Source organism: Pristiophorus japonicus, chromosome 3, assembly GCF_044704955.1.
Source record: "Pristiophorus japonicus isolate sPriJap1 chromosome 3, sPriJap1.hap1, whole genome shotgun sequence".
Lineage (NCBI taxonomy): Eukaryota > Metazoa > Chordata > Chondrichthyes > Pristiophoridae > Pristiophorus > Pristiophorus japonicus.
In genome coordinates, this window is record NC_091979.1 from 298,473,923 (window position 1) to 298,545,287 (window position 71,365).

The 71,365-nt window shown below is 43.5% G+C and overlaps 1 protein-coding gene across 1 annotated transcript; it reads left to right on the forward strand.

Moving 5' to 3' along the window:
- Positions 1 to 7,300: 7,300 nt before the first annotated feature.
- On the forward strand, positions 7,301 to 17,017 carry LOC139255913 (hornerin-like). Its single transcript, XM_070874053.1, has 9 exons — positions 7,301 to 7,609; positions 8,202 to 8,786; positions 9,567 to 10,363; positions 10,547 to 11,002; positions 11,246 to 12,530; positions 12,627 to 13,489; positions 13,918 to 14,373; positions 14,617 to 15,811; positions 16,466 to 17,017. Exons 1-9 carry the CDS (start codon positions 7,301 to 7,303, stop codon positions 17,015 to 17,017), a joined length of 6,498 nt encoding a protein of 2,165 aa, XP_070730154.1.
- Positions 17,018 to 71,365: the final 54,348 nt, after the last annotated feature.

The following is a 71,365-nucleotide window of genomic DNA, read 5'->3' on the forward strand; positions in this document are numbered from 1 at the left end:
AAGAAATGGCAGACCAAATGAACAAATACTTCAGTTCTGTCTTCACAAAGGAAGTCACAAATAACCTTCCGAATGTACTAGGGGACAGTAGGTCTAGTGAGAAGGAGGAACAGAAGGATATCGTTATTTGGCGGGAAATTGTTTTAGGGAAATTGATGGGATTGAAGGCCGATAAATCCCTGGAGCCTGATAGTCTGCACCCCAGAGTACTTAAGGAAGTGGCTGTAGAAAAAGTGGATGCATTGGTGATCATTTTCCAAAAGTCTATTAACTCTTGATCAGTTCCTATGGACTGGATTTGAGTATTGGAGCAGGGAGGTCTTACTGCAGTTGTACAGGGCCTTAGTGAGACCTCACCTGGAATATTGTGTTCATTTTTGGTCTCCTAATCTGAGGAAGGATGTTCTTGCTATTGAGGGAGTGAAGCGAAGGTTCACCAGACTGATTCCAGGGATGGCTGGACTGTCATATGAGGAGAGACTGGATCAAGTGGGCCTTTATTCTTTGGAGTTTAGAAGGATGAGAGGGGATCTCATAGAAACGTATAAGATTCTGACAGGACTGGGCAGGTTAGATGCAGGAAGAATGTTCCTGATGTTGGGGAAGTCCAAAACAGGGGACATAGTCTTAGGATAAGGGGTAGGCCATTTAGAACTGAGATGAGGAGAAAGTTCTTCACTCAGAGAGTTGTTAACCTGTGGAATTCCCTGCTGCAGCGAGTACTTGATGCCAGTTCATTGGATATATTCAAGAGGGAGTTAGATATGGCCCTTGCGGATAAAGGGATCAAGGGGTATGGAAAGAAAGCAGGAAAGGGGTACTGAGGGAATGATCAGCCATGATCTTATTGAATGGCGGTGCAGGCTCGAAGGGCCGAATGGCCTACTCCTGCACCTATTTTCTATGTTTCTATTGTCTTTTGGATGAGACGTTAAAACAAGGGTCCGTCTGCCGTCTGTGGTGGGCATAAAAGATCCCATGGTACTATTTCGAAATAAAGCTGGGAAAGTTTCCCCGGTGTCCTGGGCCAATATTTTTCCCTCAACCAACATCACTAAAACAGATTATGGTCATTTTCTCCTTGCTGTTTCTGCGACCTTGCTGTGTTCAGTTTGTGGAACCTCCTGTGAGTTCAAGAGTGCGACAATTGGCAATTCAGGAGTCCGAGAGTTCAGGAGTCCGAGAGTGCGGGAGTCCGAGAGTTCAGGAGTCCGAGAGTTCGGGAGTCCGAGAGTCGGGAGTTCAGGAGTCCGAGAGTTCAGGAGGCCGAGAGTTCGGAAGGCCGAGAGTTCAGGAGTCTGAGAGTTCATGAGTCCGAGAGTTCGGGAGTCCGAGAGTCAGGAGTTCAGGAGTCTGAGAGTTGGGAGTCCATGGGTTCGGGACTCCGAGAGTTGAGGAGTACGAGAGCTCGGGAGTTCAGGATTCCGAGAATTCAGGAGTCCGAGAATTCGGGAGTCCAAGAGTTCAGGAGTTCAGCAGTCCGAGAGTTCAGGAGTCCGAGAGTTCGGGAGTCCGTGAGTTCAGAATTCGGGAGTTCAGGAGTCCGAGAGTCGGAAGTTCAGGAGTCTGAGAGTTGAGGAGTACAAGAGTTCGGGAGTTCAGGAGTCTGAGAGTTCGGGAGTTCAGGAGTCCAAGAGCTCGGGATTCCAAGAGTTCAGGAGTCGGGAGTTCAGGAGTCCGAGAGTTCAGCAGTTCAGGAGTCCGAGAGTTCAGGAGTCTGAGAGCGTGGGAGTCCGAGAGTTCAGAAGTCCGAGAGTTCGGGAGTCTGAGAGTTCAGGAGTCCGAGAGTTCAGCAGTTCAGGAGTCCGAGAGTTCAGGAGTCCGAGAGTTCAGGATTCCGAGAGTCGGGAGTCCGAGATTTCGGGAGTCTGAGAGTTCAGGAGTCCGAGAGTTCAGCAGTTCAGGAGTCCGAGAGTTCAGGAGTCCGAGAGCTCGGGAGTCCGAAAGTTCAGGAGTCGGGAGTTCAGGAGTCCGAGAATCGGGAGTTCAGGAGTCCAAGAGTTCAGGATTCCGAGAGTCATGATTCCGAGAGTTCAGGAGTACAAGAGTTCGGGAGTTCAGGAGTCCAAGAGTTCGGGTGTCTGAGAGTTCGGGAGTCCGAGAGTTGGGGTTTCCGAGAGTTCGGGAGTTCAGGATTCCAAGAGTTCAGCAGTCCGAGAGTTCAGGAGTCTGAGAGTTCAGGAGTCCGAGAGGGAGAGTTTAGGAGTACGAGAGTTCGGGAGTCCGAGAGTTCAGGTGTACGAGAGTCGGGAATTCAGGAGTCCGAGAGTTCAGGATTCGGAGGGTCGAGAGTCCGAGAGTTCTGGAGTCGGGAGTTCAGGAGTACGAGAGTCGGAGTTCAGGAGTCCTAGAATTCGGGAGTCCGAGAGTTCAGGAGTCCGAGTGTTCAGGGGTCGGGAGTCTGTGAGTTCAGGAATCCGAGAGTCAGGAGTTCAGGAGTCCGAGAGTTCAGGATTCTGAGAGTCGGGAGTCCGAAAGTTCGGGAGTCGGGAGTTCTGTAGTCCGATAGACGGGAGTTTGGGAGTCTGAGAGTTCAGGAGTCTGAGAGTTCGGGAGTTCAGGAGTCTGAGAGTTCAGGAGTCGGAGCGTTCAGGAGTCCGAGAGTCAGGAGTCCGAGAGTCAGGAGTCTGAGAGTTCGGGAGTCTGAGAGTTCAGGAGTCCGAGAGTTCTGGAGTCCGAGAGTTCAGGAGTCCAAGAGTTCAGGAGTTCAGGAGTCTGAGAGTTCAGGAGTCTGAGAGTTCAGATGTCCAAGAGTTCAGGAGTCCGAGAGTTTGGGAGTTCAGAAGTCTGAGAGTTTGGGAGTTCAGGAGTCCGAGAGTTCAGGAGTACGAGAGTTTGGGAGTTCAGAAGTCCGAGAGTTTGGGAGTTCAGGAGTCCGAGAGTTCAGGAGTCGGAGAGTTCAGGAGTCGGAGAGTTCAGGAGTCCGAGAGTTCAGGAGTCCGAGAGTTTGGGAGTTCAGGAGTCGGAGAGTTCAGGAGTACGAGAGTTCAGGAGTCAGAGAGTTCAGGAGTCTGAGAGTTCAGGAGTCTGAGAGTTCAGGAGTCCGAGCGTTCGGGAGTCGGGAGTTCAGGAGTACGAGAGTTCAGGAGTCCGAGAGTCTGGAGTTCAGGAGTCCATGAGTTCAGGAGTCGGGAGTTCAGGAGTACGAGAGTTCAGGAGTGCGAGAGTTCAGGAGTCCGAGAGTTCAGGAGTCGGGAGTTCAGGAGTCCGAGAGTCGGGAGTTCAGGAGTCCATGAGTTCAGGAGTCCGAGAGTCGGGAGTTCAGGAGTCCGAGAGTTCAGGATTCCGAGAGTCGGGAGTCCGAGAGTTCGGGATTCGGGAGTTCAGAAGTCCGAGAGCTCAGGAGTCTGAGAGTTCTGGAGTTCAGGAGTCCAAAGAGTTCGGGAGTCCGGAGTTCGGGAGTCCGGAGTTCGGGAGTCCGAGAATTCGTGAGTTCAGGAGTCCAAGATTTCAGGAGTCCGTGAGCCGGGAGTTCAGGAGTTCGAGTCGGGAGTTCAGGAGTCCGAGAGTTCAGGATTCCGAGAGTCGGGAGTCCGAGATTTCGGGAGTCCGAGAGTTCAGGAGTCCGAGAGTACGGAGTTTAGGAATCCGAGAGTTCAGAAGTCGGGAGTTCAGGAGTTCGAGAGTCGGGAGTTCAGGAGTTTGAGAGTTCAGGATTCCGAGAGTCGGGCGTCCGAGAGTTCGGGATTCGGGAGTTCAGGAGTCCGAGAGCTCAGGAGTCCGAGAGTTCTGGAGTTCAGGAGTCCAAGAGTTCGGGAGTCCGCAAATTGGGAGTTCAGGAGTCCGAGAGTTCAGAAGTCGGGAGTTCAGGAGTCGGAGAGTCGGGAGTTCAGGAGTCCGAGAGTTTAGGATTCCGAGAGTCGGGAGTCCGAGAGTTGGGGAGTACGAGAGTTCGGGAGTTCAGGAGTCCAAGAGTTCGGGAGTCCGACAGTTCAGGAGTCCGAGAATTCAGAAGTCAGGAATTCAGGAGTCGGAGAGTCGGGAGTTCAGGAGTCCGAGAATTCAGAATTCCGAGAGTTGGGAGTCCGAGATTCGGGATTCGGGAGTTCAGAAATCCGAGAGCTCAGGAGTCTGAGAGTTCTGGAGTTCAGGAGTCCAAAGAGTTCGGGAGTCCGGAGTTCGGGAGTCCGAGAGTTCGGGAGTCCGACAGTTCAAGAGTACGAGAGTTCTGGAGTACGAGAGTCCGAGAGTTCGGGAGTCCGTGAGCCGGGAGTTCAGGAGTCTGAGAGTTCAGAAGTCGGGAGTTCAGGAGTCGGAGAGTCGGGAGTTCAGGAGTCCGAGAGTTCAGGATTCCGAGAGTCGGGAGTCCGAGAGTTCAGAAGTCCGAGAGTTCAGAAGTCGGTAGTTCAGGAGTCGGAGAGTCGGGAGTTCAGGAGTCCGAGAGTTCAGGATTCCAAGAGTCGGGAGTCCGAGAGTTCAGCAGTCCGAGAGTTCGGGAGTTCAAGAGTCTGAGAATTCAGAAGTCAGGAGTTCAGGAGTCCGAGAGTAGGGAGTTCAGGAGTCCGAGAGTTCAGGATTCCGAGAGTTCGGGTATCAGAGAGTTCGGGAGTTCAGGATTCCGAGAGTCGGGAAGCCGAGAGTTCGGGAGTCCCTGAGTTCGGGCGTCCTATAGTTCAGGAGTCTGAGAGTTTGGGAGTCCGAGAGTTAAGGAGTCGGGAGTTCAGGAGTCCGAGAGTCGGGAGTTCAGGAGTCCGAGAATTTACGATTCCGAGAGTCAGGTGTCCGAGAGTTTGGAAGCCCGAAAGTTCAGGAGTACATGAGTTTGGGAGTTCAGGAGACCGAGAGTTCGGGAGTTTAGCAGTCCAAGAGTTCAGTTCGGGAGTCCGCAATTCGGGTGTTCAGGAGTCCAAGAGTTCAGGAGTCCAAGAGTTCAGGAGTACAAGAGTTCGGGAGTTCGGGAGACTGAGAGTTTGGGAATTCAGCAGTCCGAGAGTTCAGGAGTCCGAGAGTTTGGGAGTCCGCGAGTCAGGAGTTTAGGAGTCCGAGAGTTCAGAAATCGAGAGATCAGGAGTCCGAGAGTCGGGAGTTCAGGAGTCCGAGAGTTCAGGAGTCCGAGAGTTCGGGAGTCCAAGAGTTCGGGAGTCTGAGAGTTCAGGAGTCGAGAGTTCAGGAGTCCGAGAGTCGGGAGTTCAGGAATCCGAGAATTTACAATTCCGAGAGTCGGGAGTCCGAGAGTTCGGTTGCCCGAGAGTTCAGGAGTCCGAGAGTTCGGGAGTTCAGCAGTCCGAGATTTAAGGAGTCCGAGAGTTCAGGAGTCCAAGAGTTCGGGAGTCCGAGAGTTCAGGAGTCGAGAGTTCAGGAGTCCGAGAGTCGGGAGTTCAGGAGTCCGAGAATTTACAATTCCGAGAGTCGGGAGTCGGAGAGTTCGGGTGCCCGAGAGTTCAGGAGTACAAGAGTTCGGGAGTTCGGGAGTCCGAGATTTGGGAATTCAGCAGTCCGAGAGTTCAGGAGTCCGAGAGTTTGGGAGTCCACGAGTCGGGAGTTTAGAAGTCCGAGAGTTCAGAAGTCGAGAGATCAGGAGTCTGAGAGTCGGGAGTTCAGGAGTTCCGAGAGTTCAGGAATCCGAGAATCGGGAGTCCGAGAGTTCAAGAGTCCGAGAGTTCAGGAGTACAAGAGTTCGGGAGTTCAGGAGTCCGAGAGTTCGGGAGTCTGAGAGTTCGGGCGTCCGAGTGTTCGGGAGTCCGAGAGTTCTGGAGTTCAGCAGTCCGAGATTTAAGGAGTCCGAGAGTTCAGGAGTCCGAGAGTTCGGGAGTCCGAAAGTTCAGGAGTCATCAGTTCAGGAGTCCGAGAGTCGGGAGTTCAGGAGTCCGAGAATTTACAATTCCGAGAGTCGGGAGTCCGAGAGTTCGGGAGCCCGAAAGTTCAGGAGTACAAGAGTTTGGGAGTTCAGGAGTCCGAGAGTTCGGGAGTTTAGCAGTCCAAGAGTTCAGTTCGGGTGTCCGCAAGTCGGGAGTTCAGGAGTCCAAGAGTTCAGGAGTCCAAGAGTTCAGGAGTCCAAGAGTTCAGGAGTACAAGAGTTCGGGAGTTCGGGAGTCCGAGAGTTCTGGAATTCAGCAGTCCGAGAGTTTGGGAGTCTGCGAGTCAGGTGTTTAGGAGTCCGAGAGTTCAGAAGTCAAGAGATCAGGAGTCCGAGAGTCGGGAGTTCAGGAGTCCGAGAGTTCAGGAGTCCGAGAGTTCGGGAGTCCAAGAGTTCGGGAGTCCAAGAGTTCGGGAGTCGACAGTTCAGGAGTCCGAGAGTTCTGGAGTTTAGCAGTCCAAGAGTTCAGTTCGGGAGTCCGCAAGTCGGGAGTTTAGGAGTCCAAGAGTTCAGGAGTCCGAGTGTTCAGGAGTCCGAGAGTTCAGGAGTCCGAGAGGGAGAGTTCAGGAGTCCGAGAGTTCAGGAGTACAAGAGTTCGGGAGTTCAGGAGTCCAAGAGTTCGGGAGTACAAGAGTTCTGGAATTCGGGAGTCCGAGAGTTCGGGAGTTCAGCAGTCCGAGAGTTCAGGAGTCCGAGAGTTCAGGAGTCCGAGAGTTGGGTGTTCAGGATTCCGAGAGTCGGGAGTATGAGAGTTCGGGTGTCCGAGAGTTCGGGAGTCCGAGAGTTCGTGAGTTCAGCAGTCCGCGAGTTCGAGAGTTCAGGAGTGCGAGAGGTCGGGCGTCCGAGAGTTCGGGAGTCCAAGAGTTCGGGAGTCCGAGAGTTCAGGAGTCCGAGAGTTCAGGAGTCCGAGAAGGAGAGTTCAGGTGTCCAAGAGTCGGGAAATCTGGAGTCCGAGAGTCGAGACCTCAGGAGTCCAAGAGTTCAGGAGTCCAAGAGTTCAGGAGTCCGAGAGTTCAGGAGTACGAGAGTCGGGAGTTCAGGACTCCGAGAGTTCAAGATTCCGAGAGTCGAGAGTCCGAGAGTTCGGGAGTCGTGCGTTCAGGAGTCCTAGAATTCGGATATCCGAGAGTTCTCAGGAGTCCAAGAGTCAGGAGTTCAGGAGTCCGAGAGTTCAGGATTCTGAGAGTCGGGAGTCGGAGAGTTCGGGAATCAAGAGTTCAGGAGTACGAGAGTTTGAGCGTTCAGGAGTCGGAGAGTTCAGGAGTATGAGAGTTCAGGAGTATGAGAGTTCGGGAGTACAGGAGTCCGAGAGTTCAGGAGTCTGAGAGTTCGGGAGTCCGAGAGTTAAGGAGTCGGGAGTTCAGGAGTCCGAGAGTCGGGAGCTCAGGAGTCCGAGAATTTACGATTCCGAGAGTCGGGAGTCCGGAGTTCGGGAGCCCGAGAGTTCAGGAGTACAAGAGTTTGGGAGTTCAGGACCCCGAGAGTTCGGGAGTTTAGCAGTCCATGAGTTCGGTTCGGAAGTCCGCAAGTCGGGTGTTCAGGAGTCCAAGAGTTCAGGAGTCCAAGAGATCAGGAGTACAAGAGTTCGGAAGTTCAGGAGTCCGAGAGTTCGGTAATTCAACAGTCCAAGAGTTCAGGAGTCCGAAAGTTTGGGAGTCCACGAGTCGGGAGTTTAGGAGTCCGAGAGTTCAGAAGTCGAGAGATCAGGAGTCCGAGAGTCGGGAGTTCAGGAGTTCCGAGAGTTCAGGATTCCGAGAATCGGGAGTCCGAGAGTTCAAGAGTCCGAGAGTTCAGGAGTACAAGAGTTTGGGAGTTCAGGAGTCCGAGAGTTCGGGAGTCCGAGAGATCGGGCGTCCGAGAGTTCGGGAGTCCGAGAGTTCGGGAGTTCAGCAGTCCGAGAGTTCAGGAGTCCGAGAGTTCGGGAGTCCGAGAGTTCGGGAGTCCGAGGGTTCAGGAGTCGACAGTTCAGGAGTCCGAGAGCCGGGAGTTCAGGAGTCCGAGAATTTACAATTGCGAGAGTCGGGAGTCCGAGAGTTCGGAGGCCCGAGAGTTCAGGAGTACAAGAGTTTGGGAGTTCAGGAGTCCGAGAGTTCGGGAGTTTAGCAGTCCAAGAGTTCAGGAGTCCGAGAGTTCAGGAGTCCAAGAGTTCAGGAGTCCGAGAGGGAGAGTTCAGGAGTCCGAGAGTTCAGGAGTACAAGAGTTCGGGAGTTCGGGAGTCCGAGAGTTCGGGAGTACAAGAGTTCGGGAATTCGGGAGTCCAAGAGTTCAGGAGTTCAGCAGTCCGAGAGTTCAGGAGTCCGAGAGTTCAGGCGTCCGAGAGTTCGGGAGCTCAGCAGTCCGAGAGTTCAGGAGTCCGAGAGTTCGGGCGTCCGAGAGTTCAGGAGTCTGAGAGTTGGGTGTTCAGGATTCCGAGAGTCGGGAGTACGAGAGTTCGGGCGTCCGAGAGTTCGGGAGTTCAGCAGTCCGCGAGTTCGGGAGTCCGAGAGTTCAGGAGTCCGAGAGTTCGGGCGTCCGAGAGTTCGGGAGTCCAAGATTTCGGGAGTCCGAGAGTACAGGAGACCAAGAGTTCAGGAGTCCGAGAGGGAGAGTTCAGGTGTCCAAGAGTCGGGAGTTCTGGAGTCCGAGAGTCGGGACCTCAGGAGTCCGAGAGTTCAGGAGTCCAAGAGTTCGGGAGTCCGAGAGTTCAGGAGTACGAGAGTCGGGAGTTCAGGAGTCCGAGAGTTCAAGATTCCGAGAGTCGAGAGTCCGAGAGTTCGGGAGTCAGGCGTTCAGGAGTCCTAGAATTTGGATGTCCGAGAGTTCTCAGGAGTCCGAGAGTCAGGAGTTCAGGAGTCCGAGAGTTCAGGAATCTGAGAGTCGTGAGTTCGAGAGTTCGGGAATCAGGAGTTCAGGAGTACGAGAGTTCGAGCGTTCAGGAGTCGGAGAGTTCAGGAGTATGAGAGTTCGGGAGTACAGGAGTCCGAGAGTTCAGGAGTCCGAGAGTTCAGGAGTATGAGAGTTCGGGAGTCCGAGAGTTAAGGAATCCGGAGTTCAAGAGTCCGAGAGTCGGGAGTTCAGGAGTCCGAGAATTTATGATTCCGAGAGTCGGGAGTCCGAGAGTCGAGAGTCCGAGAGTTCAGGAGTCGGGAGTTCAGGAGTCCGAGAGTTTGGGAGTCCGCGAGTCGGGAGTTTAGGAGTCCGAGAGTTCAGAAGTCGAGAGATCAGGAGTCCGAGTGTCGGGAGTTCAGGAGTACGAGAGTTCGGGCGTCCGAGAGTTCGGGAGTCCGTGAGTTCGGGAGTCCGTGAGTTCGGGCGTCCTATAGTTCGGGAGTCCGAGAGTTCGGGAATTCAGCAGTCTGAGAGTTCAGGAGTCTGAGAGTTCGGGAGTCCGAGAGTTAAGGAGTCGACAGTTCAGGAGTCCGAGAGTCGACAGTTCAGGAGTCCGAGAGTCGGGAGTTCAGGAGTCCGAGAATTTACGATTCCGAGAGTCAGGAGTCCGAGAGTTCGGGTGCCCGAGAGTTCAGGAGTACAAGAGTTTGGGAGTTCAGCAGACCGAGAGTTCGGGAGTTTAGCAGTCCAAGAGTTCAGTTCGGGAGTCCGCAAGTCGGGTGTTCAGGAGTCCAAGAGTTCAGGAGTCCAAGAGTTCAGGAGTACAAGAGTTCGGGAGTTCGGGAGTCCGAGAGTTTGGGAATTCAGCAGTCCGAGAGTTCAGGAGTCCGAGAGTTTGGGAGTCCACGAGTCGGGAGTTTAGAAGTCCGAGAGTTCAGGAGTCTGAGAGTCGGGAGTTCAGGAGTTCCGAGAATTCAGGAATACGAGAATCGGGAGTCCGAGAGTTCAAGAGTCTGAGAGTTCAGGAGTACAAGAGTTCGGGAGTTCAGGAGTTCGGGCGTCCGAGAGTTCGGGCGTCCGAGAGTTCGGGAGTTCAGCAGTCCGAGATTTAAGGAGTCCGAGAGTTCGGGAGTCCGAGAGTTCGGGCGTCCGAGAGTTCTGGAGTTCAGCAGTCCGAGATTTAAGGAGTCCGAGAGTTCTGGAGTCCGAGAGTTCTGGAGTCCGAGAGTTCGGGAGTCCGAGAGTTCAGCAGTCGACAGTTCAGGAGTCCGAGAGTCGGGAGTTCAGGAGTCCGAGAATTTACAATTCCGAGAGTCGGGAGTCCGAGAGTTCGGGAGCCCGAGAGTTCAGGAGTACAAGAGTTTTGGAGTTCAGGAGTCCGAGAGTTCGGGAGTTTAGCAGTTCAAGAGTTCAGTTCGGGTGTCCGCAAGTCGGGAGTTCAGGAGTCCAAGAGTTCAGGAGTACAAGAGTTCGGGAGTTTAGCAGTTCAAGAGTTCAGTTCGGGAGTCCGCAAGTCAGAAGTTTAGGAGTCCAAGAGTTCAGGAGTCCGAGAGGTCAGGAGTCCGAGAGGGAGAGTTCAGGAGTCCGAGAGTTCAGGAGTACAAGAGATCGGGAGTTCGGGTGTACGAGAGTTTGGGAGTACAAGAGTTTGGGTGTTCGGGAGTCCGAGAGTTCGGGAATTCAGCAGTCCGAGAGTGCAGGAGTCCGAGAGTTCAGGCGTCCGAGAGTTCGGGAGCTCAGCAGTCCGAGAGTTCAGGAGTCCGAGAGGGAGAGTACAGGAGTCCGAGAGTTCAGGAGTACAAGAGTTCGGGAGTTCGGGAGTCCGAGAGTTCGGGAGTACAAGAGTTCGGGAATTCGGGAGTCCGAGAGTTCGGGAGCTCAGCAGTCCGAGAGTTCAGGAGTCCGAGAGTTCAGACGTCCGAGAGTTCGGGAGCTCAGCAGTCCGAGAGTTCAGGAGTCCGAGAGTTCGGGCGTCCGAGAGTTCAGGAGTCCGAGAGTTGGGTGTTCAGGATTCCGAGAGTCGGGAGTACGAGAGTTCGGGCATCCGAGAGTTCGGGAGTCCGAGAGTTCGGGAGTTCAGCAGTCCGCGAGTTCGAGAGTCCGAGAGTTCAGGAGTCCGAGAGTTAAGGAGTCGGGAGTTCAGGAGTCAGAGAGTCGGGAGTTCAGGAGTCCGAGAATTTACGATTCCGAGAGTCGGGAGTCCGAGAGTTCGGGAGCCCGAGAGTTCAGGAGTCCAAGAGTTCAGGAGTCCGAGAGTTTGGGAGTCCACGAGTCGGTAGTTTTGGAGTCCGAGAGTTCAGAAGTCGAGAGTTCAGGAGTACAAGAGTTCGGGAGTCCGAGAGTTCGGGAATTCAGCAGTCCGAGAGTTCAGGAGTCCGAGAGTTTGAGAGTCCACGAGTCGGGAGTTTAGGAGTCCGAGAGTTCACAAGTTGAGAGTTCAGGAGTACAAGAGTTCGGGAGTTCAGGAGTCCGAGAGTTCGGGAGTCCGAGAGTTCGGGAGTCCGAGAGATCGGGCGTCCGAGAGTTCGGGAGTCCGAGAGTTCAGGAGTCCGAGAGTTCGGGAGTCCGAGAGTTCAGGAGTCGACAGTTCAGGAGTCCGAGAGCCGAGAGTTCAGGAGTCCGAGAATTTACAATTCCAAGAGTCGGGAGTCCAAGAGTTCAGGAGCCCGAGAGTTCAGGAGTACAAGAGTTTGGCAGTTCAGGAGTCCGAGAGTTCGGGAGTTTAGCAGTCCAAGAGTTCAGTTCGGGTGTCCGCAAGTCGGGAGTTCAGGAATCCAAGAGTTCAGGAGTACAAGAGTTCGGGAGTTCGGGAGTCCGAGAGTTTGGGAGTCTGCGAGTCGGGTGTTTAGAAGTCCGAGAGTTCAGAAGTCGAGAGATCAGGAGTCCGAGAGTCGGGAGTTCAGGAGTCCGAGAGTTCAGGAGTCCGAGAGTTCAGGAGTCGAGAGTTCAGGAGTCCGAGAGTTCGGCTGCCCGAGAGTTCAGGAGTACAAGAATTTGGGAGTTCAGCAGTCCAAGAGTTCAGTTCGGGAGTCCGCTAGTCGGGAGTTCAGGAGTCCGAGAGTTCAGGAGTCCGAGAGGGAGAGTTCAGGAGTCCGAGAGTTCAGGAGTACAAGAGATCGGGAGTTCGGGTGTACGAGAGTTTGGGAGTACAAGAGTTTGGGTGTTCGGGAGTCCGAGAGTTCGGGAATTCAGCAGTCCGAGAGTGCAGGAGTCCGAGAGGTCGGGCGTCCGAGAGTTCAGGAGTCCGAGAGTTGGGTGTTCAGGATTCCGAGAGTTCGGCGTCCGAGAGTTCGGGCGTCCGAGAGTTCGGGAGTTCAGCAGTCCGCGAGTTCGGGAGTCCGAGTGTTCAGGAGTCCGAGATTTCGGGCGTCCGAGAGTTCGGGCGTCCGAGAGTTCGGGAGTCCGAGAGTTCAGGAGTCCGAGAGTCGGGAGTTCAGGAGTCCGAGAATTTACAATTCCGAGAGCCGGGAGTCCGAGAGTTCGGGTGCCCGAGAGTTCAGGAGTACAAGAGTTTGGGAGTTCAGGAGTCCGAGAGTTCGGGAGTTTAGCAGTTCAAGAGTTCAGTTCGGGAGTCCGCAAGTCGGAAGTTCAGGAGTCCGAGAGTTCAGGAGTTCAGGAGTCCGAGAGTTCAGGAGTCCGAGAGTTCAGGAGTCCGAGAGTTCAGGAGTCCGAGAGGGAGAGTACAGGAGTCCGAGTGTTCAGGAGTACAAGAGTTCGGGAGTTCGGGAGTCCGAGAGTTCGGGAGTACAAGAGTTCGGGAATTCGGGAGTCCGAGAGTTCGGGAGTCCGAGAGTTCAGGCGTCCGAGAGTTCGGGAGCTCAGCAGTCCGAGAATTCAGGAGTCCGAGAGTTCGGGCGTCCGAGAGTTCAGGAGACCGAGAGTTCGAGAATTCAGCAGTCCAAGAGTTCAGTTCGGGAGTCCGCAAGTCGGGTGTTCAGGAGTCCAAGAGTTCAGTAGTCCAAGAGTTCAGGAGTACAAGAGTTCGGGAGTTCGGGAGTCCGAGAGTTTGTGAATTCAGCAGTCCGAGAGTTCAGGAGTCCGAGAGATTGGGAGTCCACGAGTCGGGAGTTTAGAAGTCCGAGAGTTCAGAAGTCGAGAGATCAGGAGTCTGAGAGTCGGGAGTTCAGGAGTTCCGAGAGTTCAGGAATCCGAGAATAAGGAGTCCGAGAGTTCAAGAGTCCGAGAGTTCGGGTGTCCGAGAGATCGGGAGTTCAGCAGTCCGAGAGTTCTGGAGTCCGAGAGTTCTGGAGTCCGAGAGTTCGGGAGTCCGAGAGTTCGGGAGTCCGAGAGTTCGGGAGTCCGAGAGTTCAGCAGTCGGAGAGTCGGGAGTTCAGGAGTCCGCGAATTTACAATTCCAAGAGTCGGGAGTCTGAGAGTTCGGGAGCCCGAGAGTTCAGGAGTACAAGAGTTTGGGAGTTTAGGAGTCCGAGATTTCGGGAGTTTAGCAGTCCAAGAGTTCAGTTCGGGTGTCCGCAAGTCGGGAGTCCAAGAGTTCAGGAGACCAAGAGTTCGGGAGTCCAAGAGTTCAGGAGTCCAAGAGTTCAGGAGTCCAAGAGTTCGGGAGTCCAAGAGTTCGGGAGTCCAAGAGTTCGGGAGTTTGGGAGTCCGAGAGTTCGGGAATTCAGCAGTCCGAGAGTTTGGGAGTCCGCGAGTCAGGAGTTTAGGAGTCCGAGAGTTCAGAAGTCGAGGAGTCCGAGAGTTCAGGAGTCGAGAGTTCAGGAGTCCGAGAGTCGGGAGTTCAGGAGTCCGAGAATTTACAATTCCGAGAGCCGGGAGTCCGAGAGTTCGGGTGCCCGAGAGTTCAGGAGTACAAGAGTTTGGGAGTTCAGGAGTCCGAGAGTTCGGGAGTTTAGCAGTTCAAGAGTTCAGTTCGGGAGTCCGCAAGTCAGAAGTTTAGGAGTCCAAGAGTTCAGGAGTCCGAGAGTTCAGGAGTCCGAGAGGGAGAGTTCAGGAGTCCGAGAGTTCAGGAGTACAAGAGATCGGGAGTTCGGGTGTACGAGAGTTTGGGAGTACAAGAGTTTGGGTGTTCGGGAGTCCGAGAGTTCGGGAATTCAGCAGTCCGAGAGTGCAGGAGTCCGAGAGTTCAGGCGTCCGAGAGTTCGGGAGCTCAGCAGTCCGAGAGTTCAGGAGTCCGAGAGGCAGAGTACAGGAGTCCGAGAGTTCAGGAGTACAAGAGTTCGGGAGTTCGGGAGTCCGAGAGTTCGGGAGTACAAGAGTTCGGGAATTCGGGAGTCCGAGAGTTCGGGAGCTCAGCAGTCCGAGAGTTCAGGAGTCCGAGAGTTCAGACGTCCGAGAGTTCGGGAGCTCAGCAGTCCGAGAGTTCAGGAGTCCGAGAGTTCGGGCGTCCGAGAGTTCAGGAGTCCGAGAGTTGGGTGTTCAGGATTCCGAGAGTCGGGAGTACGAGAGTTCGGGCATCCGAGAGTTCGGGAGTCCGAGAGTTCGGGAGTTCAGCAGTCCGCGAGTTCGAGAGTCCGAGAGTTCAGGAGTCCGAGAGTTAAGGAGTCGGGAGTTCAGGAGTCAGAGAGTCGGGAGTTCAGGAGTCCGAGAATTTACGATTCCGAGAGTCGGGAGTCCGAGAGTTCGGGAGCCCGAGAGTTCAGGAGTCCAAGAGTTCAGGAGTCCGAGAGTTTGGGAGTCCACGAGTCGGTAGTTTTGGAGTCCGAGAGTTCAGAAGTCGAGAGTTCAGGAGTACAAGAGTTCGGGAGTCCGAGAGTTCGGGAATTCAGCAGTCCGAGAGTTCAGGAGTCCGAGAGTTTGAGAGTCCACGAGTCGGGAGTTTAGGAGTCCGAGAGTTCACAAGTTGAGAGTTCAGGAGTACAAGAGTTCGGGAGTTCAGGAGTCCGAGAGTTCGGGAGTCCGAGAGTTCGGGAGTCCGAGAGATCGGGCGTCCGAGAGTTCGGGAGTCCGAGAGTTCAGGAGTCCGAGAGTTCGGGAGTCCGAGAGTTCAGGAGTCGACAGTTCAGGAGTCCGAGAGCCGAGAGTTCAGGAGTCCGAGAATTTACAATTCCAAGAGTCGGGAGTCCAAGAGTTCAGGAGCCCGAGAGTTCAGGAGTACAAGAGTTTGGCAGTTCAGGAGTCCGAGAGTTCGGGAGTTTAGCAGTCCAAGAGTTCAGTTCGGGTGTCCGCAAGTCGGGAGTTCAGGAATCCAAGAGTTCAGGAGTACAAGAGTTCGGGAGTTCGGGAGTCCGAGAGTTTGGGAGTCTGCGAGTCGGGTGTTTAGAAGTCCGAGAGTTCAGAAGTCGAGAGATCAGGAGTCCGAGAGTCGGGAGTTCAGGAGTCCGAGAGTTCAGGAGTCCGAGAGTTCAGGAGTCGAGAGTTCAGGAGTCCGAGAGTCGGGAGTTCAGGAGTCCGAGAATTTACAATTCCGAGAGTCGGGAGTCCGAGAGTTCGGCTGCCCGAGAGTTCAGGAGTACAAGAATTTGGGAGTTCAGCAGTCCAAGAGTTCAGTTCGGGAGTCCGCTAGTCGGGAGTTCAGGAGTCCGAGAGTTCAGGAGTCCGAGAGTTCAGGAGTCCGAGAGGGAGAGTTCAGGAGTCCGAGAGTTCAGGAGTACAAGAGATCGGGAGTTCGGGTGTACGAGAGTTTGGGAGTACAAGAGTTTGGGTGTTTGGGAGTCCGAGAGTTCGGGAATTCAGCAGTCCGAGAGTGCAGGAGTCCGAGAGGTCGGGCGTCCGAGAGTTCAGGAGTCCGAGAGTTGGGTGTTCAGGATTCCGAGAGTTCGGCGTCCGAGAGTTCGGGCGCCCGAGAGTTCGGGCGTCCGAGAGTTCGGGAGTTCAGCAGTCCGCGAGTTCGGGAGTCCGAGTGTTCAGGAGTCCGAGAGTTCGGGCGTCCGAGAGTTCGGGCGTCCGAGAGTTCGGGAGTCCGAGAGTTCAGGAGTCCGAGAGTTCAGGAGTCCGAGAAGGAGAGTTCAGGTGTCCAAGAGTCGGGAGTTCTGGAGTCCGAGAGTCGGGACCTCAGGAATCCAAGAGTTCATGAGTCCAAGAGTTCGGGAGTCCGAGAGTTCAGGAGTACGAGAGTCGGGAGGTCAGGAGTCCGAGAGTTCAAGATTCCGAGAGTCGAGAGTCCGAGAGTTCGGGAGTCGGGCGTTCAGGAGTCCTAGAATTCGGATGTCCGAGAGTTCTCAGGAGTCCGAGAGTCTGGAGTTCAGGAGTCCGAGAGTTCAGGATTCCGAGAGTCGGGAGTCCGAGAGTTCGGGAATCAGGAGTTCAGTAGTCCGATAGACTGGAGTTCAGGAGTCTGAGAGTTCAGGAGTCTGAGAGTTCAGGAGTCCGAGAGTTCGGGAGTCCGAGAGTTCAGGAGTACGAGAGTTCGGGCGTTCAGGAGTCAGATAGTTCAGAAGTACGAGAGTTCAGGAGTACAGGAGTCCTAGAGTCGGGAGTTCAGGAGTCCGAGAGCTCAGGGGTCTGAGAGTCCGGGTGTCCGGGAGTTCAGGAGTATGAGAGTTCGGGAGTCCGAGAGTTCAGGAGTCGTGAGTTCTGGAGTCCGAGAGTCGGGAGTTCAGGAGTCCGAGAATTTACAATTCCGAGAGTCGGGAGTCCGAGAGTTCGGAAGCCCAAGAGTTCAGGAGTACAAGAGTTTGGGAGTTCAAGAGTCCGAGAGTTCGGGAGATTAGCAGTCCAAGAGTTCAGTTTGGGAGTCCGCAGTTCGGGAGTTCAGGAGTCCGAGAGTTCAGGAGTCCGAGAGTTCAGGAGTCCGAGAGGGAGAGTTCAGGAGTACGGGAGTTCAGGAGTACAAGAGTTCGGGAGTTCGGGAGTTCGGGAGTTCGGGAGTCCGAGAGTTCAGGCGTCCGAGAGTTCGGGAGCTCAGCAGTCCGAGAGTTCAGAGTCCTAGAGTTCGGGCGTCCGAGAGTTCAGGATTCCTAGAGTCAGGAGTCCGAGAGTTCGGGCGTCCGAGAGTTCGGGAGTTCAGCAGTCCGAGAGTTCGAGCGTCCGAGAGTTCGGGAGTTCAGCAGTCCGCGAGTTCGGGAGTCCGAGATTTCGGGTGTCCGAGAGTTCGAGAGTCCGAGAGTTCGGGATCCGAGAGTTCAGGAGTCCGAGAGTCGGGAGTTCTGGAGTCCGAGAGTCGGGACCTCAGGAGTCCGAGAGTTCAGGAGTCCAAGAGTTCGGGAGTCCGAGAGTTCAGGAGTACGAGAGTCGGGAGTTCAGGAGTCCGAGAGTTCAAGATTCCGAGAGTCGAGAGTCCGAGAGTTCGGGAGTCGGGCGTTCAGGAGTCCTAGAATTCGGATGTCCGAGAGTTCAGGGGTCCGAGAGTCAGGAGTTCAGGAGTCCGAGAGTTCAGGAGTCCGAGAGTTCGGGAGTCCGAGAGTTCAGGAGTACGAGAGTTTGGGCGTTCAGGAGTCCGAGAGTCGGGAGTTCAGGAGTTCGAGAGCTCAGGAATTCACGGGTCCCAGAGTTCAGGATTCCGAGAGTCGGTAGTCCGATAGTTCGGGAGTCGGGAGTTCAGGATTCCGAGATAGGGCATTCAGGAGTCCGGGAGTTTGGGAGTCCGAGAGTTCAGGAGTCCGAGAGTCAGGAGTCCGAGAGTTCGGGATTCGGGAGTTCAGGATTCCGAGATCGGGCATTCAGGAGTCCGGGACTTTGGGAGTCCGAGAGTTCAGGAGTCCGAGAGTTCGGCATTCCAAGGGTCGGGAGGTAGTAGTCCGAGAGCGAGAGTTCAGGCGTCTGAGGAACAGAAGGCCCGGAGGTTGGCGAGGAGTTCACTTCTGGCGAGGAGCTCACGGCCCTCGTCCGGGCAGGTACGTGATTGGCTGGTTGATTAATAAGTATCTCTCTTTCTCTTTTGTAACGGACAAGTCTAACTCGAGGGATGGCAGGGCAGCTTAATCCCATGGAGTGCACATCCTGCGGCATGTGGGAAGTCCTGGACACTTCCCACATGCCGCAGGATGTGTGGTGTAGTTGTCACCAACTTCAACTACTCGAGCTCCGCATTTCGGAGCTTGAGCAGCAGCTAGAGTCAATATGGTGCATCCGCGAGTCTGAGAGCTACGTGGATAGCACGTTTCACGAGGTGGTGACCCCGCGGCTTAAAAGCATGCAGGCAAAGGGGAAGTGGGTGACCACCAGATGGATGAAGAATGCTAGGCAGACAGTGCAGGAGTCCTCCCCCTCGAGTCTATCTCGCTTTCCAACCGATATTCTCTTCTGAGCACCGGTGAAAGCGATGGTGCCTCTGGGGAGTGCAACCAGAGCCAATTCCAAGACACCACGGGTGGCTCAGCTGCACAGGGACAAAGAATAAAAAAGCTGTAATGGTAGGGGATTCAATAGTTAGGGGAACAGAGAGAGGCGTTTCTGTCGCCGTAGACGTGACTCCAGAATGGTATGGTGCCTCCCTGGGTCATGGATGTCACAGAGCAAATGCAGGCCATTCTCGGGGAAGAGGTTGAACAGCTAGAGGTCGTGGTTCATATTGGGACCAACGACATAGGTAGAAAGAGGGATGACGTCCTACAGGCAGAATGTAGGGAACTCGGAGAAAAATTAAAGTGTTGGACCTCAAAGGTAGTATTCTCCAGGTTACTACCGGTGCCACGTGCTAATGAGTACAAGAATAGAAGGATAGAGAGGATGAATGCATGGCTGGAGAGTTGGTGTAGGAGGGAGGGCTTTAAATTCCTGAGGCATTGGGACCACTTCTCGGGGAGATGAGACCTGTACAAACTGGATGGGTTGCACCTCAACAAGCGCCGGGTCAACATTCTCGCTCGTGCTGTTGGGGAGAGTTTAAACTAGTTTGGCAGGGGGATAGGAACCCGAGAACAAATTCAAGCAGCGGGAGTCCAGGGAGGCGTCGGAGAGGCCTATAAAAGGCTCAACTGTCGGCGGAGGCAGGAGTTCGAGCAGCGGGAGTCCGGGGAGGTGTCGGAAAGGCCTATAAAAGGCCCAACAATCGAGGAGGCAAGAGTTCGAGCAGCGGAAGTCCGGGGAGGTGTCGGAAAGGCCTATAAAAGGCCCAACAGTCGAGGAGGCAAGAGATCGAGCAGCGGGAGTCTGGGGAGGCATCGGAGAGGCCTATAAAAGGCCCAACAGTCGAGGAGGCAGGAGTTCGAGCAGCGGGAGTCCGGGGAGGCATCGGAGAGGCCTATAAAAGGCCCAACAATCGAGGAGGCAGGAGATCGAGCAGCGGGAGTCCAGGGAGTCGGAGGCCTATAAAAGGCCCGACAGTCAATGAGGCGGGAGATCAAGCACCGGAAGTCCGGGAAGTCGGAGGCCTATTAAAGGTCCGAGAGTTGAGGAGGCCAGCTGGTGCAGGGGCAGAAGGTAAACAAAGAAGTAGAAAGAAATCGAAAGGTGATGTCACGGCCAAGGGGGTAAGTGATTGTCTGGTGATTGGTGAGTAGTTTTTCTTTTTCTTTCCTTTATCAGTAGGTAAACTTTATCATTGTTGTTGCCAAATTAAGTTAATCTCGGGTTAAGTCATGGCAGGAGAGCTCGGACATGTCTTATGCTCCTCCTGTGCTATGTGGGAACTCAGGGACGTCTCCAGTGTCCCTGATGACTACATGTGCGGGAAGTATATCCTGCTGCAGCTCATGACAGACAGCATTGGAACTGCACATGGATTCAATCTGGAGCATCCGCGATACTGAGGATGCCGTGAATAGCACGTTTAGTGAGTTGGTCGTACCGCAGGTAAAGGTTACACAGACAGATAGGGATTGGGAGACCAAAAGGAAGAACAGTGGAAGGAAGGTAGTGCAGGGGTCCCCTGCGGTCAGCCTCCTCCAAAACAGATACACCATTTTGGGTACTGTTGAGGGGGATGACTCATCAGGAGAGGGCAGCAGCAGCCAAGTCCAAGGCACTGTGGGTGGCTCTGCTGCACAGGAGGGCAGGAAAAAGAGTGGGAGAGCTATAGTGGGAGAGGATTCTATTGAAAGGAGAATAGCTAGACTTTTCTATGGCCGCAATTGAGACTCCAGGATGGTATGTTGCCTCCCTGGTGCAAGGGTCAAGGATGTCTCGGAGCGGTTGCAAGACATTTTGGAGGGGGAAGGTGAACAGCCAGTTGTCATGGTGTATATAGGTACCAATGATATCGTAAAAAATGGGATGAGGTCCTACAAGTTGAATTTCGGGATCTAGGAGTTAAATTAAAAAGTAGGACCTCAAAGGTAGTGATCTCAGGTTTGCTACCAGTGCCACGTGCTAGTCAGAATAGGAATCGCAGCATAGCTCAGAGGAATACGTAGCTTGAGGAGTGATGCAGAAGGGAGGGATTCAAATTCCTGGGACATTGGAACTGGTTCTGGGGGAGGTGGGACCAGCACAAACCGGACGGTCTGCACCTGGGCAGGACCGGAACTAATGTCCTCAGGGGAGTGTTTGCGAGTGCTGTTGGGAGGCTTTAAACTAATATGGCAGGGGGATGGGAACCTATGCAGGAGACAGAAGGAAGTAGAATGGGGGCAGAAGCAAAAGATAGAAAGAAAAAAAGTAAAAGTGGAGAGCAGAGAAACCCAAGGCAATAAGCAAAAAGGGCCACATTACAGCAAAATTCTAAAGATGCAAAGTGTGTTAAAAAGACAAGCCTGAAGGCTCTGTGCTTTAATGCGAGGAGTATTCATAATAAGGTGGACGAATTAACTGCACAGGCAGCAATTCATGAATATGATATTATTGGTATCATGGAGACATGGCTCCAGGGTGACCAAGGCTGGGAACTCAACATCCAGGGGTATTCAACATTCAGGAAGGATAGACAGAAAGAAAAAGGAGGGGGGTATCATTGCTGGTTAAAGAGGAAATTAACACAATAGTAAGGAAGGACATTAGCCTGGATGATGTGGAATCTGTATGGGTGGAGCTGAGGAATACCAAAGGGCAGAAAACGTTAGTGGGAGTTGTGTACAGACCACCAAACAGTAGTAGTGAGGTTGGGGATGGCATCAAACAAGAAATTAGGGAAACGTGCAATAAAGGTACAGCAGTTATCATGGGTGACTTTAATCTACATAGAGATTGGGCTAACCAAACTGGTGGCAATGTGGTGGAGGAAGATTTCCTCGAGTATATTAGGGATGGTTTTCCAGACCAATATGTTGAAGAACCAACTGGAGGGCTGGCCATCCTAGACTGGGTGATGTGTAATGAGAAAGGACTAATTAGTAATCTTGTTGTGCGAGGCCCCTTGGGGAAGCGACCGTAATATGGTAGAATTCTTTATTAAGATGGAGAGTGACACAGTTAATTCAGAGACTATGGTCCTGAGCTTAAGGAACGATAACTTCGATGGTATAAGACGTGAATTGGCTAGAATAGACTGGCAAATGATACTTAAAGGGTTGACGGTGGATAGGCAATGGTAAACATTTAAAGATCACATGGATGAACTTCAATAATCCTGTCTGGAGTAAAAATACAATGGGGAAGGTAGCTTAACCGTGGCTAAGAAGAGAAATTAAGGATAGTGTTAAATCCAAGGAAGAGGCATATAAATTGGCCAGAAAAAGCAGCAAAGCTGCGGACTGGGAGAATTTTATAATACAGCAGAGGAGGACAAAGGGTTTATTTAAGAGGGGAAAATAGATTATGAGAGGAAGCTTGCCAGTAACAAAAAACTGACTGCAAAAGCTTCTATAGATATGTGAAGAGAAAAAGATTAGTGAAGACAAACATATGTCCTTTGCAGTCAGATTCAGGTGAATTTATAATGGGGAACAAATAAATAGCAGACCAGTTGAACAAATACTTTGGTTCTGTCTTCATGAAGGAAGACACAAATAACCTTCCGGAAATACTCGGGGACCGAGGGTGTAGTGAGAAGGAGGAACTGAAGGATATCCTTATTAGGTGGATAATTGTGTTAGGGAAATTGAAATTATTGAAGGCCAATAAATCCCCGGGACCTGATAGTCTGCATCCCAGAGTACTTAAGGAAGTGGCCGTAGAAATAGTGGATGCATTGGTGATCATTTTCCAACAGTCTATTGACTCTGGATCAGTTCCTATGGACTGGAGGGTAGCTAATGTAACACCACTTTTTAAAAAAGGAGGGAGAGAGAAAACGGGTAATTATAGATCGGTTAGCCTGACATCAGTAGTGCGGAAATTGTTGGAATCAATTATTAACGATGAAATAGCAGCACATTTGGAAAGCAGTGACAGGATTGGTCAAGTCAGCATGGATTTATGAAAGGGAAATCATGCTTGACAAATCTTCTGGAATTTTTTGAGGATGTAACTTTTAGTGTGGACAAGGGAGAACCAGTGGATGGTGGTGTATTTGAACTTTCAACAGGCTTTTGACCAGGTCCCATACAAGAGACTGGTGTGCAAAATTAAAGCTCATGATATTGGGGGTAATGTACTGACATGGATAGAAAACTGGTTGGCAGACAGGAAGCAGAGAATCGGGATAAATGGGTCCTTTTCAGAATGGCAGGCAGTGACTAGTAGGTGCTGCAGGGCTCAGTGCTGGGACCCCAGCTCTTTACAATATACATTAATGATTTAGATGAAGGAATTGAGTGTAATATCTCCAAGTTTGCAGATGACATGAAGCTGGGTGGCTGTGTGAGCTGTGAGGAGGACGCTAAGAGGCTGCAGGGTGATTTGGACAGGTTAGGTAAGTGGGCAAATGCATGGCAGATGCAGTATAATGTGGATAAATATGAGGTTATCTACTTTGGGGGCAAAAATATGAAGGCAGAATATTATCTGTGATACGTCCTTACTACACAGTATAAATGCACACGAGTCCCATGCTTGAGAGAAGGTCAGTCTGTGACCTGTCCTTTATTCCTAAGCACTCAAGTGATGAAGGTGGGTGGAGCTTCCCCTTTTATACCTGAAGGTCCAGGTTAGGAGTGTCTCCCACTTAGTGGTCAGTGTTCTCACGGTGTACAACTTCGGTCAGTTTATACATGGGTTACAATGCTGGTTGAATACATGACATCATCTCCCCCCTCAAAGTCTTATTGGGATCACAGGTTGAGTCTCTCTGGTGGTTTACGCTCCCTTGTAGAGCGCCTGAGTTGGGGCTCTGGTTGTTGGGCGCTGGCCTGAGTGTCTGCTGTTTGCAGTGCCTCAGGCCTGTCCGGACTGCCCACAGTGACTGGGCTCTCCTCCCTTTGGTTCCGGTGTTCGGTCACCTGTGGTGGAGTGAACTCTATATCGTGTTCTTCCTCTGCTTCTTCTATGGGGTTGCTGAACCTCCTTTTTGTTTGATCCACATGTTTGCGGCAGATTTGTCCATTGGTAAGTTTATCTACCAGAATCCTATTTCCCTCTTTGGCAACCACAGTGCCTGCGAGCCATTTGGGCCCTGCAACGTAGTTGAGGACAAAACCAGGATCATTTACATCAATACATCGCTCCCTCGCATTCCTGTCATGGTAGTGATATTGTGACTGGCGCCTGCTCTCGACAATTTCTTTCATGGTGGGGTGTATAAGGGATAATCGGGTTTTGAGCGTCCTTTTCATTAGTAGCTCTGCGGGTGGAACCCCTGTTAGCGAGTGTGGTCGGGATCTATAGGCCAACAGGAGGAGTGATAAGCGGGTTTGGAGGGAACCCCCTTGGAATCTGAGCATCCCCTGTTTGATTATCTGCACTGCTCGTTCTGCCTGGCCGTTTGAGGCCGGCTTGAACGGTGCCGTTCTAACATGGTTAATTCCATTGCCTGCCATGAAGTCCTGGAATTCAGTGCTTGTGAAGCACGGGCCATTGTCGCTGACCAAGATGTCCGGTAGACCATGGGCGGCGAACATTGCCCGTAGACTTTCTACCGTGGCAGAGGATGTGCTTGAATTTAAAATGTCACACTCGATCCATTTGGAGTAGGCGTCTACTACAACCAAAAACATTTTCCCCATGAAAGGACCAGCGTAGTCCACATGGATGCGTGACCAAGGCTTGGCGGGCCATGGCCAGGGGCTAAGGGGGGCTTCCCTGGGCGCATTGCCCAGCTGGGCACACGTGTTGCACCTGCGAACACAAAGTTCCAGATCTGCGTCTATCCCTGGCCACCAAACGTGTGACCTGGCAATTGCCTTCATCATGACAATGCCCGGGTGCCCATTGTGGAGTTATCTGATGAACACCTCTCTGCCCATCTGGGGCATGACTACACGGTTTCCCCACAGTAGGCAATCGGCCTGAATCATCCAGAGTCTGAAAAGATGTCTGTGGAGATGGTCACTTCACCTGAGAAGAATTCCATAGCCAATTCAAACTCCCCCGAAGTTGAAGCAGCCTTTTCAATAAAGCGACCTGCGATGTGAAAAATGGTGCCCACACTGCTGTGATTAGTTCAGAACAGTTCCACTTTTTCAGAGTGGTGTTTTGGGCAAGCGATATTGTGGGCGAGATGTGTGCGAGGTGGTGAAACATAGAAACATAGAAAATAAATGCAGGAGTAGGCCATTCGGCCCTTCAAGCCTGCACCACCATTCAATAAGTTCATGGCTGATCATTCACCTCAGTACCCCTTTCCTGCTTTCTCTCCATACCCCTTGATCCCTTTAGCCATAAGGGAAATATCTAACTCCCTCTTGAATATATCCAATGAACTGGCATCAACAACTCTCTGCAGCATAGAACTCTCTGAGTGAAGAGGTTTCTCCTCATCTTAGTCCTAAATGGCTTACCCCTTATCCTTAGACTGTGTCCCCTGGTTCTGGACTTCCCCAACATCTGGAACATTGTTCCTGCATCTAACCTGTCCAGTCCCATCAGAATTTTATATGTTTCTATGAGATCTCCTCTGATCCTTCTAAACTCCAGTGAATAAAGGCCCAATCGATCCAGTCTCTCCTCATATGTCAGTCCAGCCATCCCGGGAATCAGTCTGGTGAACTTTCGCTGCACTCCCTCAATAGCAAGAACTTCCTTCCTCAGATTAGGAGACCAAAACTAAACACAATATTCTAGGTGAAGCTTCACCAAGGTGCTGTCCAACTGTAGTAGGACGTGCCTGCTCCTATACTCAAATCCCCTCGCTATGAAGGCCAACATACCATTTGCCTTTTTCACTGCCTGCTGTACCTGAATGCCAACCTTCAATGACTGATGTACCATGACACCCAGGTCTCGTTGCACCTCCCCTTTTCCTAATCTGCCACCATTCAGATAATATTCTGCCTTCGTGTTTTTGCCACCAAAGTGGATAACCTCACATTTATCCACATTATACTGCATCTGCCATGCATTTGTCCACTCACCTAACCTGTCCAAATCTCCTGCAGCCTATTAGCGTTCTCCTCACAGCTCACACCGCCACCCAGCTTAGTGTCATCTGCAAACTTGGAGATATTATACTCAATTCCTTTATCCAAATCATTAATGTATATTGTAAAGAGCTGGGGTCCCAGCACTGAGCCCTGCAGCACCCCACTAGTCACTGCCTGCCATTCTGAAAAGGACCCATTTATCCCGACTTCCTGTCTGCCAACCAGTTCTCCAATATCATGTGCTTTAATTTTGCACACTAATCTCTTGTGTGGGACCTTGTCAAAGCCTTTTGAAAGTCCAAATACACCACATCCACTGGTTCTCCCTTGTCCACTCTAGTAGTTACATTCTCAAAAAATTCCAGAAGATTTGTCAAGCATGATTTCCCTTTCATAAATCCATGTTGACTTGGACTGATCCTGTCACTGCTTTCCAAATGTGCTGTTATTTCATCTTTAATAATTGATTCCAACATTTTCCCCACTACTGATGTCAGGCTAACCTGTCTATAATTACCTGTTTTCTCTCTCCCTCCTTTTTTAAAAAGTGGTGTTAAATTAGATACCCTCCAGTCCATAGGAACTGATCCAGAGTCAATAGACTGTTGGAAAATGATCACCAATGCATCCACTATTTCTTGGGCCACTTCCTTAAGTACTCTGGCATGCAGACCATCAGGCCCTGGGGATTTATCGGCCTTCAATCTCATCAATTTCCCTAACACAATTTGTCACCTAATAAGGATATCCTTCAGTTCCACCTTCTCACTAGACCCTCAGTGCCCTAGTACTTCCGGAAGATTATTTGTGTCTTCCTTCGTGAAGACAGAACAAAAGTATTTGTTCAACTGGTCCGCCATTTATTTGTTCCCCATTATAAATTCACCTGAATCTGACTGCAAGAGACCTACGTTTGTCTTCACTAATCTTTTTCTCTTCACATATCTATAGAAGCTTTTGCAGTCAGTTTTCATGTTCCCGGCAAGCTTCCTCTCATACCCTATTTCCCCCCTTCTAATTAAATACTTTGTCCTCCTCTGTTGAATTCTAAATTTTGCCTATTCCTCGGGTTTGCTGCTTTTTCTGGCCACTTTATATTCCTCTTCCTTGGATTTAACACTATCCTTAATTTCCCCTGAAGCTGGGCAATCTCCTGGGCGTTAGTTTTGGAAATGTGATCTTTACGACAAAATAAAGTGGGTGGTCGGTATTATTGAATGTCGCATTAATTTTGTGCAGAAAGTAACGCTGGGCGATATTATGGGCATTGATCTCACCCATTCTGATGATTCCACCCCAAAAAAGTGGGCGGGCGATATTATTTTTTCCCGGCGTTACGTTCATGGCGAAAGTAACGCTCGGTGATAAGTGTCCGTAAAATGAGCGTCAGTTTCCATTTTGTGGCTAAGTGAGCGATATCTGGGCATTACACCTCATTTCAGCATTAAAATGGACATTAATTGAATGTTATGCATGCAAAAATAATGGAAAACCTAGCCCTAAGAAGAAGGAATTTGGTGCCACGTTTTCAGTATTGTTCAATAAAGCCTGTCAGGATTGATTTAAGAACTCAGCTCCTTTCCTGCTCAATTTGAATATCATCACTTTGTTTTAGTTTCCTTTAGCCATCGAAGATTGTCACCGGATTGTTTCATCACCCTTTGTTTTGTGAGAAAAAAGGAATTTGAAAACCCTTTAGAATAATTTTCAGAATGAATTCCAAAATGTTCTCATCTGCCAGAGTTGGCCAATACCAGTTGGTGATCATTTCCTTAAATTGCATTTACTGAGCAATCTACTCATCTCTAAAAGGTGCTAAGCTCAAAGTTTGAATGTTATGTTCAAATTTATTTATTAATTTATATGTTGATTCATGTCACTGAAAATTGTATTTCAAAGATTTTTTTTAACTATAGTTGAGAGAAAGAGAAAATGCTGCACTTGAATTTGGGAATTCATTTTTTCAAATAGGGATAGTGATAGTTTCAACAGAGCTTTGCCTGAAATGCAGTTCAGTGCCAACAAGTACGGTAAGAGACTAGCAGTGAGTCAGGGTTGGATGGTGAGAGTGCACTGGAGGGTTAGCAGTGAGTCAGGGCTGGATGGTGAGAGTGCACTGGAGGGTTAGCAGTGAGTCAGGGCTGGGTGGTGAGAGTGCACTGGAGGGTTAGCAGTGAGTCAGAGCTGGGTGGGGTGGTGAGAGTGCACTGGAGGGTTAGCAGTAAGTCAGGGCTGGGTGGGGTGGTGAGAGTGCACTGGAGGGTTAGCAGTGAGTCAGGGCTGGGTAGTGAGAGTGCACTGGAGGGTTAGCAGTAAGTCAGGGCTGGGTGGTGAGAGTGCACTGGAGAGTTAGCAGTAAGTCATGGCTGGGTGGGGTGGTGAGAGTGCACTGGAGGGTTAGCAGTGAGTCAGGGCTGGGTAGTGAGAGTGCACTGGAAGGTGGGCAGTGAGTCAGGGCTGGGTGGTGAGAGTGCACTGGAGGGTTAGCAGTAAGTCATGGCTGGGTGGTGAGAGTGCACTGGAGGGTTAGCAGTAAGTCATGGCTGGGTGGGGTGGTGAGAGTGCACTGGAGGGTGAGCAGTGAGTCAGGGCTGGGTGGTGAGAGTGCACTGGAGGGTTAGCAGTGAGTCAGAGCTGGGTGGGGTGGTGAGAGTGCACTGGAAGGTGGGCAGTGAGTCAGGGCTGGGTGGTGATAGTGCACTGGAGGGTTAGCAGTGAGTCAGGGCTGGGTGGTGAGAGTGCACTGGAGGGTGAGCAGTGAGTCAGGGCTGGGTGGTGAGAGTGCACTGGAAGGTGGGCAGTGAGTCAGGGCTGGGTGGTGAGAGTGCACTGGAGGGTTAGCAGTAAGTCAGGGCTGGGTGGTGAGAGTGCACTGGAGGGTGAGCAGTGAATCTGGGCTGGGTGGTGAGAGTGCACTGGAGGGTGAGCAGTGAATCTGGGCTGGGTGGTGAGAGTGCACAGGAGGGTTAGCAGTGAGTCTGGGCTGGATAGAGGACTACGGTGATGTAAAGGAGGGTTTGTAGTGTGTTCTGGACTTGAGGTACTGAGCAATGAGACATGATTAATAAATGATTTCATAGTAAAAGATCCTCTAGGAATGAGTGGCCATAACATGGTTGAATTTCAAATTCAGTTGGAAGGTGAGAAAGTTAGTTCTCAAACCAGGGTCCTAAGCTTAAATAAAGGAGACTACAAAGGTATGAGGGCAGAGTTGGCTAAAGGGAATGGGAAAATAGATTAAAGAATGGGACGGTTGATGAGCAGTGGCAGACATTTAAGGAGTTATTTCATAACTCACAACAAAAATATGTCCCAATGAGAAGGAAAGACTGTAAGAGAAGGGATAACCATTCGTGGCTAACTAAGGAAATAAGGAATAGTATCAAACTGAAAACAAGGGCATACACTGTTTGGCCAAGAGTAGAGGGTGGCCAGAGGATTGGGAAACTTTTAAAAGCCAGCAAAAAATGACTAAAAAAATGATAAAAGAGAGGGAAGATAGATTATGAGAGTAAACTAGCATGAAATATAAAAGCATATAGTAAGAGTTTCTAGAGGTACATAAAAAGGAAGAATGGCTAAAGTAAATGTTGCTCTCCTAGAGAATGAGACTGGGGAATTAATAATGGGGAACAGGGAAATGGTAGAGACGTTGAACAAATGTTTTATATCGGTCTTCATGGTAGAAAACACTAAAACCATCCGATTAATGGATAATCAAGGGGCTATAGGGAGGGAGAAACTTAATACAATCACTATCACTAAAGAAGTAGTACTCGGTAAAATAATAGGACTAAAGGCGGACAAGTCCCCTGGACCTGATGGCTTACATCCTCGGGTCTTAAAAGAGATGGCTGCAGAGATAGTAGATGCATTGGTTGTAATTTACTAAAATTCCCTGGAATCTGGGGTGGTCCCAGCGGATTGGAAAACCGCAAATGTAACACTCCTATTTAAAAAAGGAGGCAGTCAAAAAGCAGGAAATTATAAACCAGTTAGCCTAATATCAGTCGTTGGGAAAATGCTGGAGTCCATTATTAAGGAAGCTGTAGCTGGACATTTGGATAATTCAATCAAGCAGAGTCAACATGGTTTTATGAAAGGGAAATCTGTCATGTATGTACTTTTAGGATCACTAGCCACTAGATGGCATCACTGTTGGAGGCCATTTGGCTGCACGCACATGTGTGCAGCCCAAGTATAAAAGGTCAGCCATTTTGTATATTAGTCACTTTCGGCCTTAATAAAGCAGAGCCAAGGTCATACCTCTTGGAGTTAAAGTACTCAGTCTAACAGTTATTGCAGACACAACATTTGGCGACGAGGCAACAAGAACCTTGCAAAAATGAGCACAGTTGCATTGTTGGAGTGATTTGTGGAAGGAGAAGATTGGGCAGACTTTGTGAGCTGTTTGAGCCAGTTCTTCGTGGCCAACAAAATGGAAGAGGTCGATGATGCAGATCTGCATCGGGCATGTTCCTCACAGTTTGCGGTCCAAACATTTATGGTCTGATAAAGAATCTACTCCTGCCTGTGAGTCCAACAGCTAAGACGTATGAAGAATAGTGTACACTGGTACAGGACAAACTTAAGCCAGACGAAGGCATCATCATCTCGAGATACAGATTTTACGCGCACGTTTGCTCAGAGGGCCAGAATGCAGCGGAATTCATTGTCAACCTGAGAAGTCTAGCGGGACCATGTAACTTTGGGGATGTGTTGGCAGACATGCTGCGGGACTGCTTTGTAATCGGCATGAACCACGAGGTGATCCTGCGTAAGCTACTGGCGGTGAACAGGGCCATCACCATCACTCAGTCATGCATGACGATGGATAGAAGTCTAAAGCAGATATCAGTGAAAAATCGAAACTCAGCAAGTATTGTAAATATGATTGATTCGGCGTTCAGCAGAGCAGCACATGGCAGGGCCTAACCGACTGCGTACGCAAAACCTGTGGCGCCCAAAGTCCGCCAGCGGGAATGCATCCGGTTTCACCATGTTGACGTTGTGGGGGAAATCACCGGCACCAGCTGTGCCGATTTAAGCAATATAGTTGCAAAGACATTCTGAGATTGCGACATCTCCAACGCAAGTGTCCGCAGGTGAGCAAGCGTGCTGTGACACACTACGTGGAGGATGATTGTCAGACTAGCACAGATTCAGATACGCAATCTGAGACACCAGAGGAGGAAGTGTATGGACTGTACTCGTTCCTAACTAAGAGCAAACCGATAATGATCAATGTGAAATTTAATCGGGTGCTGGTATCGGTGGAACTGGACATGGGGGCGAGTCAATCGATAATGAGCCAGAGGGTATTCGACAAGCTGTGGGATACACAGGCTGTGAGGCCCAGGCTGAATCCAGTCAATGCCAAGTTGCGCACGTACACCAAAGAACTCATAACGGTGATTGGCAGTGCCACAATTAAAGTGTCGTATGATGCTGCGGTTCACGAGTTACCGCTATGGATTGTCCCAGGCAATGGCCCAATGCTGTTCGGCAGGAACTGGCTTGAAAAAATCAGATGCGATTGGAACGACATCAAGGTGTTGTCATTGGAGAAAGCTACATGTGCCCAAGCACTGAGCAAGTTCCCCTCACTATTCGAACCAGGCATCGACAACTTCACGGGAGCCAAGGTGCAGATCCACGTGGACTCAGATGCAAGACCCGTCCATCATAAAGCTCGGGCAGTTCCGCATATGATGAGGGAGAAGGTCGAAATCGAAGTGGACAGACTCCAGCGTGAAGGGATCATATCACCAATTGAATTCAATGAACGGGCCAGCCCCATTGTTCCTGTGCTGAAAAGTAATCGCACAGTCAGAATCTGTGGCGACTACAAGGCTACGAGCAACAGGGTTTCGAAACAGGATCATTTACCGAAGGCTGATGACTTGTTTGCAATGTTAGCCGGGGGGGAAGTCGTTCACCCAACTGCACTTGACGTCAGCCTACATGACACAGGAGCCGGTCGAGACGTCGAAGAGACTTACATGCATTAACACGCAAAATGGACTGTTTATTTATCACAGGTGCCCTTTTGGAATTCGCTGGGCTGCAGCAATATTTCAGAGGAACATGGAGAGTCTACTGAAATCCGTTCCCAGAACCGTTGTGTCCAAGATGACATCCTGATCAGGTCATGACTCTGAGGAACATCTAAACAACTTGGAAGAGGTTCTACATCGTCTGGACAAAGTGGGACTCAGATTGAAACGCTCGAAGTGCGTCTTTATGGCACCAGAGGTCGAATTCCCGGGGTGGAAAATTGCTGCTGACGGCATCAGGCCCACGGACAGGAAAACCAAGGCCATCAAGAATGCAGAATGTGACAGAGCTGCGTTCATTCCTGGGTCTACTCAACTACTTCGCTAACTTCCTACCTAAATTGAGCACCTTATTAGAACCACTGCATATGCTGCGAAGAAAAGGTGACAACTGGGTGTGGGGTGCATCTCAAATCAGAGCTTTTGAGAAAGCCACTAATCTGCTTTGCTCTAACAAGCTGCTGGTATATTATGACCCACGTAAACGTTTAGTATTGACCTGTGATGCTTCGTCATATGGAATTGGTTGCGTACTCCAACAAGCTAATGAGTCGGGCAAGTTACAACCTGTTGCATATACTTCAAAAAGTTTGTCAAAGGCCGAAAGAACCTACAGTATTGTAGAGAAAGAAGCATGAGCCTGTGTGTATGGGGTTAAAAAGATGCATCAGTACCTGTTTGGTCTTCGGTTTGAACTGGAGACCGATCACAAGCCACTCATTTCACTGTTCTCTGAAAACAAAGATATCAATACCAATGCTTCATCCCACATCCAGAGGTGGGCGCTGACATTATCCACTTATGATTATGTCATTCGCCATACATCTGGCACCGAGAATTGTGCCGATGCTTTGAGCTGTCTGCCATTGCCCACACCGGAGGTGGAAACGCCACAACCGGCAGACCTATAGTTAGTTATGGATGCTTTTGAGAGTGAAGCAACCCCTGTCATGGCTCAACAAGTTAAGACCTGGACCAGCCAGGACCAGATTTTATCGGTAGTGAAGAGTTGCATCCTCAAAGGTGATTGGTCTGCCATACCCAAGCAAATGTGCGAGGAGACCAAACCTTACATTCGTCGCAAAGACAAACTGTCTATTCAGTCGGATTGTATACTGTGGGGCAATCGTGTTGTTATGCCCAAGGAAGGGAGAGAGAAATTTGTACGAGAGCTACATAGCACACATCCAGTCATTGTAATGATGAAAGCCATCGCAGGGTCTCATGTATGGCATCCGGGAATTGGATCTGAGCTGGAATCATGTGTGCATCAGTGCAACACTTGCATGCAGCTCAGCAAAGCACCGGCGGAATCGCCGCTGAGTCTGTGGTCGTGGCCGTCCAACCATGGTCCAGGATCCATATAGATTTTCTGGTCCCTTCTTGGGGAAGATGTTTTTAGTTGTGGTGGATGCATATTCGAAGTAGATAGATTGTATAATCATGTCATCCAGCACATCCACAGCTACCATTGAGAATCTCAGCAGCTAACGAACAGAAAACAGAGAGTCGGGACAAATGGTTCATTCTCTGGTTGGCAACCAGTAACTAGTGGAGTGCCACAGGGATCAGTGCTGGGACCCCAACTGTTTACTATCTATATTAATGACTTGGAAGAAGAGGCTGAGTGTAATGTAGCTAAGTTTGCTGATGATATAAAGATGGGAGGAAAAGCAATCTGTGAGGAGGACACAAAAAATCTGCAAAAGGACATAGACAGGCTAAGTGAGTGGGCAAAAATTTGGCAGATGGAGAATAATGTTGGAAAGTGTGAGGTCATGCACTTTGGCAGAAAAAAATCAAAGAGCAAGTTATTATTTAAATGGAGAAAGATTGCAAAGTGCTGCAGTACAGCGGGACCTGGGGATACTTGTGCATGAAACACAAAAGGATAGTATGCATGTACAGCAAGTGATCTGGAAGGCCAGTGGAATCTTGACCTTTATTGCAAAAAGGTTGGAGTATAAAAGCAAGGAAGTCTTACTACAGCTATACAAGGTATTGGTGAGGCCACACCTGGAATACTGCATGCATTTTTGGTTTCCATATTTACGAAAGGATATACTTGCTTTGAAGACAGTTCAGAGAAGGTTCACTAGGTTGATTCCGGGGATGAGGGTGTTAACTTATGACGAAAGGTTGAGTAGGCTGGGCCTCTACTCATTGGAGTTCAGAAGAATGAGAGGTGATCTTATCGAAATGTATAAGATTATGAGGGGGCTTGACAAGGTGGATGCAGAGAGGATGTTTCCATTGATGGGGGAGACTAGAACTAGAGGGCACAATCTTAGAATAAGGGGCCGCCCATTTAAAACAGAGATGAGGAGGAATTTCTTCTTTCAGAGGGTTGTAAATCTGTGGAATTTGTTGCCTTGGGGGCTGTGGAAGCCGGGACATTGAATAAATTTGTGATAGACATAGACAGTTTAAGGGGATAAGGGGTTATTGGGAACAGGCGGGGAAGTGGAGCTGAGTCCATGATCAGCCATGATCTTATTGAATGGCAGAGCAGGCTCGAGGGGCCATATGGCCTACTCCTGTTCCTATTTCTAATGTTCTTTTGTTCTCGTAATATCTGTAAGCTTGTAATGTTTGTAGCTCAACACAGTGGATGTGGACGTATTGTGTACTGCAACTGCAGAGTTAATAATAAACAGAACCAGTCAGTGTTCCGGAGGCTTCCAACAGAGCTGCCTGCCATGTTAGGAGCTGTGCGTGCAGTGCGCTGTGAATATATCACATTTGGTGATGAGATAGGATTTTTTGCATGATTTAAAGCTTAAATTTTGTTGGTGAAGGATTCATCCAGCTGACAGAGATATTTTGGAAGATTCTGTCTTTGGAACAAGCTACAAAAATCCGAGGTAAAATACAGCATGCGGTGTGAACAGCTAGAGATTAAAATGGCTGGGGTAATGGGACATTTGGGTGAATATAGACATGACTGGGAACATTTTAAAGCATATGTGGATCAGCTAGAAATGTATTGCACTGCAAATAACATAATCGAAATTCCAGACAATGCAGTCCAGAATCAGGCAATATGGGAATGGAAGCAAGCGATCTTCTTATCGGAGGCTGGACCAGAATTGTATGAAACGCTGGTAAATCTGCTTGTGCCTGATGAGCCAAAGGACACAACGCTTAAAGAGAGTTTAACGAAGCGGGAGCAGCACTATAACCCTAAACCGTAAGAAATTGGCGAAAGCTATCATTTCACGATTCAGAATCAAAAGTCTGATGAAAGTATCAGTGATTGCATCATAGCATTAAAAAAGCTATCGATGCACTTTAATCTTGGAAACTTTCAAAACCGAGCATTACACGATTGTTTTGTTTGTGGGATGAAAAATGATGTGATCGGAAGAAAGTTATTGACGACGGATGACTTGACTTTTGAGATTGCTTATCAGACAGCGAGATCATGGCTGAACAATATTCCCGAGGATTTCATAATAATTACGTCAGTCAACCAAGGTAAATCGCCTGCAGGTTCAAAGTAAAAGATGGTGGGGGCCCAAAGTCTCAGAAACTGGAAATTCTAACAGAGCGTCGAAGTCGTGATATAGGTGCCTGGGACAACACATTGCTCAAATTTGTCCATACGTGAAGGCAGAGTGTTTCTTCTGCAGAAAGACTGAGCATCTTGTGAAGGCATGCTGACTAAAGGGTAAATCTGCGTTCAAGCTATGAGGCCAGCGTTGAAAGCTATGAGTAGAAATCCCAAGAGACTACATAGCATGGAAGAACAGCAACAGGACGAGGAGATGTTAGAGTTACACATCGTCAGGAGCACGAGGTTAATGGACAGCAATTCGGAAACTATCAAAATCCAAATAGCTGTTGCGGAATTCAAGATACCAATGGAAATTGACATGGGTGTATCCGTGAGTGCAGTACCGGAGCCGCTGTACCTCGACACATTGAGTGATTTTGAACTGGAGAAATCCAAGATACAGTCGCAAGGCTACTTGGGAGAGAAAATTCCTGTGGTAGGTCATATCACCGTACCCGTGAAATATAAAGATCAATTTCAGAACTTGCCTCTAACAGTAGTGAAAGGAGACAAGTCTGTCTTACTAGGAAGAAATTGGTTGAGCTCACTGAAACTGGATTGGAGTGAGATTTTCTGTGTGGAAGCGAGATTTTCATCAATGGATGAGGTTATCAAGCAGTATCCAAAGGTGTTCTGCGAAACGGGCAGTCCGATCCAAGGCTTCAAGGCGAGTGTCAGGGTACAGAAGGACGCTAGATCGGTTTACTATGAGCCACGTTCCGTACCATATGCACTCGAGGACAAAGTTGAGCAAGAACTCAAAAGACTAGAGACTGAGAACATTATTTGTAAGATAGATCGATGTAATTGGGCTACACCCATTGTTGTTGTACCTAAGACCGATGGTAAGGTAAGATTGTGTGGCGATTATAAAGTAACCGTAAACCAGGTTCTAGAGGGTAATGTCCCCAATACATTGCCGAATATAGAAGATTTGTTCACAACACTGACAGGTGGTCAGATCTTCTCAAAACTGGATCTTACTAATACCTACTTACAGCTTGAAATAGATGAGGAGTCCAAGTCATGTTTGACTATAAATACTCATCTTGGCCTATATCAATTTAATAGGCTACCGTTTGGAGTATCTTCCGCCCCTGCCATATTCCAAGGGGTGATGAACCAGATTTTGCAAGGTATTGAAGGGGTAGTATGTTATTTGGATGACATACTAATTTCAGCACCAAATAGGCAAATTCATAATAACATATTGAATGAAGTCCTCAAATGGCTAGAGAAGCACAGAGTACGAGAGTCTGCTCGTAAGTGTGAGTTATTTAAAAACTTAGTGGAGTAGTTAGAGTACAGAGTAGACAAAGATGGTTTACATCCAACCATGGAAAAACTGGATGCAATTAGAAATGCACCCACTCCAGGAATATCACTGAACTTCATTCATTCTTGGGTCTTTTGAACTATTTTGGGATGTTCCTACCAAATTTGGCTACAGTATTACATCCACTGAATGAACTTTTGAAAAAACAGGTCCATTGGAAGTGGTCAAAAGAATGTGATACAGCATTCAAGGAGTGTAAAAGCAAATTGGTAGAGAGCACCATGTTAGTTCACTATGAGATATCTAAGGAGATTAAGCTAGCATGTGATGCCTCTCCGTGTGGAGTTGGGGCAGTAATTTCTCATGTATCACGTAGTGGGGAGGAGAGACCAATTGCTTTTGCTTCATGCACTCTCAGTGCCAGTGAGAGTAATTATGCACAAATTGAAAGGGAAGCTTTGGCATTAATTTTTGGGGTCAAGAAGTTTCACAAATACTTGTATGGTTGTAAGTTTACCATCGTTACGGACCATAAGCCCCTAACAGCAATCCTCCATCCAAAGTTCCCAGTTCCAATATAAGCTGCAGCCCGAATGCAGAGATTGGCTTTAATTTTGTCAGCATATACATATGATATTGAATACAGATGATCAGCTGATCACAGTAATGCTGATGCAATGTCTAGATTGCCTTCCCCATCACAAGTTACACCCGATAGGGAAGAAGTGTTTTATTTTTCATACATTGATGAACTGCCAGTCACAGCTGAAGAGATTGATAAAGCAACCAAACGTGACCCAGTGATGTCAAAGGTGTATGATTATATTGCAAATAGATCGCCAAACCAGGTAACAGACAAAGATACACATCCATTCTTCATTCGTAGGAATGAATTATCAGTCGATAAAGATTGTATCATGTGGGGTGCAAGAGTGGTTATACCAAATAAATTCAGGTGCAAATTATTCGGAGACATCCATGACCAGCACCTGGGAATGTGCTTGACCAAGAGTTTTGCACGCATTTATTTATGGTGGCCAGGTCTTGATAAAGATATAGAGTACATCGTGAGTCATGTCAATCGGTAAGCAAGCAACCACCATCAGTACCATTACAGCCATGGAAATGGCCTCCCAGGGTGTGGCAAAGGCTACATATTGACTTTGCTGAGTTTGAAGGACAACAATTGTTCATTGTGATTGATAGCCATCTGAAGTGGGTTGAGGTGTTCCCAATGTGGAAAATAACAACATGTAAAACAGTGGACATTTTACAAAGATTATTTTCTTCATTTGGCCTCCCTGAAGAAATTGGTTCGGATAATGGACCACAATTTAGTTCAGAAGAATTTGCACAATTCACGAGCAAAAATGGTGTGAAACATACCAAGGTTCGAATGGTGCAGCAGATCGCACTGTACAAATTGTAAAACGTGCCCTCATAAAACAAATGTTAGATCCAAATCCAAGGAAACGACAGTTGTCATTGGATCACAAATTGACTAATTTTTTGATTACATATTGAAATACTCCTCTTACAACTACCGGTAGAACACCAGCAGAGTTGTTACTCAAACGACAGCCACGAACCAGATTCTCGTTGTGAAAACCAAACTTGGCACAGTCCACAGAAGAGACACAATTAAGACAGAAAGAGAATCACGATAGAGGTAGAGTAAAAGAGAGAAGTGTGAAATTAAACCAGAAGGTGAGAGTGAAGAACCATCACCATAAATGGTTAAAGTGGTCACTAGGAAGACTGGTGAAGATATGTGGTCCTTGCACATATTTGTTAAAGATGTTTGATAATGGACAGGTTAGGTTTGTTCATATTGATTATGTTGTACCTACAGACATGGAAGGAGTTGAAGGTGGCAATGATTCAATTACTTCTGACTCATCAAAGAATTTTGATACACCAGTAGCATATCCTAAATCCAATGTAGTGGAAACAAATCCAGGAGAGAATCAGAATGAAAGTCTGAGTTCGAGTCAGGAAAACAAAGAGCTTGAAGTTAGAGTGAGTGCAAATGAAAATCAAGGAAATTCTGTGGAGGAAACCGGTCCTCAGGATGAGCAACGAATGAGTGTGAAATCGACACCATGTTTGGAAGATTCTGTTCAAGAGCGAAGGTATCCTCTTCGAAACAGGAAACAAATAATAAAGTTAAATTTGTAAATATGGAAAAAAAATATGTCTATATCTTGTGTTATGTATAAAAATGAAAGTTATGTATGATATTTGTTATAATAACTTCTTCATTAAGGAGGGAGAAGTGTAATGTCTGTAAGCTTGTAATGTTTGTAACTCCACACTGTGGATGTGTATGTATTGTGTACTGCAACTGCAGAGTTAATAATAAACAAAACCAGAGGCTTCCAACAGAACTGCCTGCTATGTTAGGAGCTGTGTGTGCTGTGCTCTGTGAATGCATCATAGTTCTTATGTTCACGGCACATGGTCTGCCTGACATCGTTGTTCACGACAACAGATCGTGCTTCACCAATCAGGAGTTTCAAGTGTTCGTGAAACTCAATGGTATCAAACATGTAAGGTCAGCACCAATAAAACCTGCATCCAATGGGCAAGCAGAATGTGCTGTCCAAATCATAAAGCAGAGTATGAAGCAAGTAACCCAAGTGTCACTGCAGACCCACCTGTCATGCATATTGCTGAGTTTCAGGACAAGACCACACACAATTACCGGGGTCTCGCCTGCTGAACTAATGATGGAGAGGTCTTAAGACCAAGCTATCTCTTATACACCCTGACTTGAATAAGCATTTTGAATATAGAAGACAAAGTCAGCAAAGGTATAACGATCGTACAGCTGTGTCACGCAATATTTCTGTAAATGATCCTGCATATGTTCTGAATTATGGTCAGGGTCCCAAGTAGATCGCTGCTAACTTTCATGGCCAAGGAGGGCAACAGAATATTTATTTCAAGCTCAAAAATGGGCAAACATGCAGGAAACATATGAATCAGACAAAGCTGTGGCACACAGACAAACCGGAACAGTCGGAGGAAGAGACAATCGATGACCAATCAACCTACCCCCAGTCATCAGAGGACTCAGTGGTCATCAGTGAATCGGGACTTTCAATCACCGACATGTTCAATGCAAATGGATTTTCAATCCCTGACATGGCCATTGCCACTCCCACCATGTCAGCCACCCAGCCACCAGTCACAACAGACTCTCAAAATTCCAAAGGGGAAAAGTGTGTTAAAAAGACAAGCCTGTGCCTCAGTGCAAGGAGTATTCGGAATAAGGTGGACGAATTAACTGCACAGATAGCAGTTAATGGATATGATGTAATTGGCATCACAGAGACATGGCTCCAGGATGATCAAGGCTGGGAACTCAACATCCAAGGGTATTCAACATTTAGGAAAGATAGACAGAAAGGAAAAGGAGGCGGGTGGCGTTACTGGTTAAAGAGGAAATGAATGCAATAGTAAGGAAGGACATTGGCTTGGATGATGTGGAATCAGTATGGGTGGAGCTATGGAATACCAAAGGGCAGTAAACGCTGGTGGAAGTTGTGTACAGACCACCAAACAGTAGTAGTGAGGTTGGGGACAGCATCAAACAAGAAATAAGAGATATGTGCAATAAAGGTACAGCAGTTATCATGGGCGACTTTAATTTACATATAAATTGGGCTAACCAAACTGGTAGCAATGCGGTGGAGGAGGATTTCCTGGAGTGTATTAGGGATGTTTTCTTGACCAATATGTGGAGGAACCAACCAGAGAGCTGGCCATCCTAGACTGGGTGATGTGTAATGAGAAGGGACTAATTAGCAATCTTGTTGTAAGAGGCCCCTTGGGGAAGAGTGACCATAATACTGTAGAATTCTTTATTCAGATGGAGAGTGACACAGTTAATTCAGAAACTAGAGTACTGAACTTAAGGAAAGGTAACTTCGACGGCATGAGGCGTGAATTGGCTAGAATAGACTGGCAAATGATAAGTAAAGCATTGACAATGGATAGGCAATGGCAAACATTTAAAGATCACATGGATGAACTTCAACAATTGTACATTCTTGTAGTAAAAATAAAACAGGGAAGGTGGCTCAACCGTGGCTAACAAGGGAAATTAAGGCAACTGTTAGATCCAAGGAAGAGGCATATAAATTGGCCAAAAAAAGCAGCAAACCTGAGGACTGGGAGAAATTTAGAATTCAGCAGAGGACAAATTTGATTAGGAGGGGGAAAATAGAGTACGAGAGGAAGCTTGCTGAGAACATAAAAACTGACTGCAAAAGCTTCAGTAGATATGTGAAGAGAAAAAGATTAGTGAAGACAAACATAGATCCCTTGCAGTCGGACACAGGTGAATTTATAATGGGGAACAAAGAAACGGCAGACCAATTAACACTTTGGTTCACTAAGGAAGACACAAATAACCTTCTGGATATACCAGGAGACCAAGGGTCTAGAGGAAAGGAGGAACTGAAGGATATCTTTATTAGGCGGGAAATTGTGTTGGGGAAATTGATGGGATTGAAGGCCGATAAATCCCCGGGGCCTGATAGTCTGCATCCCAGAGTACTTAAGGAAGTGGCCCTAGAAAGCATGGATGCATTGGTGATCATTTTCCAACAGTCTATCAACTCAGGATCAGTTGGGACTGGAGGGTAGCTAATGTAACACCACTTTTTTTAAAAGGAGGGACAGAAAACGGGTAATTATAGATTGGTTAGCCTGACATCAGTAGTGGGGAAAATGTTGGAATCAATTATTAAGGATGAAATTGCAGTGCATTTGAAAAGCAGTGACAGGATCGGTCCACGTCAGCATGGATTTGTGAAAGGGAAATCCTGCTTGACAAATCTTCTGGAATTTTTTTAGGATGTAACTAGTAGAGTGGACAAGGGAGAACCAGTGGATGTGGTGTATTTGGAGTTTCAAAGGGCCTTTGACAAGGTCCCACATAAGAGATTGATGTGCAAAATCAAAGCACGTTATATTGGGGGTAATGTACTGGCGTGGATAGAGAATTGGTTGGCAGACAGGAAGCAGAGAGTCGGGATAAAGGGTCCTTTTCGGAATGGCAGGCAGTGACTAGTGGAGTGCCGCAGGACTCAGTGCTGGGACCCCAGCTCTTTACAATATACATTAATGATTTGGATGAAGGAATTGAATGTAATATCTCCAAGTTTGCAGATGACACTAAATGAGCTGTGAGGGGGATGCTAAGAGGCTGCAGGGTGATTTTAGACAGGTTAGGTGAGTGGGCAAATGCATGGCAGATGCAGTATAATGTGGATAAATGTGAGGTTATCCACTTTGGAGGCAATAACACAAAGACAGAATATTATCTGAATGGCGGCAGATTAGGAAAAGGGGAGGTGCAACGAGACCTGGGTGTCATGGTTCATCAGTCATTGAAAGTTGACATGCAGGTACAGCAGGCGGTGAAGAATGCAAATAGCATGTTGGCCTTCATAGCTAGGGAATTTGCGTATAGGAGCAGGGAGGTCTTACTGCAATTGTACAGGGCCTTTGTGAGGCCTCACCTGGAATATTGTGTTCCGTTTTGGTCTCCTAATCTGAGGAAGGATGTTCTTGCTATTGAGGGAGTGCAGCGAAGGTTCACCAGACTGATTCCAGGGATGGCTAGACTGACGTATGAGGAGAGACTGGATCAACTGTGCCTTTATGCACTGGACTTTAGAAGGATGAGGGGGGATCTCATAGAAACGTATTAGGTTCTGACGGGAGGGGACAGATTAGATGCAGGAAGAATGTTCTCAATGTTGGCGAAGTCCAGAACCAGGGGACATAGTCTTAGGATAAGGGGTAGGCCATTTAGGACTGAGATGAGGAGAAACTTCTTCACTCAGAGAGTTGTTAACCTGTGGAATTCCCTGCTGCAGAGAGTTGTTGATGCCAGTTCATTGGATATATTCAAGACAGAGTTAGATATGGTCCTTACGGCTAAGGGGATCAAGGGCTATGGAGAGAAAGCAGGAAAGGGATACTGAGGTGAATGATCAGCCATGATCTTATTGAATGGTGGTGCAGGCTCGAAGGGCCGAATGACCTACTCCTGCACCTATTTTCTATGTTTCTATGAACACTCACCCAAGGCTGGAGTTGAACTGAGATGATCAACCTTTGAGTGTATAACTTCGGACCATCTCAATTTGTAAAATACTATGTTAATATCTCAGAGCCGGGTATTGTCATGTATATACTTTTGGGATCACTAGTCACTAGATGGCGTCACTGTTGGAGGCCATTGGGCTGCACGCACGTGTGTGCAGCCCAAGTATAAAAGGCCAGCCATTTTGTATATTAGTCACTTTTGGCCTTAATAAAGCAGAGCCAAGCTCATACCTCTTGGAGTTAAACAGTACTCAATCTAACAGTTATTGCATACACAACAAAATCATGTTTGACAAATATGCTGGTGTTTTTTGTGGATGTAACGAGCAGGGTGGATAAGGGGAACCAGTGGATGTGGTGTATTTGAATTTCCAGAAGGCATTCGATAAGGTGCCACGTAAAAGGTTACTGCACAAAATAAAAGTTCACGGGGTTGGGGATAAAATATTAGCATGGATAGAGGATTGGCTAACTTACAGAAAACAGAGAATCAGAATAAATGGGTAATTTTCCGGTTGGCAAACAGTGGCTGCCGCAGGGATCGGTGGTGGGTCCTCAACTTTTTACAATCTATATTAATGATGTGGATGAAGGGACCGAGAGTAATGTAGCCAAGTTTGCTGAGAATACCATGATGGGTGAGAAAGTCAATTGTGAGGACACAAAAAAATCTGCAAAATGACATAGACAGGCTAAGTGAGTGGGCTAAAATCTGTCAGATGGAGTATAATGTGGGAAAATGTGAGGTTATCTACTTTGGCAAAAACAATAGAAAAGCAAATTACAATTTAATGGAGAAAAATTGCAAAGTGTTGCAGTACAGAGGGATCTGGGGGTCCTTGTGCATGAAACACAAAATGTTCGTATGCAGGTACAGCAAGTAATCAGGAAGGCAAATGGAATATTGGCCTTTATTGCAAGGGGGATTGAGTATAAAAGCAGAGAAGTCCTGCTACAACTGTACAGTGTATTGGTAAGGCCACACCTAGAGTACTGCGTACAGTTTTGGTCTCCGTATTTAAGGAAGGATATTCTTGCATTGGAAGTTGTTCAGAGAAGGTTCACTAGCTTGATTCTGGAGATGAGGGGGTTGATCTATGAAGATAGGTTGAGTAGGTTGGGCTTCAAAACATTGGAGTTCAGAAGAATGAGAGGTGATCTTATCGAAACATATAGGATAATGAGCGGGCTCGATAAGGTGGATGCAGAAAGGATATTTCCACTAATAGGGGAAACTAAAACTAGGGGACATAGTCTCAGAATAAGGGGCCGTCCATTTAAAACTGATATGAGGAGGAATTTCTTCTCTCAGAGGGTTGTAAATCTATAGAATTCTCTGCCCCAAGAGTTGTGGAGCCTGGGTCATTGAATGTATTTGAGGCAGAGATAGACAGATTTTTGAGCGCTAAAGGAGTAACGGGTTATGGGGAGCGGGCAGGGAAGTGGAACTGAGTCCATGATCAGATCAGCCATGATCTTATTGAATGGATAAAGTACTACAGGGAATCGAATATGGCCAGGGTGAGCTGCTGGACTAGTTTTGATCACCTGGATGGGTCGGAGAGGAATTTTCCCAGATTTGTTTCCCCAATTGGCCTGGGTTTTTATCTGGTGTTTGCCTCTCCCAGGAGATTACACAGTTGGGGTGGCGTGTAGAATGTTTCGGTGCAAGGAGAGTCGCGGTTGTGTCGGCGGACTGGTTGGGCTGGGCTCTTTGCCTTTCTGCCATTGTTCATTGTTCATAGGTTTATATGTAACCTTCAGGGCTGCTGACAGTGGGCGTGTGGCTCTTTGATAGCCGGCGTGGACACGATGGACCGGAATGGCCTCCTTCCGCGCTGTAAATTTCTATGTTTCTATGTTCTATGTTTCTATGTTTCTATGTTTCTATGTTTCTATGTTCTATGTTTCTATGTTTTATGTTTCTATGTTTCTATGTTTTATGTTTCTATGTTTCTATGTTTCTATTTTTCTATGTTTCTATATTTCTATATTTCTATATTTCTATATTTCTATGATTCTATGTTTCTATGTTTCTATATTTCTATGTTTCTATGTTTCTATGTTCTATGTTTCTATATTTCTATGTTTCTATGTTCTATGTTTCATGTTTCTATGTTTCTATGTTTCTATGTTTCTATGTTTCTATATTTCTATATTTCTATATTTCTATATTTCTATATTTCTATGATTCTATGTTCTATGTTTCTATATTTCTATGTTTCTATGTTTCTATGTTCTATGTTTCTATGTTCTATGTTTCTATGTTCTATGTTCTATATTTCTATGTTTCTATATTTCTATGTTCTATGTTTCTATATTTCTATGTTTCTATGTTCTATGTTTCTATGTTCTATGTTTCTATGTTCTATGTTTCTATGTTCTATGTTCTATATTTCTATGTTTCTATATTTCTATATTTCTATGTTCTATGTTTCTATATTTCTATGTTTCTATGTTCTATGTTTCTATGTTCTATGTTTCTATGTTCTATGTTCTATATTTCTATGTTTCTATATTTCTATGTTTCTATGTTCTATGTTTCTATATTTCTATGTTTCTATGTTCTATGTTTCTATGTTTTATGTTTCTATGTTCTATGTTTCTATGTTCTATATTTCTATGTTTCTATATTTCTATGTTTCTATGTTCTATGTTTCTATATTTCTATGTTTCTATGTTCTATGTTTCTATGTTTTATGTTTCTATGTTCTATGTTCTATGTTTCTATATTTCTATGTTTCTATGTTCTATGTTTCTATATTTCTATGTTTCTATGTTCTATGTTTCTATATTTCCATGTTTCTATGTTTTATGTTTCTATGTTCTATATTTCTATGTTTCTATGTTTCTATGTTCTATGTTTCTATGTTCTATGTTCTATATTTCTATGTTTCTATATTTCTATGTTTCTATGTTCTATGTTTCTATATTTCTATGTTTCTATGTTCTATGTTTCTATGTTTTATGTTTCTATGTTCTATGTTTCTATGTTCTATATTTCTATGTTTCTATATTTCTATGTTTCTATGTTCTATGTTTCTATATTTCTATGTTTCTATGTTCTATGTTTCTATGTTTTATGTTTCTATGTTCTATGTTCTATGTTTCTATATTTCTATGTTTCTATGTTCTATGTTTCTATATTTCTATGTTTCTATGTTCTATGTTTCTATATTTCTATGTTTCTATGTTTTATGTTTCTATGTTCTATATTTCTATGTTTCTATGTTCTATGTTTCTATGTTCTATGTTTCTATGTTCTATGTTTCTATGTTCTATGTTTCTATGTTCTATGTTCTATATTTCTATGTTTCTATGTTCTATGTTCTATATTTCTATGTTTCTATGTTCTATGTTCTATGTTTCTATGTTCTATGTTCTATATTTCTATGTTTCTATATTTCTATGTTTCTATGTTCTATGTTTCTATGTTCTATGTTTCTATGTTCTATATTTCTATGTTTCTATGTTATATGTTCTATGTTTCTATGTTCTATGTTTCTATGTTCTATGTTTCTATGTTTCTATGTTCTATGTTTCTATGTTTTATGTTTCTATGTTCTACGTTTCTATGTTTCTATGTTTCTATGTTCTATATTTCTATGCTTCTATGTTCTATGATTCTATGTTTCTATATTTCTATGTTTCTATGTTCTATGTTTCTATGTTCTATGTTTCTATGTTCTATGTTCTATATTTCTATGTTTCTATATTTCTATGTTTCTATGTTCTATGTTTCTATATTTTATGTTTCTATGTTCTATGTTTCTATATTTCTATGTTTCTATGTTCTATGTTTCTATATTTCTATGTTTCTATGTTTCTATGTTTCTATGTTCTATATTTCTATGTTTCTATATTTCTATATTTCTATGTTTCTATGTTCTATGTTTCTATGTTCTATGTTCTATGTTCTATATTTCTATGTTTCTATATTTCTATGTTTCTATGTTCTATAGTTCTATGTTTCTATGTTCTATGTTTCTATGTTTTATGTTTCTATGTTCTATATTTCTATGTTTCTATATTTCTATGTTTCTATGTTCTATGTTTCTATGTTCTATGTTTCTATGTTCTATGTTCTATATTTCTATGTTTCTATATTTCTATGTTTCTATGTTCTATGTTTCTATGTTTTATGTTTCTATGTTCTATGTTCTATGTTTCTATGTTCTAAGTTTCTATATTTCTATGTTTCTATGTTCTATGTTTCTATATTTCTATGTTTCTATGTTCTATGTTTCTATGTTTCTATGTTTCTATGTTTTATGTTTCTATGTTCTATATTTCTATGTTTCTATATTTCTATATTTCTATGTTTCTATGTTCTATGTTCTATATTTCTATGTTTCTATATTCTATAGTTCTATGTTTCTATAGTTCTATGTTTCTATATTTCTATGTTTCTATGTTCTATGTTTCTATGTTCTATGTTCTATGTTTCTATATTTCTATGTTTCTATATTTCTATGTTTCTATGTTTCTATGTTTCTATAGTTCTATGTGTCTATGTTCTATGTTTCTATGTTCTATGTTCTATGTTTCTATGTTCTATGTTTCTATGTTCTATGTTTCTATGTTCTATGTTCTATGTTTCTATGTTCTATGTTCTATATTTCTATGTTTCTATGTTTCCATGTTTCTATGTTCTATGTTTCTATGTTTCTATGTTCTATATTTCTATGCTTCTATGTTCTATGATTCTATGTTCTATGTTTCTATATTTCTATGTTTCTATGTTCTATGTTTCTATGTTCTATGTTTCTATGTTCTATGTTCTATATTTCTATGTTTCTATATTTCTATGTTTCTATGTTCTATATTTCTATGTTTCTATATTTCTATGATTCTATGTTTCTATGTTTCTATGTTCTATGTTTCTATGTTCTATGTTTCTATGTTCTATGTTCTATATTTCTATGTTTCTATATTTCTATGATTCTATGTTCTATGTTTCTATATTTCTATGTTTCTATGTTCTATGTTTCTATGTTCTATGTTTCTATGTTCTATGTTCTATATTTCTATGTTTCTATATTTCTATGTTTCTATGTTCTATGTTTCTATATTTCTATGTTTCTATGTTCTATGTTTCTATGTTTTATGTTTCTATGTTCTATATTTCTATGTTTCTATATTTCTATATTTCTATGTTTCTATGTTCTATATTTCTATATTTCTATGTTTCTATGTTCTATGTTTCTATGTTCTATGTTCTATGTTCTATATTTCTATGTTTCTATATTTCTATGATTCTATGTTCTATGTTTCTATTTTTCTATGTTTCTATGTTCTATGTTTCTATGTTCTATGTTTCTATGTTCTATGTTCTATATTTCTATGTTTCTATATTTCTATGTTTCTATGTTCTATGTTTCTATATTTCTATGTTTCTATGTTCTATGTTTCTATGTTTTATGTTTCTATGTTCTATGTTTCTATGTTCTATGTTTCTATGTTCTATGTTCTATATTTCTATGTTTCTATATTTCTATGTTTCTATGTTCTATGTTTCTATATTTCTATGTTTCTATGTTCTATGTTTCTATGTTTTATGTTTCTATGTTCTATGTTCTATGTTTCTATATTTCTATGTTTCTATGTTCTATGTTTCTATATTTCTATGTTTCTATGTTCTATGTTTCTATATTTCTATGTTTCTATGTTTTATGTTTCTATGTTCTATATTTCTATGTTTCTATATTTCTATATTTCTATGTTTCTATGTTCTATGTTTCTATGTTCTATGTTCTATATTTCTATGTTTCTATATTCTATAGTTCTATGTTTCTATAGTTCTATGTTTCTATATTTCTATGTTTCTATGTTCTATGTTTCTATGTTCTATGTTCTATGTTTCTATATTTCTATGTTTCTATATTTCTATGTTTCTATGTTTCTATGTTTCTATAGTTCTATGTTTCTATGTTCTATGTTTCTATGTTCTATGTTCTATGTTTCTATGTTCTATGTTTCTATGTTCTATGTTTCATGTTCTATGTTCTATATTTCTATGTTTCTATGTTCTATGTTCTATATTTCTATGTTTCTATGTTCTATGTTCTATGTTTCTATGTTCTATGTTCTATATTTCTATGTTTCTATATTTCTATGTTTGTATGTTCTATGTTTCTATGTTCTATGTTTCTATGTTCTATATTTCTATGTTTCTATGTTATATGTTCTATGTTTCTATGTTCTATGTTTCTATGTTCTATGTTTCTATGTTTCTATGTTCTATGTTTCTATGTTTTATGTTTCTATGTTCTACGTTTCTATGTTCTATATTTCTATGTTTCTATGTTCTATATTTCTATGTTTCTATATTCTATGTTTCTATGTTTCTATGTTCTATATTTCTATGCTTCTATGTTCTATGTTTCTATGTTCTATGTTTCTATGTTCTATGTTTCTATATTTCTATGTTTCTATGTTTCTATGTTCTATATTTCTATGTTTCTATATTTCTATATTTCTATGTTTCTATGTTCTATGTTTCTATGTTCTATGTTCTATGTTCTATATTTCTATGTTTCTATAGTTCTATGTTTCTATGTTTTATGTTTCTATGTTCTATATTTCTATGTTTCTATATTTCTATGATTCTATGTTCTATGTTTCTATATTTCTATGTTTCTATGTTCTATGTTTCTATGTTCTATGATTCTATGTTCTATGTTCTATATTTCTATGTTTCTATATTTCTATGTTTCTATGTTCTATGTTTCTATGTTTTATGTTTCTATGTTCTATGTTCTATGTTTCTATGTTCTATGTTTCTATATTTCAATGTTTCTATGTTCTATGTTTCTATATTTCTATGTTTCTATGTTCTATGTTTCTATATTTCTATGTTTCTATGTTTTATGTTTCTATGTTCTATATTTCTATGTTTCTATATTTCTATATTTCTATGTTTCTATGTTCTATGTTTCTATGTTCTATGTTCTATATTTCTATGTTTCTATATTCTATAGTTCTATGTTTCTATAGTTCTATGTTTCTATATTTCTATGTTTCTATGTTCTATGTTTCTATGTTCTATGTTCTATGTTTCTATATTTCTATGTTTCTATGTTTCTATGTTTCTATAGTTCTATGTTTCTATGTTCTATGTTTCTATGTTCTATGTTCTATGTTTCTATGTTCTATGTTTCTATGTTCAATGTTTCTATGTTCTATGTTTCTATGTTATATGTTCTATGTTTCTATGTTCTATGTTCTATATTTCTATGTTTCTATGTTCTATGTTCTATATTTCTATGTTTCTATGTTCTATGTTCTATGTTTCTATGTTCTATGTTCTATATTTCTATGTTTCTATATTTCTATGTTTCTATGTTCTATGTTTCTATGTTCTATGTTTCTATGTTCTATGTTTCTATGTTCTATATTTCTATGTTTCTATGTTATATGTTCTATGTTTCTATGTTCAATGTTTCTATGTTCTATGTTTCTATGTTTCTATGTTCTATATTTCTATGTTTCTATATTTCTATATTTCTATGTTTCTATGTTCTATGTTTCTATGTTCTATGTTCTATATTTCTATGTTTCTATATTCTATAGTTCTATGTTTCTATAGTTCTATGTTTCTATAGTTCTATGTTTCTATATTTCTATGTTTCTATGTTCTATGTTTCTATGTTCTATGTTCTATATTTCTATGTTTCTATATTTCTATATTTCTATGTTTCTATGTTCTATGTTTCTATGTTCTATGTTCTATATTTCTATGTTTCTATATTCTATAGTTCTATGTTTCTATAGTTCTATGTTTCTATATTTCTATGTTTCTATGTTCTATGTTTCTATGTTCTATGTTCTATGTTTCTATATTTCTATGTTTCTATATTTCTATGTTTCTATGTTTCTATAGTTCTATGTTTCTATGTTCTATGTTTCTATGTTCTATGTTCTATGTTTCTATGTTCTATGTTTCTATGTTCTATGTTTCTATGTTCTATGTTTCTATGTTCTATGTTCTATGTTTCTATGTTCTATGTTCTATATTTCTATGTTTCTATGTTCTATGTTCTATATTTCTATGTTTCTATGTTCTATGTTCTATGTTTCTATGTTCTATGTTCTATATTTCTATGTTTCTATATTTCTATGTTTCTATGTTCTATGTTTCTATGTTCTATGTTTCTATGTTCTATATTTCTATGTTTCTATGTTATATGTTCTATGTTTCTATGTTCTATGTTTCTATGTTCTATGTTTCTATGTTTCTATGTTCTATATTTCTATGTTTCTATATTTCTATATTTCTATGTTTCTATGTTCTATGTTTCTATGTTCTATGTTCTATATTTCTATGTTTCTATATTCTATAGTTCTATGTTTCTATAGTTCTATGTTTCTATATTTCTATGTTTCTATGTTCTATGTTTCTATGTTCTATGTTCTATGTTTCTATATTTCTATGTTTCTATATTTCTATGTTTCTATGTTTCTATGTTTCTATAGTTCTATGTTTCTATGTTCTATGTTTCTATGTTCTATGTTCTATGTTTCTATGTTCTATGTTTCTATGTTCTATGTTTCTATGTTCTATGTTTCTATGTTCTATGTTCTATGTTTCTATGTTCTATGTTCTATATTTCTATGTTTCTATGTTCTATGTTCTATATTTCTATGTTTCTATGTTCTATGTTCTATGTTTCTATGTTCTATGTTCTATATTTCTATGTTTCTATATTTCTATGTTTCTATGTTCTATGTTTCTATGTTCTATGTTTCTATGTTCTATATTTCTATGTTTCTATGTTATATGTTATATGTTCTATGTTTCTATGTTCTATGTTTCTATGTTCTATGTTTCTATGTTTCTATGTTCTATGTTTCTATGTTTTATGTTTCTATGTTCTATATTTCTATGTTTCTATGTTTCTATGTTCTATGTTTCTATGTTTCTATGTTCTATATTTCTATGCTTCTATGTTCTATGATTCTATGTTCTATGTTTCTATATTTCTCTGTTTCTATGTTCTATGTTTCTATGTTCTAAGTTTCTATGTTCTATGTTCTATATTTCTATGTTTCTTTTTTCTATGTTTCTATGTTCTATGTTTCTATGTTTTATGTTTCTATGTTCTATGTTCTATGTTTCTATGTTCTATGTTTCTATATTTCTATGTTTCTATGTTTTATGTTTCTATGTTCTATATTTCTATGTTTCTATATTTCTATATTTCTATGTTTCTATGTTCTATGTTTCTATGTTCTATGTTCTATGTTCTATATTTCTATGTTTCTATGTTCTATGTTTCTATATTTCTATGTTTCTATGTTCTATGTTTCTATATTTCTATGTTTCTATGTTCTATGTTTCTATATTTCTATGTTTCTATGTTCTATGTTTCTATATTTCTATGTTTCTATGTTTTATGTTTCTATGTTCTATATTTCTATGTTTCTATATTTCTATATTTCTATGTTTCTATGTTCTATGTTTCTATGTTCTATGTTCTATATTTCTATGTTTCTATATTCTATAGTTCTATGTTTCTATAGTTCTATGTTTCTATATTTCTATGTTTCTATGTTCTATGTTTCTATGTTCTATGTTCTATGTTTCTATATTTCTATGTTTCTATATTTCTATGTTTCTATGTTTCTATAGTTCTATGTTTCTATGTTCTATGTTTCTATGTTCTATGTTCTATGTTTCTATGTTCTATGTTTCTATGTTCTATGTTTCTATGTTCTATGTTTCTATGTTCTATGTTCTATGTTTCTATGTTCTATGTTCTATATTTCTATGTTTCTATGTTCTATGTTCTATATTTCTATGTTTCTATGTTCTATGTTCTATGTTTCTATGTTCTATGTTCTATATTTCTATGTTTCTATATTTCTATGTTTCTATGTTCTATGTTTCTATGTTCTATGTTTCTATGTTCTATATTTCTATGTTTCTATGTTATATGTTCTATGTTTCTATGTTCAATGTTTCTATGTTCTATGTTTCTATGTTTCTATGTTCTATATTTCTATATTTCTATATTTCTATGTTTCTATGTTCTATGTTTCTATGTTCTATGTTCTATATTTCTATGTTTCTATATTCTATAGTTCTATGTTTCTATAGTTCTATGTTTCTATAGTTCTATGTTTCTATATTTCTATGTTTCTATGTTCTATGTTTCTATGTTCTATGTTCTATATTTCTATGTTTCTATATTTCTATATTTCTATGTTTCTATGTTCTATGTTTCTATGTTCTATGTTCTATATTTCTATGTTTCTATATTCTATAGTTCTATGTTTCTATAGTTCTATGTTTCTATATTTCTATGTTTCTATGTTCTATGTTTCTATGTTCTATGTTCTATGTTTCTATATTTCTATGTTTCTATATTTCTATGTTTCTATGTTTCTATAGTTCTATGTTTCTATGTTCTATGTTTCTATGTTCTATGTTCTATGTTTCTATGTTCTATGTTTCTATGTTCTATGTTTCTATGTTCTATGTTTCTATGTTCTATGTTCTATGTTTCTATGTTCTATGTTCTATATTTCTATGTTTCTATATTTCTATGTTTCTATGTTCTATGTTTCTATATTTCTATGTTTCTATGTTCTATGTTTCTATGTTTTATGTTTCTATGTTCTATGTTCTATGTTTCTATATTTCTATGTTTCTATGTTCTATGTTTCTATATTTCTATGTTTCTATGTTCTATGTTTCTATATTTCTATGTTTCTATGTTTTATGTTTCTATGTTCTATATTTCTATGTTTCTATGTTCTATGTTTCTATGTTCTATGTTTCTATGTTCTATGTTTCTATGTTCTATGTTTCTATGTTCTATGTTCTATATTTCTATGTTTCTATGTTCTATGTTCTATATTTCTATGTTTCTATGTTCTATGTTCTATGTTTCTATGTTCTATGTTCTATATTTCTATGTTTCTATATTTCTATGTTTCTATGTTCTATGTTTCTATGTTCTATGTTTCTATGTTCTATATTTCTATGTTTCTATGTTATATGTTCTATGTTTCTATGTTCTATGTTTCTATGTTCTATGTTTCTATGTTTCTATGTTCTATATTTCTATGTTTCTATATTTCTATATTTCTATGTTTCTATGTTCTATGTTTCTATGTTCTATGTTCTATATTTCTATGTTTCTATATTCTATAGTTCTATGTTTCTATAGTTCTATGTTTCTATATTTCTATGTTTCTATGTTCTATGTTTCTATGTTCTATGTTCTATGTTTCTATATTTCTATGTTTCTATATTTCTATGTTTCTATGTTCTATGTTTCTATATTTCTATGTTTCTATGTTTTATGTTTCTATGTTCTATATTTCTATGTTTCTATATTTCTATATTTCTATGTTTCTATGTTCTATGTTTCTATGTTCTATGTTCTATATTTCTATGTTTCTATATTCTATAGTTCTATGTTTCTATAGTTCTATGTTTCTATATTTCTATGTTTCTATGTTCTATGTTTCTATGTTCTATGTTCTATGTTTCTATATTTCTATGTTTCTATATTTCTATGTTTCTATGTTTCTATGTTTCTATAGTTCTATGTTTCTATGTTCTATGTTTCTATGTTCTATGTTCTATGTTTCTATGTTCTATGTTTCTATGTTCTATGTTTCTATGTTCTATGTTTCTATGTTCTATGTTCTATGTTTCTATGTTCTATGTTCTATATTTCTATGTTTCTATGTTCTATGTTCTATATTTCTATGTTTCTATGTTCTATGTTCTATGTTTCTATGTTCTATGTTCTATATTTCTATGTTTCTATATTTCTATGTTTCTATGTTCTATGTTTCTATGTTCTATGTTTCTATGTTCTATATTTCTATGTTTCTATGTTATATGTTCTATGTTTCTATGTTCAATGTTTCTATGTTCTATGTTTCTATGTTTCTATGTTCTATATTTCTATATTTCTATATTTCTATGTTTCTATGTTCTATGTTTCTATGTTCTATGTTCTATATTTCTATGTTTCTATATTCTATAGTTCTATGTTTCTATAGTTCTATGTTTCTATAGTTCTATGTTTCTATATTTCTATGTTTCTATGTTCTATGTTTCTATGTTCTATGTTCTATATTTCTATGTTTCTATATTTCTATATTTCTATGTTTCTATGTTCTATGTTTCTATGTTCTATGTTCTATATTTCTATGTTTCTATATTCTATAGTTCTATGTTTCTATAGTTCTATGTTTCTATATTTCTATGTTTCTATGTTCTATGTTTCTATGTTCTATGTTCTATGTTTCTATATTTCTATGTTTCTATATTTCTATGTTTCTATGTTTCTATAGTTCTATGTTTCTATGTTCTATGTTTCTATGTTCTATGTTCTATGTTTCTATGTTCTATGTTTCTATGTTCTATGTTTCTATGTTCTATGTTCTATGTTTCTATGTTCTATGTTCTATATTTCTATGTTTCTATGTTCTATGTTCTATATTTCTATGTTTCTATGTTCTATGTTCTATGTTTCTATGTTCTATGTTCTATATTTCTATGTTTCTATATTTCTATGTTTCTATGTTCTATGTTTCTATGTTCTATGTTTCTATGTTCTATATTTCTATGTTTCTATGTTATATGTTCTATGTTTCTATGTTCTATGTTTCTATGTTCTATGTTTCTATGTTTCCATGTTCTATATTTCTATGTTTCTATATTTCTATATTTCTATGTTTCTATGTTCTATGTTTCTATGTTCTATGTTCTATATTTCTATGTTTCTATATTCTATAGTTCTATGTTTCTATAGTTCTATGTTTCTATATTTCTATGTTTCTATGTTCTATGTTTCTATGTTCTATGTTCTATGTTTCTATATTTCTATGTTTCTATATTTCTATGTTTCTATGTTTCTATGTTTCTATAGTTCTATGTTTCTATGTTCTATGTTTCTATGTTCTATGTTCTATGTTTCTATGTTCTATGTTTCTATGTTCTATGTTTCTATGTTCTATGTTTCTATGTTCTATGTTCTATGTTTCTATGTTCTATGTTCTATATTTCTATGTTTCTATGTTCTATGTTCTATATTTCTATGTTTCTATGTTCTATGTTCTATGTTTCTATGTTCTATGTTCTATATTTCTATGTTTCTATATTTCTATGTTTCTATGTTCTATGTTTCTATGTTCTATGTTTCTATGTTCTATATTTCTATGTTTCTATGTTATATGTTATATGTTCTATGTTTCTATGTTCTATGTTTCTATGTTCTATGTTTCTATGTTTCTATGTTCTATGTTTCTATGTTTTATGTTTCTATGTTCTATATTTCTATGTTTCTATGTTTCTATGTTCTATGTTTCTATGTTTCTATGTTCTATATTTCTATGCTTCTATGTTCTATGATTCTATGTTCTATGTTTCTATATTTCTATGTTTCTATGTTCTATGTTTCTATGTTCTAAGTTTCTATGTTCTATGTTCTATATTTCTATGTTTCTATATTTCTATGTTTCTATGTTCTATGTTTCTATGTTTTATGTTTCTATGTTCTATGTTCTATGTTTCTATGTTCTATGTTTCTATATTTCTATGTTTCTATGTTTTATGTTTCTATGTTCTATATTTCTATGTTTCTATATTTCTATATTTCTATGTTTCTATGTTCTATGTTTCTATGTTCTATGTTCTATGTTCTATATTTCTATGTTTCTATATTTCTATGTTTCTATGTTCTATAGTTCTATGTTCTATGTTTCTATGTTTCTATGTTCTATGTTCTATAGTTCTATGTTTCTATGTTCTATGTTTCTATGTTTTATGTTTCTATGTTCTATATTTCTATGTTTCTATATTTCTATGATTCTATGTTCTATGTTTCTATATTTCTATGTTTCTATGTTCTATGTTTCTATGTTCTATGTTTCTATGTTCTATGTTCTATATTTCTATGTTTCTATGTTCTATGTTTCTATGTTCTATGTTCTATGTTTCTATGTTCTATGTTTCTATATTTCTATGTTTCTATGTTCTATGTTTCTATATTTCTATGTTTCTATGTTCTATGTTTCTATATTTCTATGTTTTATGTTTCTATGTTCTATATTTCTATGTTTCTATATTTCTATATTTCTATGTTTCTATGTTCTATGTTTCTATGTTCTATGTTCTATATTTCTATGTTTCTATATTCTATAGTTCTATGTTTCTATAGTTCTATGTTTCTATATTTCTATGTTTCTATGTTCTATGTTTCTATGTTCTATGTTCTATGTTTCTATGTTTCTATATTTCTATGTTTCTATGTTTCTATGTTTCTATAGTTCTATGTTTCTATGTTCTATGTTTCTATGTTCTATGTTCTATGTTTCTATGTTCTATGTTTCTATGTTCTATGTTTCTATGTTCTATGTTTCTATGTTCTATGTTCTATGTTTCTATGTTCTATGTTCTATATTTCTATGTTTCTATGTTCTATGTTCTATATTTCTATGTTTCTATGTTCTATGTTCTATGTTTCTATGTTCTATGTTCTATATTTCTATGTTTCTATATTTCTATGTTTCTATGTTCTATGTTTCTATGTTCTATGTTTCTATGTTCTATATTTCTATGTTTCTATGTTATATGTTCTATGTTTCTATGTTCTATGTTTCTATGTTCTATGTTTCTATGTTTCTATGTTCTATGTTTCTATGTTTTATGTTTCTATGTTCTACGTTTCTATGTTCTATATTTCTATGTTTCTATGTTCTATATTTCTATGTTTCTATGTTCTATGTTTCTATGTTTCTATGTTCTATATTTCTATGCTTCTATGTTCTATGATTCTATGTTCTATGTTTCTATATTTCTATGTTTCTATGTTCTATGTTTCTATGTTCTATGTTTCTATGTTCTATGTTCTATATTTCTATGTTTCTATATTTCTATGTTTCTATGTTCTATGTTTCTATGTTTTATGTTTCTATGTTCTATGTTCTATGTTTCTATGTTCTCTGTTTCTATATTTCTATGTTTCTATGTTCTATGTTTCTATATTTCTATGTTTCTATGTTCTATGTTTCTATGTTCTATATTTCTATGTTTCTATATTTCTATATTTCTATGTTTCTATGTTCTATGTTTCTATGTTCTATGTTCTATATTTCTATGTTTCTATATTTCTATGTTTCTATGTTCTATGTTTCTATGTTTTATGTTTCTATGTTCTATAGTTCTATGTTTCTATAGTTCTATGTTTCTATATTTCTATGTTTCTATGTTCTATGTTTCTATGTTCTATGTTCTATGTTTCTATATTTCTATGTTTCTATATTTCTATGTTTCTATGTTTCTATGTTTCTATAGTTCTATGTTTCTATGTTCTATGTTTCTATGTTCTATGTTCTATGTTTCTATGTTCTATGTTTCTATGTTCTATGTTTCTATGTTCTATGTTTCTATGTTCTATGTTTCTATGTTCTATGTTCTATATTTCTATGTTTCTATGTTCTATGTTCTATATTTCTATGTTTCTATGTTCTATGTTCTATGTTTCTATGTTCTATGTTCTATATTTCTATGTTTCTATATTTCTATGTTTCTATGTTCTATGTTTCTATGTTCTATGTTTCTATGTTCTATATTTCTATGTTTCTATGTTATATGTTCTATGTTCTATGTTTCTATATTCTATGTTAGGTACAGATTTGTCTTGATCTGGTAGAATGGCGGAACATGCTCGAGGGACTGAATTGTCTACAACAACAACAACAAAAACAACGTGTATTTCTATCGCACCTTTTACGTAGTGAAACGTCTTGAGGCGCTTCACAGGAATATTATGAGCTAAAAAATTTGACACCGAGTCTCATAAGTAGAAATTAGCTCAGGTGACCAAAAGCTTAGTCAAAGAGGTAGGTTTACTCCTATTCCTATGGTTTCTATTCTGATTAAGGCAAAAACATTTACAGACCATATCAAGACAGCAGTGTCTCTGTTGGCAGTCACTGTCTCAAACTGAGTTAAAGCAGTTACCTGCAACAGAATTAGTTCTGTAACACATAGGTTGGGGACATGAGGTTTTATTTTAAGCAGCGAGTTGTTATGATCTGGAATGCACTGCCTAAAAGGCTGGTAGAAACAAATTCAATAATAATTTTCAAAAGGGAATTGAATAAATACCTGAAGGGGAAAACTTTGCAGTGCTATGGGAAAAGGGCAAGGAAGTAGACTACTTGGATAGCTCTTTCAAAGACCCGATGGGTCGAATGGCCTCTTTCTCTGCTGTATGATTCTGTGATTCATATCATTTTTGAACTTTGAGAACAAAATAACCCCAATGAATTCTGAAGCCACTTGGGAAAATAGTCATGATACAAGGGCGAGAACTGGCCTAGTGCCAGCCTTGTTCCTCTTCTGTTCAAGAATTGATGTCATGTACTGGATTGTTTCTTTAGGTACAGAAAAGCATTCTAAATATAAAAACAAACACTGGTCTGAGAGACATCGTTCTCCCAGCTTGGAGCCTCACTCAACAGGTGTGCAGCTGAAAGGACAGGGAGCTCAATGCACCTGGAAAAATTGGGAGTGGCAGGAATGGCCTGCGCTTGGAGTCCTGCGCCCGTGTCTCTGACTCACATACCCCTTAAGTGAAGCTCGGCTCTGGGAGTGGAGCTTACCCCATAGAATTCACCTTTCGGTAACTACTCATTACAGAACTACACCACTGCTGGCTAAATGGAAGCTTTCATTATTCATTGGCAGTCCCTCGAAATCGAGGAAGACTTGCTTCACTCTAGAAGTGAGTTCTCAGGAGGCTGTACAGTCCAATACAGGAACTATAGTCTCTGTTACAGGTGGGACAGACAGTGGTTGAAGGAAAGGGTGGGTGGGGAGTCTGGTTTGCTGTATGCTCCTTTCGCTGCCTGCGCTTGTTTTCTGACGAGACTCGAGGTGCTCAGCGCCCTCCCGGATGCTCTTCCTCCACTTAGGGCAGTCTTTGGCCAGGGACTCCCAGGTGTCGATGGGGATATTGCTTTTTATCAAGGAGGCTTTGAGGGTGTCCCTGTAATGTTTCCTCTGCAAACCTGGGGCTCGCTTGCCGTGTAGAAGTTCCTAGCTGAGATGTGACAAGAGATGAGTGGCGAGAGATCGTGGCGCAGGTGTAGCGAATATTTGTAGCGGAGGAGCGGCGAGAGATTGTGGCGGAGGTATGGCAAATGAAGGTGCAGGGCCTAGAAGAGCTGAGAGCCCAGGGGCAGCACGGGCCAGCCCACACTGCGAAATTGGGTGCGCATTAGGTCCGTGCAGCAGAGCAGGTCTCCAGTCATCCTGGTTTACCCTTGCCACTGGAGTTCAGGACTGGAATATCGGGTCCTCCATTGAAACATCAGTGAACTCATCCCTTTTGGTGTGGAAGCAAGTCATCCTCGTTCGAGGGACCGCCTATGATGGGGATGAGGAGTTCCGAGTAGAGGGCTTGCTTTGGGAGTCTTGTGTCAGGCATGCGAACAATGTGGCCCACTCAACGGAGCTGGTCGAGTGTGGTCAGTGCTTCGATGCTGGGGATGTTGGCCTGATCGAGGATGCTAACGTTGGTGCGTCTATCCTCCCAGGGGATTTGCAGGATTTTGCGGAGACATCATTGATGGTAGTTCTCGAGTGACTTGAGATATCTACTGTACATGGTCCACGTCTCTGAGCCATACAGGAGGGTGGGTATCACTACAGCCCTGTAGACCATGAGCTTGCTGCCAGATTTAAAGGCCTGATCTTCGAACACTCTCTTCCTCAGGTGGCCTAAGGCTGCACTAGCGCACTGGAAGTGGTGTTGGACCTCGTCATCAATGTCTGCCTTTTCTGATAATAGGCTCCCGAGGTATGCAAAGTGGTTCACGTTGGAAGCATGACCAAAACAATAGCTGTGACAGGCATTGTAGGGTACCAGCTAAGCCACAATTGAACAAATGGTGGAATGAGTGCCAAATCTGTTGGTCAAATATGTAAGATCATTAACTTTAATTTCTGGCAGTCTTACTGATTACATCCACAATGATTGGTGATTACATTGATATTGGTATTCCATAATACCTCGGGGCCGAAATTGGTTGTCTGCCCATTTCTCGGCAGCATGCCAGTAGTATGTCGTTTCATACCGCCGGGTACCGCTGGGGTGAAGTACAGGCAACATTGATCTGGGCGGTCCTGAGCAGTGCGTCAGCGGAGTGCGACGGATGGTCTGCTCCGACAGTGCAGGGTGAGTTGTCTGCGACTCGGGACGCTTCTGATCCTGAGTTCTGTGCACGCGTGCTCTTCCATCGACGTCCGCACCACCCCCCGCCCCGCCACTCCCCCACCCCGAGATTAGCATTCCAGATGCCAGAGACTGCCAACGTTGTGTCGCAGGTAAGTGTCTTGAGGTACATTTAGATTTTTAATTGTGTTGTGCAATGTTTTTGATTTATTTATAATACTGATATTGTTATTTATGTATTTATTTATTTATTTTCACGTTTTTCTGTGGGGGGTGGGTGCGGAATCGATCTCTGGGGGGTGGGATTAGATTTCTCTGGGGGATTAGATCTCTGGGGGGATTAGATCACTCTGGGGGAGGACTAGATCGCCGGGGATTAGATCCCCAGGGGGGGCGGACTTGTTCACTGCGGAGGGAGAGAAATACATCACTGGGGGGAGGAATAGATAACTGGAGGGATTAGATCTCGGGGGGTGGGGGGATTAGATCTCTCTAGGGGGAGGATTACATCTCTGGGGATTAGATCTCTGGGGGGGATTAGATCTCTCTGGGGGGGATTAGATCTCTGGGGGGATTAGATCTCTCTGGGGGGGATTAGATCTCTCTGGGAGTGATTAGATCTCTTGGGTGATTAGATCTCTCTGGGGGGATTAGATCTCTGGGAGGATTAGATCTCTAGGGGGATTAGATCTATCTGGGGGTGATTAGATCTATGGGGATTCGATCTCTGGGGGGATTAGATCTCTGGGGGGATTAGATCTCTGGGGAGGGGATTAGATCTCTCTGGGGGTAATTAGATCTCTGGGGGGATTAGATCTCCTGGGGAGGTTGGATCTCTCTGGGGGTGATTAGATCTCTGGAGATTAGATCTCTGGGGGATTAGATCTCTCTGGGGGAGATTCGATCTCTGGGGATTAGATCTCTGGGGGAATTAGATCTCTCTGGGGGTGATTAGATCTCTGGGGATTAGATCTCTGGGGGGATTAGATCTCTCTTGGGGGATTAGATCTCTGGGGTGATTAGATCTCTGGGGGGATTAGATCTCTCCGGGGGGATTAGATCTCTCCGGGGGGATTAGATCTCTCTGGGGGGATTCGATCTCTGGGGGGAGGACTAGATCGCTGGGATAGCGGGGGGGCGGGGAGGAGGAACAGTGTAGTTTGCATACCACCGACATACCATCGACATAAAACCACCTTTTTTCAGACAGTGTGCTGCTCCGGTGGTATGTCGACAGTCTGTAGGGTGCTCTGTGGTATGTCGCTGATGAATTTCCCGCCAGGCAGTATGTGGGCGGTATGTTTGTATTTTTCAATCAATTTCGCAATTTTGGGCGGTATGTTGGCGGTCCGCAGGCAGTATGTGGTGGTATGTCCACCAATTTCGGGCCCATAATATTTACAGCACAGAAATTTAGGACTGAGATGAGAAGACATTTCTTCACTCAGAGGGTGGTGAATCTTTGGAATTCTCTACCCCAGGAGGCTGTGGATGCTCAGTGGTTGATTATATTCAAGATAGAGATCAATAGATTTTTGAATATTAAGAGAATTAAGGGATATGGGGATAATGCAGAAAAGTGGAGTTGAGGTAGAAGATCAGATAAGGAGCAGGCTCAAGGGGCCAAATGGTCCACTCCTGCTCCATATTCTTATGTTCTTAGAAAGAGACCATTCAGTCTTATAGAATGATAGAATGGTTACAGCACAGAAGGAGGCCATTCGGCCCGTCGAACCCGTGCTGGCACTCTGCAAGAATACTTTAGCTAGTCCCACTCCCCTGCCCTTTCCCCATAGCCCTGCAATTTGTTGCTTTCATGTACATATCCAACTCCCTTTTGAAAGTCACGATTGAGTCTTCCTCCAGATCTTAACCACTCGCTGCATAAAAAAGTTTTTCCTCATGTTGCCTTTGGTTATTTGCCAATCACCTTAAATCTGTGTCCTCTGGTTCTGAGCCATTCCACCAATGGGAACAGTTTCTCTCTAACTACTCTGTCTAGAACCATCATGATTTTGAACACCTCTATCAAATCTCCTCTCAACCTTCTCCGCTCTAAGGAGAACAACCTCAGTTTCTCCAGTCTATTCGAGTAACTAAAGTCCCTCATCCCAGGAATCATTCTTGTAAATCGTTTCTGCACTCTCTTTAAGGCCTTCACATCCTTCCTAAAGTGCAGTGCCCAGAACTGGACACAATACTCCAGTTGACGTCGAACCAATGCTGTGTGGCCTCCGCAAGATCCTGCAAATCCACTGGGAGGACAGATGCACCAATGTCAGTGTCCTCGCCCAGGCCAACATGCCCAGAATGAAGCACTGACCACACTCGACCAGCTCTGTTGGGCGGGCCACATTGTCTGCATGCCCGACACAAGACTCCCTAAACAAGTTCTCTACTCAAAACATCTACACGGCAAGCAAGCCCCAGGTGGTCAGAGGAAATGCTTCAAGGACACCCTCAAATCCTCCTTGATAAGGTGTATAATCCCCACCGGCACCTGGGAATCCCTGGGCCAAGACTGCCGAAAGTGGAGGAAGAGCACCCGGGAGGGTGCTGAGCACCTCAAGTCTCGTTGCCCAGAGCATGCAAAAATCAAGCGCAAGCAGTGGAAGGAGCATGTGGCAAACCTGTCCCACCCACCCTTTCCTTCAAGTACTGTCTGTCCCACCTGTGACAGAGACTGTAACTCCCACATTGGACTGTACAGTCACCTGAGAACTCAATTTTAGAGTGGAAGCAAGTCTTCCTTGATTTCGAGGGACTGCCTATGATGATGATGATGATGGATGCTAACGTTCAGTGATTCATGTACAAGGACACCCATGTCCTTCTGAACACCAACATTTCCCAATCTCTCACCATTTAAAAAATACTCTGCTTTACTATTTTTCCTACCAAAGTGGATAACTTCACATTTATCCACATTATATTCCATTTGCCATGTACTTGCCCACTCACTTAGCCTGTCTATATCCCCTTGAAGCCTCTTTGCAACCTCCTCACAACTTAAATTCCCACCTAGATCTGTATCATCAGAAAACTTGGATATATTACATTTGGTCCCCTCATCCAATTCATTGATATAGATTGTGAATAGCTGGGGCCCAAGCTCCGATCCTTGCGGTACCCCACTAGTTACAGCCTGCCAACCCGAAAATTACTCATTTATTCCTACTCTGTGTTTTCTGTCCATTAACCAATCCTCAACCCAAGCTAAGATATTACCCCCAAACCCATGAGCCCTAAATCTATTCAATACCTCTCCTGTAGCACCTTATCGAATGCCTTCTGAAAATCCAAATACATCACATCCACTGGTTCCCCCTTATCTATTCTGCTAGTTACAACCTCAAAACACTCTAACAGATTTGTCAAACACGATTTCCCTTTCACGAATCCATGTTGGCTCTGCCCAATCCTATTTTTATTTTCTAAGTGCCCTGCTACCATGTCCTTAATAATAGATTCCAGTATTTTCCCTATGACTGATGTCAGGCTAACTGGTCTGTAGTTCCCCGTTTTCTCTCTCCCTCCTTTCTTAAACAGCGGGGTTACATTAGCTACTTTCCAATCTGCGGGAACCGATCTAGAATCTATGACATTTTGGAAGATGACAACCAATAGATCCACGACCTCAATAGCCACCTCTTTCTAAACCCTAGGATGTAGGCCATCAGGTCCAGAGGATTTATCAGCTTTCAGTCACATTAAATTCTCCAGTACTATTATTTATTTATCCTAACTTTTTTCAGTTCCTCATTCTTGCTAGACCCTTGGTACTCCACTATTTCCTGGAGGTTTTTTGTGTCTTCTTCAGTGAAGCCAGACACAAAGTATTTGTTTAATTTCTCTGCTATTTCTTTATTCCCCATTATAATTTCTCCTGTCTCAGCCTGTAGGGGACCCACATTTACTTTTGCTAATCATTTCCTTTTTACATACATATAGAAGCTTCTACAGTCTGTTTTTATATCTCTCGCTAATTTACTCTTATATTCTACTTTCTCTTTCTTTATCAATTTCTTGGTCATCCTTTGTTGAATTCTAAAATGCTCTCAATCCTCAGGCTTGCTGCTCTTTTTGGCAACATTATAGTCTCTTCCTTTGATCGTATATTATCTTTAACTTATTTTGTACTCTATGCTGCTATTTATGAAGCCCAGTATCCCGTATGCTATATTAACCACTTTCTGAATCTGCCCTGCCACCTTCAATGATTTGTGCACATATACCCCCAGGTCTCTCTGTTCATGTACCCACCTTTAGGATTGTATCCTTTAGTTTATATTGCCTTTCCTTGTTCTTCCTACCAAGATGTATCACTTTGCATTTTTCTGCATTAAATTTCATGTGCCACGTGTCCACCCATTTCACCAGCCTGTCGATGTCTGACTGTTCATTTTGTCCCTGATTATCGTTTCTAAAAGCTTTCCCACGACCAAGGTTAAACTGACTGGCCATCTGATAAACTATCTGAACCCCTTGATTAGATTGCAGCCTGCATGACTATCTAGGTACTGGAAGCTGCAAGGATCTGTGGAAAGTACATTGCTACAACGCAGTGAATACTGATGTGAATTGCACTTCCACTCTGAGCTGAGGAACATTCATGCATTGCAATGTGTGCACCTCAATAGTTTCAAGACTGCAACCAGGACATGCGATAATGATAAAACTGAATTTAACAGAAGAAATTTCAAAGGATAAACATGGACATAAATAATGGGGGTGAGTAACCGCAGAAGTTCTCCCCTTCGACCACTCTAACTTTGGCAGAAGGGTTACAGGAACCCCGGGTTAAAGACCGTTTAACTAATTTTTCCGGGGTTCCTGCGGATCTTCCTCCGAAGTCACGACAGTTGCGCAGGAGAACTCTCGGGCAACAGAGCCCCATGAATTAGAGTTACAACACCCACTTAAAATTCATCCTGTACAAATGTTGCATTCGTTCCATTCTGAGCTGGGGTCCAAACATTGGATTTTATTTTCTTTGAAATGGATGAAGTCCTGAAGTGATTGGAGGGTGCAGGGATTGCTATTGAGCTCTCATCTCTGGCCACTGAAAGCGAATGTCTGCAATGGTTTCAACACATCTGTGTTTTAGCATTTACAATGACACCATTAAAGAGGAATGAAGGACTTGTGTTTATGCAGCACCTCAGCATATCTTAAAGTACTTCATATCCAATGAATTACTCAAGAGCAGTCACCATTTTCTAGACTGGCATACAATGACAGCGCTGATCAATCAATTTGTTCTTTTTTGGGGAGTATTGGTTGAGAGAGGAATGTTGTCCAGGAGAATGTTTTCCAGCAGTGTGTTGGGATCTTTCATGTTTACCTGAAACCACTAGAACAAGCTGACAGAACCTTGGTCTAATGCCTCACTGAAAGGATAGCACCTCCAATACCATACTCCCTCAGTGCTGCACTGGAGTGAGTGCCAGCCTAGTTTATGAGCTCTGCTACATTTTGGGTTTGTAAACTGCGCCCATAAGCACACATCACAGTCCCTCTCAACCATAATGCGAGCTCACCTGCTCAATGTTTAAGTAAATGTAGTAGGACCCTGGGGATGAACAGCAAACCCTTGCCATTGACTTGCTGGAATGTTCCATGTGCCACCACTTGATGTCCTGGTCTTTGATGAGTGGATGAATATACATTCAAACAGTTTGACGCTCAGACTATAAACCAACAAGCAGACTTATTTAACATTAAACAGGTAAAATTATTCAGCACAAATAGTGCATGTAAAGTAATTACAAGCATCCTTGAACGTTAAAACAACACCAACATTTCACCTGTGCTAACTCACAATATAAATGATGCTTGAAATGTAGATACTCACTTGTGAAGAAGTTAACAATAGCCAGTATAATAACATTCAGTCATCATACGTGGAAAGCTCGCTCCTCTGAGCCTGAAGGTTGTGGGTTCAAGTCCCACTCCAGAAACTTGAGCACAAAATCCAACCTGGCACTCCAGTGTAGCACTGAGTGAGTGCTGCACTGTCAGAGATGCCGTCTTTCAGATGAGACATTAAACTGAGGCTTCGTTGGCCTCTCGGGTCAATGGAAAAGATCCCACTGCACCATTTTGAAGAACAGCAGAGGAGTTCTCCTGGTATCCTGATCAATCCCTCAACCAAATGTAGATCGAATGAGGGACTTACATCCACATTTGGTGTCCTTTGCACCAATCCTATCTATTCTCCAGATTCTGAATCCTCCTCGCTTTTAAATTGCAGGACAATTTTCCAACTTGGTGTTCCTGGCAAGGAGGTTCACCCACCAGGAGCGTCGATTGGAAACTTGGGTGCACAATGTGCCTGATTTTCCCTCCATTTAAAGGTAGCAAATTTTGCTCACTGTGCACTCAAGTTGGAATGAGCGGTGTCAGTAAGAAAGATTCTTCACTGGGAGCACAAAGTTATCACTATAATGTACAGAGTGTGGAGGAGACCAGTCCAGAGAATAAATATAATTGGTGCAAATAGATTGTTTCCACTTTCAGCTATTCACATCTGTGGTGATACTTTGAATTCCCATTCAATATAAGAATCATAGAATGATACCGCACAAAGGAGGCCATTCAGCCCATCGTGCCTGTGCCGGTTCTTTGAAAGAGTGATCCAATTAGCCCCACTCCCCTGTTCTTTCCCAATAGCCCTGCAAATTTTTCCTTTTTCCTTTTCCAGTATTTATCCAAATCTCTTTTGACAGCTACTATTGAATCTGCTTCCACCGCCCTTTCAGGTCGTCTGTTCCCGATCACAACAACCCGCTGCATAAAAAATCCTCATGTCATCTCTGGTTCTTTTGACAGTTACCTTAAGTCTGTGTTCTCTGGTTACTGACTCTTCTGCCATTAGAAAAAGTTTCTCCTTATTTATTCGCTCAAAACCTTTTATGATCTTCTCTTAACCTTCTCTGCTCAAAGAAGAACAAGACCAGTTTCTCCAGCATCTCCACATAGCTTAAGTCTTTCATCCCTGGTACCATTCTAATGTAAAGTCTGATGTTGAGTTCCAAGCTCAATTAATTTATATTCTATTGTGCATTCTGCACAAATTGATCGTAATTGGCCATTTTAACAAGGCATGCATAAGCATAGACACTTATTGCTAATTTCCTTAAAGACATTTCTGAAATACACATGGTCGAATAGCTCTTTCCACACTCTACTTACAGTGCGCCGTAATTCAGGTGGCGAATAACGTTTTGCTGAAGCCATGAATAGCTGAAGATGTGGCCGTGATCAGAATTCTCTGTAACCTTTGAACCACCCAGCCAATAAAGAAACAGAGCACAAAACTAACAAACGCTATGTGTCAGTGTGACTTACACCACCCAACATTTATTTTATTAAACCTGCAAACGTCAGTGTAGTAGACAGGGACAGGACTACAGACTGGATTAGATTGGATGGTTGAAAATACTACTGACCTGTAAACTCTAGCTTTGGTCACAGGCTTCAAAGTGTCGGACTGATTGTGTTGCCATTTTCAGTTAACAATCAACAAGGGTGATGGAGCATCCATATTCTCAGGCAAGATTCAGCACAGACTAATTGAAACCTTCCATTAAGATGTTTCTCCTTATCCTGTGACCAATATACATCTAGAATTCAAATAAAATTATTATATGTGTTTCCCCATTCTACTTTCACTGCATTCTTCTATTCTTCTCTCAAACAATCCCTGTCCCGAGCCCCAATAAGTGACAAGCTGATCCTCCTCAGTGACTTCAACACCAGAGTCGGAAAAGACACTGTCCTCTGGGGAGGTGTGATCGGCAGAGATGGAAAGCCAAATCCAATGGCACCTTCCTCCTGACGAAATGCTTAGAATACGGCCTCATCATAACCAATACCCTGTTCCATCAGAAGGACAAATATAAAGCTTCATGGCAACACCTTCACTCCAAGCACTGGCATCTGCTAGACTACGTCATCATCCGAGTGAGGGACCGCAAAGACATGTGCATCACCCGCACCATGACAGGAGCTGTCGACTGCTGGACGGACCACCGCTGAATTCGTTCTGTCATCACCATCAACATTGCCCCAAAACAATGACGGTAACAGAAACATTGCCATAGGAAAATCAACGCTGGTGCACTCAAAGATCCAGCTAAGAAAGCCCTATTCAGCCAGTGCCTCGCTACCAACCTGATGACTCCCAGTGACCCAGAGACGCAAAGTGTGTCCACAGTGCCTGGTCTGCCCTCAAGGCTTCCATAATCAGCACCTGCAAAGAGATGCTCGGTCACTCGACCAGGAAACAGCAAAACTGGCTCGACGAGAATGACGAGGAGATCCAGGAGTTAATATGCTGCAAGTGCAGGAAGCAGCAACCCAACTCGAGGGCAAGAAAGCAGCTCTACAGATGTCTGAAGGCCAAGGTCCAACAAAAAACCCGCGACCTAAAGAACAGATGGTGGGTGGAGAAAGCTCAAGAAATCCAGCAGCTAGCCGACAGCCACGATGTGCGAGGATTCTTCAGCCCAATCAAGGTGACCTACGGCCCAAGCACCCAAGGCCTTACCCCACTACTGGCCAAGAACGGAGAGGTGTTTATCAAGGACAGAGAGGCAGTCAGTGCCCGCTGGAAGGAGCACTTCAAGGATCTCCTCAAATGAGACTCTGTCTTCAACGTGAGTGTCCTCGACTCCATCCCACAGCATGCTACTAGCCACCATCTCAGCACAACCCCAGCCTGGCACAAGGTTGAAAAGGCCATCCGACAACTGAAGAACAACAAGTCATCAGGAGCAGCTAAAATCCCCGCCAAAACACTAAAACATGGCGGAGAAGCACTACTGGCATGGATCCATGACCTCATCTCTCTTATCTGGAAGGAGCAGATTATACCAGGAGATCTTAGAGATGCTGTAATCATGACCATGTTCAAGAAAGGTGACAAATTCGACTGCTGTAACTACTGAGGAATCTCCCTGCTATCGACCACCGGGAAAGTCATCGCAAGAATTCTCCTGAAATGCCTTCTTCCTGTGGCTGAAGAACTCCTCCCAGATTCGTAATGCAGATTTCGCCCACTAAGGGACACAATAGACATGATCTTCACTGTGCGGCAGATACAAGAGAAATGCAGGGAACAGCATCAACCCATGTATATGGCCTTCTTTGCCCTCACAAAAGCGTTCGACACTGTCAACCATGAGGAACTATGGAGCGTCCTCCTCAGATTCGGCTACCCTCAAAAGTTTGTCACATTCTCCGCCTGCTCCACGATGACATGCAAACCATGATCCTGACCAACGGATCCACCACAGACCCATTCCATGTTCGAACCAGGGTCAAGCAAGTCTGTGTCATCGCACTAACGCTCTTCTCGATCTTCCTTACTGCAATGCTCCATCCCATCCTCAGCAAGCTCCCCGCTGGAGTGGAGCTAAATTATAGGACAAACGGGAATCTGTTCAACCTCCGCCACTTCGACTTAAAAGATGGAGTTAATCTTCTCAGTACCCCTGCCTCTGTATTCTGGAGATGGTCTGGGTCAAACCATGCTTTGACCTTTGCTCTGAGCCGTGGCAAACTGTTAGCCATTATGGTTCTCAGCCATTGGTTTCTGGGTACTCCTATTAAGCCTGCCCTTATCAGATTTCTTCCAGTGGCCCTTAAATAAGCCAGCCACAGTCTGTCTGCAAACATATCGGGTGATTTGTTTATTTGCTGCCCAGTCTGTTCTACTTGCCAGGACGGACGACCCTGACTGTACCCTAGCGCTGATTTCCTCCTTTAAGCCCCGTGTGGTTCCTCCACCTAACTTGGTGGCTGTCGACAAGCTCTGATAAAGCTTCCCCTCCAGCGAGAGCAGTGTTAACTTCACTTTCTCCTCCTCACTGCAGTTATTATTACCCCCTCTCTGCTCTATGTTGGCAAAATGAACGGAAGCATCTCCTCCTTGCTTTAACTTTACTACACCTGTCAGCATCTCCTGCAGCTGAAGAGACGTGTATGGGATCACACAGTCGCTCTGTAATGGTGCCAGACCACCATTTGGTGGGGGTGGGCTGAATTTCTGCTGTCTCAAGGGACACATCGGTCCCGGGGGTCCTGGTGCCTCGGGAGCCGGCCGATGCTCGTTATACTGGGGCCCATCATCTGACTCTTTCCCCTCTGGATCCCAACCTTCCTCGCCTGTTCCGGGTGCCATGAGACAAACCATCCCTTTGGCCCCGTCTAACTCTGCCGTTTAAGGCGGATCTTTTCCGTACAAGGTCCGTGATCTGCCCTCTCGTAACCCTGTTTCTGCGCTACCTGATAGGCTATCGATTTTCTTGAGCTGTTCCTCTGCCTCTTTGGCTCTCTCTAAATGCCTCTCACTTTGTTCAATGTGGGTCTGCTGCTGCTTTTTACACTCGGTCACCTGGCACTGTAAATACTCAGTGATTCTGTGCCGTTTCTTCCCTCTTCCCTGGTCCTGCCTTTCCTTCTCCAAACTGCCTACCTTACCCTTTAACCCTTTATTCTCCTCCTCCAGCTTTCCTCCCTTTCTCTTAACAGTTGTGTCTGCTGCTGCAGCACATGAGACAAATCGCCTTCGCTTTTGACCCTTTGTGGTTAATACTGACTGTCCACTCTACCATTTTTCCCTGCGAATCCCCAGAATGCAGCATTTCCTGTGTCCATGGCTCTGAAATGTCCAGTTTGTTACATATATATGCAGCTACCTTAGCCTCCATGGACTTCCTACGACTGCTCTTAGCCACGGGCTCTACCGGGTTTTGCTGCGGTGAGTCCATTTCCAGTGCCTCTGGATGAGAAATTCTCCCTGACTACTTTGGTGTCCCCTGAGACCATCTCGCAGTGACCGTTACTCAGGCTTCTCTCTGTGGCTACTCTCGTCGACTACTCTGAGACTACTCCGGCCTGTCCGAGACTGTTTCTCTCCTGGTCCCCTCGGCGCCCTTGAGATTACCCTTGGCCTGCCTGAGACCCTTTTTCTTTCGCAGACTACCCATGACTACTTCTCCTGGTGACTGCCTTCATCAGCCGGAGTTCTTCGACTACCCTACTCGCTGTTGGGAGGACTTGGATCTCCCTGAGACCCCTTCGCAGGCTACCTCCGGCTTTCTCGGTAGCTACTCTAGTCAATCCGGGATTACTCCAGCCTACCCAAGACTGTTTCCTTCCTCTGCTGGCTGCCCTAGCTGCACTTGAAATACCTATGGTGTCTGAGACCCCTGCACAGACTACCTGCGACTTCTTTTCTCCATGACTACCTTAGTCGACCGAGACTACTCCTACCTGTCAGAGATTGTTTCTCTCCTGGTCGCCCTAGCTGCCCTTGAGAAGATCACTTTCGACTACCTTAGCCAACCTGAGATGTAACCAAGCC

Bases quoted from the DNA above. Each gene is read 5' to 3' on its own strand.
- LOC139255913 (XM_070874053.1), top strand. From the start codon at position 7,301: ATGAGTTCGGTTCGGAAGTCCGCAAGTCGGGTGTTCAGGAGTCCAAGA. The intron at 14,374-14,616 runs GTCGGGAGTTTA...TACAATTCCAAG, and splicing joins GAGAGTTTGAGAGTCCACGA to AGTCGGGAGTCCAAGAGTTC. The intron at 15,812-16,465 runs GTAGTCCGATAG...CAGGATTCCTAG, and splicing joins GTTCGGGAATCAGGAGTTCA to AGTCAGGAGTCCGAGAGTTC.